Consider the following 57,994-nt stretch of genomic DNA (forward strand, 5'->3'; position numbering starts at 1 on the left):
TCTCAGAGGGCTTCTGTGATTCACTATAACAAGATTGCATGGCAGATTCATTTGTAGAAACATTCCTAAATAATGTATCAAGTTTATTTAAAATATCAGAAAAAGTTGCCTTTTCTCCCAATGGTATAAGAACTTGTCTGGCTGAACGTCGTAATGATTTACGAATAACCTGTATTTAATGAAATTTTCTGTCAAAGAAGAATCTGATAAGAGACATTTATAGTCTCATATATCGCCAAACATCATACGTAACATCACCTTTCAAGGTAGGAACTTCACCTGAAAAGAATGGTAATTTTACATAATTAATTAATGTAACCGAACTAAGTGATCAACATTCATTTTTGGAAAAAATAAGATATCTACTTCAAAGTGTGAGAGACAGGTCGATATACTATTTATTGGCCGGTCTCTTTCACAAGAGACCGGGAGAGAGACCGGAAAATACCAATGGGAGGCCGGCGAACTCCTCATTACTGTACTGATCAGGGGAAGTAACTGCTGCGGGAAGTTTAGCCGGCGAGTAGTATCGATTCGCCACATTAACGATTCGCAATTTAACGATTCGCCACAGTGAAATAGCGATTCGCCACAGTATACAATAATTTTAGTTTGACTGGTCAGTGGCATTTTTTTTAAAATAATTTTATCCTGTTCTTTGAAAAAATGCCATACAGTCTGGGACATACGATAACATCACAGATATATGCTCAGATGCTACTGCAGTAGCCCAACAAATTGTGCGCTTTAGGGCTTTTTTTGTATATTCGGTGGTCGCCCTTCGCCCTTGTAAAGACAGACATCTATGAAATATCAGATTATAAAATCGGTCTGTCTTGCCGTCGAAATATTGAGACTAATGCTAGATCTACTGTTATAACAGGAATTTCATTTTCGATTATAATAATCATCTGTACAGTACAGTACTGTATACAGTACAGTAAAGAGTTAAGCAGGGTACCACTAAAATACGCAACGGAGATTTTTTGGCGCAACGGACGCAACGGGCGCAACGGAGATATTTTTTTTTAGAAAAACCGGCACAACGCCTTTTTTAAAGTCAATGTGCTATATTTAAGCATCTAAAATGATTGTTTAGCACTATTAAGTAAGTATGTTTTAAAATGTTTCATAAATTGTATATGTTTAATTGCACTGAAGGGTTATATGCCTGGCGAAATGGAAATTTCATGGCGCAACGGAGATATTTTTTTAGAAAAACCGACACAACGCCTTTTTTAAAGTCAATGTGCTATATTTAAGCATCTAAAATGATTGTTTAGCACTATTAAGTAAGTATGTTTTAAAATGTTTCATAAATTGTATATGTTTAATTGCACTGAAGGGTTATATGCCTGGCGAAATGGAAATTTCATGGCGCAACGGAGATATTCTTTTAGAAAAAACCGACACAACGCCTTTTTTAAAGTCAATATGCTGTATTTGAGCATCCAAAATGATTGTTTAGCACTTTTAAGTAAGTATGTTTTAAAAGGTTTCATAAATTGTATATGTTTAATTGCACTGAAGGGTTATATGCCTGGCGAAATGGAAATTTCATGGCACAACGGAGATATTTTTTTAGAAAAAAACCGACACAACGCCTTTTTTAAAGTCAATATGCTGTATTTGAGCATCTAAAATGATTGTTTAGCACTATTAAGTAAGTATGTTTTAAAAGGTTTCATAAATTGTATATGTTTACACTGAAGGATTATATATGCCTGGCGAAATGGAAATTTCATGGCGCAACGGAGATAATTTTGGAAAATCGGCACAACGTATGTACTAATATATGAAATTAATTAACACTGGTCAATGTTATTTGAATAAATAAATTTAAAAAAAGGTTAAAAAACCTTAATCGTATATCAAATAATCAAATAGCTGCAATGATGATGTTGTAAAGGATTGTGTGCCGGTGAAATGGTCATTTTGTCTGCGCAACGGAGATTTTTTTTTTGGCGCAACGGAATTTAAAAAGAAAACAATGTTTGTCCTAATTAAGTAGTAATATGAAGAAGTAAATCATTAAAGATATTAACTGAATTACTAAAGTGGTGTAATATTAATTTAAAAATGGAATTAAATACGTTTTTATCGTTATGGCTGACACTGAAAGACAAGTATGGATATTTACAATCTGTTTCATTTTTTTCCCGTTCAATCCGTTATGTTTACGAAAAGTACTGTAATAGCTTTTCTATACATAATTTTCAGAATTTTACTTGAAAAATACGAAAAGTCCGTAATGCATACGCTGTGGACTTTTTAATGTAATCTTAACAATAAATTACCAAATTTCAACAAAAAGCTGCTTAATGGCTTTACTGCTGCACTTTATTTGTTAAAAGCATGACCAGTAGCAAGCAATTTGCTAACCATATTACATTACCTTTTTAGTAATGATTGAAATATTTTATGCATTTTTAAAATTAAAAATAGTAACTATACAAAATATTAATTGTTTGATGAAATTATTAAAATAGTAAAACGACATGCATGTAGAATTTGATGTTCTTTCTATTTCCATTTTAAAACAGTGAAAACACATAAAATAATTAAATTGAACGTTACTTACCAATCAGAAAACCCCGTTAAAATCAAATGCAGCTACTGTTTATTTAGCGAAACAACAGCAATTTGGTGATTTGAAGAATGTTTATCACGGGTGTTAAGTACCGATAATTAAATTACCAATGACACGTGGTTGATGTTTATTAGACACGCGTTTTCACACCATTTAAATAATGTAAGAGGAACGTGTATTGACTTTAAGGTATTAAATATTTTTTATAACTTGTTATTGTCGAAAATATTGCTTTTGAAGCTTATAACCAAACTATGAGAAAACAATGTGTATATATAATGTGAGACGTAATAGAACATTTTGGAGTCTGAATCCGCCACTGATGACGGTCAAATTTTCTATTACAAGTGTTAAAAACATTATTAACAACACCCGTGCCATACACGTGCACGATACGTTGCTAATTGCTAACAATTCTCGCATAATTGATTACCTTAAAAATTTTAAATTGTCAGTATCATAATAATGAAATATTTGGATTGCTTTTGATGAAATATACAATGTATACGCAACAAACAATTATTGAAAAAGTACACAATGATTAATGAAAGATAATAAATTAATAAAATAATATGATATGATAAAACTGTTATGATAATCCCCGTTGCGCCGAAATATTCCATTTTGCCGTAATTTAAATATCTTTTACAATATCCTATTTTCAAAATTTTCTAAAAAAAAGGAAAGTAAATCATTTTTAAAAGACTGTCACTTATTATTCTCAAATTCTTAAGTTATGTTCAAACATAAGATCTACCCGTTATGAAAATCTTCATTTTCCGTTGCGCCGAAATTATGTCCATTTCGCCGTCCATTTAGAATCTGATATATTCAGTCTTCTACTTAATAAAATCAAACTTATACAGTATATGTAAAAAAAATGTATGAATATCAACAATACCAAATAATCAATCGGCGCAACGGAGTTTATGAAAGGTATAACAACAATACAATGAATGTTTATAATAAAAAAAATACTGAACATTGATTCTGTAATATCAACATATGAGTTTATTTAGTATATACTAATGCAAATTCAATTAAAAATTATGTATAGAAAAGCTATTACAGTACTTTTTGTAAAAATAACGAATTGAACGGGAAAAAATGAAACAGATTGTAAAATCCATACTTGTCTTCCAGTGTCAGCCATAACGATAAAAACGTATTTAATTCCATTTTTAAATTAATAAAACAGACTTTTATTACACCACTTCAGTAATTCAGTTAATATCTTTAATGATTTACTTCGTCATATTACTACTTAATTAGGCCATTTTAAATTCTGTTGCGCCAAAAAAAAAAAAAAATCTCCGTTGCGCAGACAAAATGTCCATTTCGCCGGCACACAATCCTTTACAACATCAACATTGCAGCTTATACGATTAAGGTTTTTAAATTTTTTTTATTTATTGATTCAAATAACATTGGTGTTAATTAATTTCATATATTAGTACATACGTTGTGCCGATTTTCCAAAATTATCTCCGTTGCGCCATGAAATTTCCATTTCGCCAGGCATATAACCCTTCAGTGCAATTAAACATATACAATTTATGAAACATTTTAAAACATACTTACTTAATAGTGCTAAACAATCATTTTAGATGCTTAAATATAGCACATTGACTTTAAAAAAAGGCGTTGTGCCGGTTTTTCTAAAAAAAATATCTCCGTTGCGCCCGTTGCGTCCGTTGCGCCAAAAAATCTCCGTTGCGTATTTTAGTGGTACCGAGTTAAGCAGATTCTGTAAAATTCATTAAACAGTTAAAAATATCATTTTATTCAAAATCATAAATTTCCTCTTAGAAATGTAATATTAAATTTAACATTTTACAGTAGATCTACTGTATTGGAAAAGAAATTGAATTGTGAACATTTCTGTCAAAAATCTCAAATAAAAATAATTGGGAGTGAAACGTCTACAGTACTGTGCTGTATCTTTGGGTAGTGAAATGTCTGGCATTCAAACCGGACCTAAGTATATATAAGTGTGTCAGGTTTGACAGTATACTGCACATCTTTCTCTTTTCTAAAGAGACTAAAATATATCAAAAATAACAATACAAGTTTGTGATAACTAAAAACATACTGAAAATATTTTAATGAAACTTGAAAAATAGATACATGGCAGTTACATGATGGATATGATATGCACATCAGTTTAAGCTCATATATAGGGAGTATTATTGAGAGCTGGCCTCCTACTGACACCCTGAGCATTGGTGACCCTGTCCAGATTTCTGATTAAAGTTTTTACGCAGTGAAATTTTGGGAATTTAACCCATACCCATACCCATGGAATTAGGAATTTCAGCAATATTTTGTTAAAAATTGGGAAAAATGCTAGACTGAAAATTTGCAATGACTAAATGAATGCAAACAATCACTGTCTATGAGTAGGATGCCATCTTCTAACATTTAAGCACTATAACAGTGAAGAAGCCCTTATATTTTCAAAGATTTTACAGTTTTTTATTCAGTAACTTTCGATTGGGAATTTTTTTCTGTGGATTGGGAAAATGATATACTATTTTCAAGTGGGAATATGACCCAATATTGGCTATAAAACAAGCTCAAAAAGTCCCGGACAGTAATTGATTGATAATAATTGATAACATTCAAAAGTTAAACTGTATCATGTGAAAAAAAGGCACCCTTTGAATTTAAATAGTTTCCTGTTAAAACTGATAGTAATAAATGTTAACCAAATTGTAATCATAATTACTAACTGAATTTAAGCGGCAATTGATTAATTAATTACAATTAATATAATCAATTTTGGGCAAGGTTTTCAATACATGATGATTTATATATATATGTAGTGTAATCATCATCGGCAATCAATTAGAAAGTTGATTTCGATTAACGATTACCCCAGGTCTGGTGTCTGTATGTGTCTCACAGTGTTATATAGATTATTATAGTGAACTTAAAAATCTTCATGTTAAAAACCAATTTCAACCAAACTTGACAGGATTGAAAATCTGGTTGTCATGGCAACCAAAAGGAATTATAGGAAGAAATTAAAAAAATTTGCTTGTCAAGAACCACAAGGTCTAGAGCATAGATATTTTGCAGAAGGCCTCACCCAAGATTGTTCAAAATATAACCCTTGGGTTAAAATTGGTCCTGTCTGGGGGTCATGTGTTTTCCTTACATGTATATATAGTAAAACTGTTAAAATCTTCTTCAGAAATTTCAGTGCTAAAGCTTAGATATTTAGCACGATTCAAACACACTGTCTTGTAGACCTCTACAAAAATTATTAAAGCTATAGGCCTGGGGTCAAAACTGCCCTGCCCAAGGGGTCATTGGTTTTCTTTGTATACATAGAGTTATTACTTTAAAGTTCCTCTTTTTGAAAACTGCAAGGGTTACTAGATCTTAGATATTTAGCATGAAATTGGTTTTTAATGTCTACCTTAAACCTCTACAAAAAGTGTCCAAACTATACCCCTGGGGTCAAAGTTGGCCCTGGCTTGGGGGTTATATACATTTAATTTTAGTAAATAATTTAAAAACCATTCTTCTAAAACTGTAAAGGTAAGGGCTTAGTTAGAGCTTAGTGTCTAGCCTGAAACATTTTCAAATGGACAATTTTTTTTCATATAATAGCCCTCTGTCAAAATTGACCCAGCCTCAGTGCAAGGGGAGGGGGAGGGAAGGGCATGGGTTTATGTTTTCCTTTCATACATATAGGGATTAATACTTAAAAAATGTTTGTTTAAAACAACAATCATGAGCTATAGCTTAGATATTAAGCATGAAACATTGTCTAGTGGACCTCTACAAATATTGTTCAAATTTTAGTCAAATGGGATTAAAATTTTCTTCACCCTGTGGGTCATGGGTTATCCCTATATAATATAAGTGTCATTCAATAAGTTTTGATAATGTTTTTGTCTTTCATTTTAAAATGATGAAACTTTGTATGTTTGACAAGCTACTAAATGACGTAAATCACGTTCCTGTGCGAGGTATGACATCACATATATAATATATTATGACGTCATTTGAACGTTGCTCAAGCATCATGGCTGCTTTGAACAGGGTGTATATGTAAAGATAGAGTTTTTGAGAGGAAAAATGGGAAAGGAAATCCATAACAGTTATGTGAAGCTTGTGGTTAATCTGCTGTTTCATTTAATACAGATTATAGATGGATAAGGCGATTTGCAGATGGAAAATTTGATGTTTCTGATGACCTCTATAGCGGACAGTCAGTTGAGGTTACAGACAATTTAAGTTCCATGTTGAAAAGTAAGTGACCGAATGAAGATCGGCGATAAACATGCGAGGAATTAGCTGAAAGTTTTGGTATTTCTGTTGGGTCAATTCCTACAATTCTGACACGTCTAACGATATGAAGGCAAACAGTATTTAAACCCCATTGTGGCTATAGATGAGACATGGCTTCGTAGCTATGAACCCAAATTTAAGTCACAGTCCTCCGAATTGGCACACTCCAGGGTCGCTAAGGCCAACCTGAAACAGCTCACAGTTATAGCCTATGATAATGGCGGTGTAATGGCGTCGGATTATGCTCCTCATGGACATACAGTTAACAGAAAGTATTATGAAACATTTTTGAAAGAGAAATTGAGACCAGCTATCAGGAAAAAATGACCAGTGCTCTTAAAGTATGGGGTTCTGTTATTTCATGACAACTCAAATCCGTACCAAGTGACGTCAAAAATCAAGGAATATAACTGGAAAGTGTTGCCTCACCCTCCTTATTTGCCAGACATGAGTCCCTGTGACTATGACCTTTTCCCTAAACTCAAAATGCCACTCAGGGATGTTAGATTAAATGACTTAGAGAAACTTTAAGTTGCTATGGCCACAGAGCTTCAAAGAATCACATACAGTTGCGTACCAATGGGAATTGGTGATCTTCCACACAAATGGAAAGTGGTTGTTAGAATTACAGGGGTAGTTATTTTGAAGGAATATAGATACGGTAAGGCGTGTATCACTTATAGTTTTCTTACAATAAGGCCTTTATCAAAACTTATTGAATGACCTTCGTATGATAAGTATGTTTTAAAAATCTTGTACTGAACAATGAAAGGCAAGAGCTTAGATATTTGGCATGAAACATTGTGTAGTGGACAGCTACAAAATATGCTCAAATTTTAGATAAAAGATAAAAGGTCTAGAAATGAAATAAGATTGAAATCAGATCAAAACATTAAAATATAAGTTGAAAAAAAAATATAGGATATTTTTTCTTGGAGACAGCTCTGTCGTGAAGGAGGTAGTCATGTCGCCAAGGAGATTGAGCTCTATGGTGGTAGTTGTGGTGTTCAGGTGTTACTTCTCTGCAACTACTGGCTAGAATTCAACGAAACTATCAATACCAAGATGAGATGCGCCACTGTTGAATTGATATGGGAACTATCGATACAAAATGGCAATTTGCATCTCATTGGCAGTCCAGATAATACTATTTGACACAGAGTTATGACCTCTGTTATTGCCCTGAATTTTTATCCTGTACAAAGAATATTACTGTTTATCACACACCTATGCAGCTTTTACGACTCCTTAAAAATGGTATTGCACGACTGCATATATTTTGATGTGACATCATTTTCGTTATATAAACATAGCATTAAGATGAGTTAAATGTCAACACAGAATTATGGCCCTTGATTAGATATGCAATATTTTATCTGCCCTTCATTACCAGTTTCTAAAATTATAAATGCAGCCACGAATAACTATTTTGCCATTATTTTCATGTGTTGCATAATGATTCACATTTAGCTGTGTCCTTTCGTTTTAAGTGTACTATTTAGAATATCTTCAACGATAGGATTTATAATTGTTCTTGCAGGCAACTCTGTTGTGTTGAAAAAATTGTCAGTTTTCCTCTGCTTCGGTTTTGAAGCAGCCATGACATATATCCATGTTAATAAATGCTTGCAATTATAATAAAAGGAAATCAAACAATATGTTTTGTCAAGCACCTACACTATAAAGACGTTATTTGACTGAACAGAATCAAAATAGTTTATATTGGCGGGTATTAATGGAAAAAAACAACAAAAAACACAGCCAACTGTAAAGTCAACTGTTTCAAAATGAAACAGCAAATAGGCTTCTAAATTTCCTCACGCATTTGATTTACAGCATGTGTAAATGAACACATCAAATTGGAAATCTTGTGCATAATTTTAGTTGATTTTGAAGCATAAAATAGGTTGATACTTGTTGTCTGGAACTCAAGTACATTTGTATATTTAAAGTAAAAGAAAAAACATATGTTTCTCTTAAACCATGAAGCTAAAGCTTAAATATTTGGCATAAAACATTGTCTAGTGAACTTGTACCAAGCAGAGCTGCATCAGTACTAGGGGTGTAGTACTTAAGTACCAGTACCAGTACTTGGCAAATTATGCAGTACCATTACCAGTACCAGTACTAGATTTTAGCTCGGTACTGCAGTACCAGTACATTTTTTGGTGAAGTAATTAAGTATCAGTACCATTACTTTTATATATTCATCAAAGTTTGAATAAATACAGTGTCAAACAAATAATTGCAAATATTATTCAGCAAAGTAATCATAATTTACTTTAAAGTTAACATAACATTTTTATAACTTTATAGTTTTAAACAATATTTACAACATATATTCATGTCATATCTAATTGTTTAGTTACCAGTCAACTGTATAAATACAATGCAAACATCTTTCATTTAAAACACAACAGTCTTTTGTTGCCTTTCACACCTTCACACCTATGTTCAATTTATACCAAAGTAAATAACAACTTTTTATTTTGCTAACAATATCACTTTTTTACACTTGAAATGGGATTATTTAGAATAGAAGAAATTAGTTAGTGTTTATTTTGCTCTTTTACAAGTAAATACAAAGTAATAAAAGATTTTAATAAGGATATTTTAGGGTAAAGAGTTATTGAGTCTGTTTAACTCAGTTTAATTTTTACTTAAAGTCTTTGGTGCTTTTTTATGATGAATACTATGTTAACATTTGAAGGAATATTGCAGCAAATTATCTATAGATTTGATAACTTACTTTTTCACAAAAATAAAATATAGTTAATGTAATTTACAGCTTTATTTTATGAGAAAAATTGATGCTATTTTTATCAGAACCAAAAGTACTGCCTAGTAATACAGTAGCAGTACCACTTTTTAAGACAGTACTGCAGTACCAGTACCAGTAGTAGCGAAATTTTGTAAGAGTAATTCAGTATCAGTACCAGTACTTGCAAAATCGCTGCAGTACATACTGCAGTACCAGTACCAGAAATGCAGCTCTGGTACCAAGTTCGTTAAAATTATAGCCGTGAATTGGTCTGCCCTTAGAGGTCATGGATTTTCTGATGTATGTAGAAAAACTTCTAAAACACCCAACCCTTGTTTTTCCTTAGAAAACCAGTGACTTCCATAGCAAACATTGGTTTCCACAGCAATTACATGTATTGACTTCTACATTAACCACTAACTTTTATGGCAACCATTGATTTTCCTCTAAGCAACTAGTGACTTCCATTACTTTCTTAAGCAACGAGTGACATTAATAGCAACCATTGACATTCCAAATCAACTAGTGACTTTCATAGTAACAATTGACTTTTCTTAGTGGCAAGTGACTTCTTTGGCAACCACTGACTTATATTAGAAAGAAAAAAATTCCAAAGCAGCCATTGTCATTTCTTAGCAACCAGTAACTTCCTTAGCAATCATTTACTTTGATTGTAAGTTAACCTTTTACTTCCATAGGAATCATTGACTTTCCTAAGGAACTAGTGACTTCCATAGCAAGCACTGACATTCGATAGCAACCAGTGACTTCCATAGTGACCATTTATTTCCACTGTTACCATTGACTTTCCATAGCAACTAGTGACTTCCAGAACAAACATTTATATTCCTTAGCAGCCAGTGACTTCCATAGCTCACATTGACTTTCCAAAGCTGCCAGTGACTTCCATGCATATATCCATAGCAAACATTTACTTCCACTGTTACCATTGATTTTTTATAGCAATCATTTAATTCCACTGCTACCATTGACTTTCCATAACCACTAGTAACTTCCATAATTTATATTCCGTAGCAACCAGTGACTTCGATAGCTCACATTGATTTTCCATATCAGCCAGTGATTTCAATAGCATTCAGTGACTTTCCAAAGCAACCATTGGCTTTCCTTAGCAACCAGTTACTTTTGTAGCCTCAATTGACTTTCGTAGCAACCATTGACTTTCCTTAGTAACTAGTGACTTCCATAGCAAGCATTGACTTTCATTTGCAGCCAGTGACTTTAAGAGCTGACATTGATAGAAACAATATTGATGTATCATTGATATTTTTATGTCGATCAATAATCGATATGCTTTTAAAAAAAATAAATTTGACTTATTGATTAAATGTTTAGAAATTAGGAAAATTCACCCAAAACATTTGTGTCCATGTCTAACATTATCTGTTGCTACATAAATGACATAGTGAAAATATTTCACAGAAATGATGACAAAAAGATGGTCTGGATAAAAATCATGCAATTGACTTTTATAAACAAGTCACACTGAACAGAACATGTTTTCAACTGAAATCATTTAAACAGGTATAAAAGTGAATGACAGACAAATAACAACTGAAAGAAATATTATTATGTTTTAAGTTGTGTTGATTGAAATTGTGAGGTTTCATTGTACAGTATATAAATATTTCTTTATATCACTCAGATAGTTTCAAGTGTCACAGCTAAAATGGCAGCTACATCAAGACCATATAAAGTATGGAGTGCAGATAGAAAGAAGAAGAAATCAGTAATTGCTTCCTCCTTAGAAGAACTTACTAGAAAAGGTTTGTTATTACATTAATTGTTATTTAGCTTACCAGAGCACAAAGTGCTCAAGGTGAGCTTTTGTCATCATAATTTGTATGGCGTCCATCATCCGTCAGTGCGTCCCTCGTCAACTTTTTATACAAACTACTTCTCAGAAACTACTGTGCCAAATTTGATGAAGTTTTCCTGGAATGTTTCTAGCATGAAGCTCTACTAAAATTTTCAAATGGTTCTGCTCAAAAAGAGCATCTCGGTCAGAAGGATTAATCAAAGCACAGAAGGCGCTGAATTTGTTTGGGTCTCAAAATGTCAGAAAGGTGAAGGTTGTAAGATTATAAACCAATTTGTTTTTGTATAGTGCCATCAATGCTTTCCAGCGTTTTAATTGTAGTTAATTGGCTAAAAGACTAATTGCAACACTGATATTCAATCCAATGTTTATTTGACTTAAACAATTTGAAAAAAAAAATGAGTTGCCTTAACTTGGATTTGAACTCCAGACCTCTCGCTTCCTAAGCGAGCGCAAACATCTCGGCCACGGTGAATTTATATGTTAACGGCCTGAAGAAAACATATTATTCTAAATTAGGGTTTGTAACGACGCTAACTGTTATTTAACACTTGTGTAAATAATCATGGCGCTTACTTTAAGCATGTATATATATAAAGAATAAAACAATATTAGAAATCTTCGACCATTCGGGAATTATTCTGCTTGAAAATTAATGCGCCTGTTATTTGACCATCTTTACGCAGTGATCTCCCCTGAATTTTTCGGCGTTAGTGTACATATAAAGGGAAGTAACCACTTCAAAAAAGCGGACTACTTTTGGCATTTGCAATTAACAGCATTAGAGTCTGAAATTTCGCTACCATTATTTGTTTTGTCTGACGACCCAAACAAATAAAAACAGATTTTTAAAATGAAATCTTTAAAATCTTCTTTTCTGAAAGTGCAAGGCCTAGAGCTTAGATATTTTTTGTGTGTAGGATCATCTCATGAAACTCTACAAAAATTGTTCAAGTTATAGCCTGGGGGTCAATAAGTTCTAATTGGCCATGCCCCAGGAGGGTCATTGATTTTTAGCTCACCTGTCACAAAGTGACATGGTGAGCTTTTGTGATGGCTTTTCGTCCGTCTTCCGTCCGTAAACTTTTACTTTAAACAACATCTCCTCATAAACCGCTAAGCCAATTTCATTCGAACTCCACAGGAATGTTCCTTAGGTAGTCAACTTTAAAAATTGTTCAAAGAATTTAATTCCAACCAGAACTCTGGTTGCCAAGAAAAAACTTAAATCTTCTTTCAGAAAAGCGTAAGAGCTAGAGGTTAAATATTTGGCATGAAACATTGTCTAGTCAGTGTCTACCAAGTTTGTTCAAATAAATGCCCTTGGGTCAAAATTGGCCCCACCCCGGGGGGTCATTGATTTTTCTTATTCGTATATAGTAAAAACTTAGTAAGCCCCAGATATTAAGCATGAAACATCTTCTAGTGGGTGTCTACCAAGTTTGTTCAAATAAAAGCCCTGGGGTGAAAATTGGCCAAGCCCCAGGTGGTCATTGTTTTTCCCTTTATGTATATAGTAAAAACTTTAAAAAATCTTTTTCTAAAAAACCCTAAGAGCTAGAGCTAAGATATTTAGCATGAAACATCTTCTAATGGGTGTCTACCATTTTTGTTCAAATAATGGCCCTGGGGTCAAAATTGCCCCGCCCCGGGGATCATTGATTTTCCTTATATGTATATAGTAAAAACTGAAAAAATCTTTTTTTAAAAAGCCCAAATAGCTTTAGATATTAAGCTTGAAAAATCTTCTAGTGGGTGTCTACCAAGTTTGTTTAAATAAAAGCCCTGGGGTCAAAATTGGCCCCGCCCCTTGGATCCTTGATTTTCCTTGTATGTATATAGTAAAAACTTAAAAAATCTTCTTTTAACAAACCAAAGAGCTAGAGTTTAGATATTAAGCATGAACTATTTTCTAGTGAGTGTCTACCAAGTTTGTTCAAATAAAAGCCCTGGGGACAAAATTGGCCCCGCCCTGAGAATTTCAGCGTATATTGTTATGTACCTGGTTGCCAATCAGTCTGTCTGTCCATCCATCAATCTGTCCATCCATTGGTCTGTTAGCAGGTTTTCTTAGTGTACTGTCTGTATTTTTTAACCGGTGGAAGGTAATTAAAACTACTTTGCAGAAATGTTAACCATAATGAGATTGTGTTAAAATCGCAGGTTTGACCTTTCTGAGGTTAAGGTCACACTTTGTCTGCACTGTATCTTTTGAACCAATAGAAAGAAATTAAAACTTTTTGGCAGAAATATTCCTTTTATTCAGACGGTGTGCAGAACACAAGTTTGGACTTCTACGATCAAAGTTGGCCCCGCCCTGGGAATAAATTGATTTTTATAAACTTATATAGTCTTATATAGTCTGTATCTTTTGAACCGGTGGAAGGAAATTGAAACTACTTGGCAGAAATGTTGACCATAATTGGATGAAGTTCAGAGCCCAGGTTTGAACTTTCTCAGGTCAAGGTCATATTTAGTCATTTTGTATCAATATCAAAATTTTGTGTCCATTCTGTATCTTTTGAACCCATAGAAAGGAATCAAAACTTTTTGGCAGGAATATTACTTATATTGAGATGGTGTGCAGAACACAAGTTTGGACTTCCTAAGATCAAAATTAGCCCCACCCTGGGGATTAATTGATTTTGTAGACTTATCTGTATCTTTTGAACCGGTGGAAAGAAATTGAAACTACTTTGCAGAAATGTTAACCATAATGTGACCATGTGCAGAGCACATGTTTGACTTTCTTCAGGTCAAGGTCAAGGTTACACTTAGTCATTTTGTATCAATTTCAAAAATTTATGTCCACTCTATTTCTTTTAAACTGATATTTAGTATTGAATTAAATCTATTTGGCAGAAATATTTATATTACTGAGATGTGCAGAGGGTAGTTATGGACTACCTCATAGAGCATAACATGAAATCTACTGGTTGGAATTTTATACAAGTTTGTACAATCGTCAAGTATATTAAAAGGAAGCACAGTGCACAGGAATCATAATTCTTTCTGGACTCATTTTAGAGTTATTGCCCTTTGTTACTTTTTACTTGTCTAGTGCATCACTTGAAAATCAATGGTTGGAATTCAATGCAACTTCATACAATGGTCAAGCGCAGTTAAATGAAGTGCAGTGCTCAAGAATAATGACTCTATTTGGACTAATTACATAGTTATTGCCCTTTGCTACTTTTTTTGTCAAAAACTAATAGATGGAAATCATTGAAACTTCATACAATGGTCAAGCGCAGTGAGATGAAGTGCAATGCACTAGAACCATAACTCTATTTGGACTAATTACATAGTTATTGCCCTTTGTTACTTTTTCTTGTCCAGTGCATAACTTTAAAACTAGTTGTTGGAATTCAATACAACTTCATACAGTGGTCAAGGGCAATGGAGGAATTGCAGTGTACAATAACCATAACTCCATCTTCAGTATTTGCAGAGCTATTGCCCTTTGTTCCTTTTCCTTGTCCGGTGCATAACTTAAGAACTAATGTTTGGAATTCATTACAACTTCATACAATGGTCAAGCGCAATGAGAGGAAGCGCAGTGCTCAAGAACCGTAACTCTTTCTGGACTTATTACAGAGGAATTCAATAAAACTTCATCAGTGGCCAACCACAGTGAAAGGAAATGCAATGTACAAGAACCACAACTATCTTTAATAATAAATTGCCCACAACCATAACACTATTTCAATTCTTTTACAAAGTATTCTGTATTTAAGTTATTTCCTCATTTCCGAAGCAGTCTTGCGGGGGTATTAATCACATTTAGTGATAGCTCAAGTTGAAAGAAAAACATGTTGCAGACAAATGTAATAAATGGGTATCCTCTCTGTTTAAAGATTATTTTTAGCTCGACTATTCGATAAGAATAAGTAGAGCTATTGCAGTCACCCGAGCGTCGGCGTCAGCGTCTGCGTCGGCGTAACCACTTATGTTAAAGTTTTTGTAATAGTTCAAATATTTTCAAAGTTCATTGACATATGACTTGGAAACTTTGCACACTTGTTCACCATCATGACCTCAACCTGTAGACAGGAGGAGGTAACTCTATCAAGCATTTTGACAGAATTATGCCCCTTTTACGACTTAGAATTTATGTTAAAGTTTTTGTAATAGTTCAAATATTTTCAAAGTCCATTGACATATGGCTTTGAAACTTTGCACACTTGTTCACCATCATGACCTCAACCTGTAGACAGGAGGCGGTAACTCTATCAAGCATTTTGACAGAATTATGCCCCTTTTTCGATTTAGAATTTATGTTAAAGTTTTTGTAATAGTTCAAATATTTTCAAAGTCCATTGACATATGGCTTTGAAACTTTGCACACTTGTTCACCATCATGACCTCAACCTGTAGACAGGAGGAGATAACTCTATCAAGCATTTTGACAGAATTATGCCCCTTTTTCGACTTTTTTATGTTAAAGTTTTTGTAATACCTCAAATATTTTCAAAGTCCATTGACATATGGCTTTGAAACTTTGCACACTTGTTCACCATCATGACCCCAACCTGTAAACAGGAGGAGGTAACTGTATCAAGCATTTTTTTTTACTATCAAGCACTAAGAATAGTCGAGCGTTGCTGTCCTACCGACAGCTCTTGTTGATAATTTTAAATTCTATTTTCTTAAAACAACTTTGCTTTCGGGCATATATTGCCATGTCATCTCAAAAAGTATTTGTGGTATCAACTTGAAACTTCATAGGTGGATAGATCTTATTGAGGAGGAATGTTATGCACAAGAATGATAACTCTACCTTTTATTATTTTTGAGTTATTGCCCTTTGTTATTTTTAGCTCGACTATACGAAGTATATGGAGAGCTGTCCTACTCGCCCCGGCGTCGGTGGTGGCGTCCGCGTCCAGATTTCAGATTAAAGTTTTGGTGCAGTAAAATTTTTTTCACTATAACTTTGTCATTTCTTAAGGTATCAACTTCAAACTTCAAATATATGTTCCTTATCATCAACCACATCTTATGTGACAAGGTTCATAACTCTAGCACCAATATTTTCAGATTTATCTCCCCTTGAACTTAGAATTTTCCTTAAAAAATACTATTTTTTACTGTTAGGGTAAATCCCGGTAAATACGGACAATTCGGTAAATACGGACGCGAGCAACATAAATATCATTATCACCAGCGCTTGACAAACTGTAATGTCTATTAATGACGATGTCGCTTCTTTTAATATTCGTGTTCGAATATATTTAACAGTGATGATGTCATAAGGTATGTATGACGTCATTTCCTTTCTTTTAAACCAACCATCTACGCTTCCAGGCTATTTTTTTCAACATTTAAATCGAAGTTATACCAGTCACCTTGGTTTTGAGGTCTCAGATTTAAATTTATTGTATAGCCTTCTCTTTAAATTTGATAGATTTTTCTTAAATTACATTTATTTTTTTGAAAAATGTACTTGCACAAGACATTTTAAGATTAACTAAATAGATATTTGCAAAAAATAAATCGTCCGTATTTTTCCTACGACTTTTTCTTCAGTACTGAAAATACGGACAACCTGATCGAAGAGCAATTACGAGATTCAAATAAAAAAAATAAAGGCATTTTCTCAATTTTCAATGCATAGAACTGACAATGTTTTATAACAATAAACAACTACTCTTAATCTATCTTATAATCATTGCACACGCGCTGAATTTCAAACCTGATCCTTAATATGGGCTATAATTACAAGGCCACTTCCTCAAGGCGACTTCATCATGCTAAATTTATACCATTTTAATCTGTTTCTAATTTACCTATTATTCAAACATATCTTAATCAAACCACTTATATCTTGGTCTGTCAAAAGGACATATTTATTTTCCTTTGCTCTTCACTCTTTGACAATTTTCATTATAACTATAATTATATTATTTCATCATCCCAACCATTCCTTCTTTTTCAGGATGCCTAAAAAGTATACTTATAAAAATAGGGGGAAAACTATGAAATATGAACAAACGTCCCTAGAAAACGCCGTTCGAGCTGTTGAAGCCGGGATGTCGGTACGAAATGCGGCAAAACAGTTTAATGTGCCGAGGTCAACCATCGGTGACCGCAAGTCCGGAAAGCATGGTCTGAACACAATTCATGGCAGACCACCAGCATTACCTGCTACTGTAGAAGCAAAAATTGTAGGTAGCATAAAGGCAGCTGCTAAACTTAGAGTTGGCCTTAGCCGTAAACAAATCTTGAGAAGAACACATGTGTTGTGCGACCGGCTTAAGATTAAGTCCAGTTATAATGATTTCAAAGCTGGAAAAGCATGGTTCGAAGGTTTAAAGCGCCGATTCCCGGACCTTGTTTTGAGAAAGCCCGAAAAATTGTCTTCTGTAAGGGCACGCATGTTAAATCCAGAAGTGCTTGGAAAGTACTTTGATACACTAGAGTCAGTTGTTGCTGCAAATAATCTGCTGGATAAGTCGCAATACATCTGGAATTGCGATGAATCCGGCTTTAATATGGAGCATAATCCAGTCAAGATTTACGCTGAAAAAGGAGAGAAATCAGTTGTGAGCAGGACCAGTAACAAGTCATCAAATATTACGTTGATGGCTTGCGTTAACGGTGCAGGTGATCGCATGCCTCCCATGTTTATTACCAAAGGTAAAACCAAACGGTCTTTACTCGGATTCAATACCCTTGGAGCGCCTGATAATTCTGTATGGACGTTTCAACAGAATGGATGGATAACAGATGACATTGCTGAAGAGTGGTTTGACACAGTTTTTCTGAAACACTGTGGTCCTGATCGCCCGCAGCTTCTCATAATGGATGGCCATGGGTCGCATGAGAGTTTGGCTATAATAGAGCGGGCTATTGAAGAGAATATTGTCCTCCTGAGTTTACCACCCCATTGTACACATTTTCTCCAACCCTTAGACCGCACAGTCTTTGGGCCGTTGAAAAAGGCATACAATGATGCATGTTCTTCTTTTTTGCAGGAAAATGTTCTACATGTAGTTGACAAATGGACATTTCCTGCTCTATTCTCACTTGCTTGGGAGAAAGCTGTGTCATCAACGAATGTACAAAATGGTTTTAGAGCCTGTGGTATTGTACCTCTCAATAGACGCGCAGTGCCAACAAGGGCTTTCTGTCCAAGTAAGCTTACTGATCAACCCGTCACTCGACCTGTTTCAGCTTCAGCAAATGTCTCCTCTGAAGACGTTGTAAGTCCGCCCGAGCCTGTATTAGCATCACAAAATATGCCCGTTAAACAAGTTGTTAGTTCGCTTAAGTCTGTTATAGTTTCGGAAAATATATCTTATGTACCAGTTGTCCCTCCACCAGAGCCTGTTTTAGCACTAGGCAATATTTCCATAGAGGAAGTGAGTATGCCGGCTCCGATCAATGAATCCCTCGAAGAAGTCACAATGCCTTTTACAAGTGTCTCATTCGATGGTGACAATCTGTCTTCTTCTGACAGCTCACTTGCTCCAATTTTAGATATAAGTGAACCTGGTCAGTTAATGAGTCTACTTGCTACCGGCGATGCCATTGTCATGGATATTATTCCTGAGGAAGAGGAAATTTCTGTTAACAGCAGCATCGATGCACTTTTTCTACCACCACAAATTGAAAAACGTTCAGAGTCTGTAGAAAGGCGTCGCTCTAAGCCGACAAGTCATAAATTGCTTACCAGCATAGAGGTTTTGGAGCAGAAACGGGCATTGATAGAGAAAAAATGTCAAAAAGAAAATAAAAAGGCAAAAAGGGGCCGTGCTCTGAAAAAAAAATACAAAAACTGAAAAATAACTGACATTTCCATACAGTTTAATCCTGGATGAATCATAAACAGATTGATAATGAAAAAAATCTTCCAAAGAGGTTGTTTTATTATTTTATAACCATACTCTTGTAGTACACATGTTTAAACTTTTACCCTGCGAGTGTTTTTGTACAAATAATTAAATTATTTGTGTATTTGATATTTAAGTCTAACAGGCATATATGAATTACTTTGCCTATAGTAATAGTTGTATTTAACGGACAAATTAATGGGACTTTATACTATAGATGTTAATATTTGAGTAAATAATACTTTAGTAAATGCACACAATTTTTATGTTCTAACAATTTTTTTTATTGTCAATGAAATTATATATCTCGTGAATAAATGTTGATGTGTTCTTATTTCTATTTCCTATTTTTTTTTAAAAACGACCAATGTGTCCGTATTTTCCCTATGGCTAAGTACTATGTCCGTATTTTACGTACCACCTGTCCGCATTTTCAGTACCGTGTCCTTATTTACCAATTTCTACTCGGAGCATAAAAAATATTAATACCGCAACGTTTTGGTCCAGAAACGTATTGGTTCAAATGAAAATGACCGAGGAATATGTATTTACAAATAGTAACATCAACGAATAACAGATAACGTTACTCTTCTGCCTATCAGAAAGCTTCTAAAGAATGTCATTCAAAATCTGTCCGTATTTACCGGGATTTACCCTACTTCTTTATTTCTTAAGGGATCAATTTCATACTTCAAATATATGTACCTTATCATCATCCACATCTTATGCGACAAGGTTCATAACTCAAGCACCAATATCGCAAGAATTATCTCCCCATAAACTTTTACTAGAAAAATGTTATTTTTTATTATGAATTTTTTAGTTTCAAGGTATCTACCTCAAACTTCAAATACTTATTCCTTATCATCAGTTTCATTTTATGTGACAATGTTCATAACTCTTGAAGCAATATTTACAGATTTATCTCTCTTTGAACTTAGGATTTTCTTTACGAAATATTGTAACTTCTTTACTTTTTAAGGTATCTACTTCAAACTTCAAATATATATTTGTTATCATTACACACATGTTGTGTGACAAGGTTTATAACTCTAGCGAGACTATTTCTAGAATAATTCCCCTTGATCTTGGAATTTATGTTAACATTGTTATTTTTTTACTATAACTTAAAACATGATTATACATAATTGATTTTTCTTTCATAGTTTTGTCTTCCTTACTGCGTCCAGTATTTTATATGACGAGCTTTGCTATCTCCTGTGACAGCTCTTGTTAACCAGGTTTTCAACGAAAACCGGGTTATTGTAATGCCGAAGTCGACAGGCGGGCGGGCGGGCGGTCAGGGGTCAACTTTTGGTTTCTGCTCAATAACTTGAGTTTGCTTTGGCCTATTGCCACCAAACTTGGTGTGTAGGTACTTATATATTAAGAGGCAGCTTGAAATTGCTAGCCAGGTGTTTGTGATCCTATTTTGAAAAAATATTTGTTGCCTTGGCAACAAATAGGCTAAAACATGGCAAATATAACAATATTTGTGATCAGTCAAAAAGAGCTGAAAATTTTTATGAAATTGCATCTTTAATTCAAGAGTTATCTCCTTTTTAAGAATTTTGCTTTTAAAAATGTTATATTTTGGTAACGGTGATGTTCAAATATTAACTTAAGAGTGTCCTTCAGTCCATCTGTCTGTCTGTTCATAAAAACTGTTTCCTGTGATCACTTTTAAAGAACTTTTCCAACAAATTTACTTAAGGATGTTTTCCGGAGTTTTCATATAGACATATAGGCAAAATAAAAACTGTTTAATAGAATTTCTTTAAACTTGGCATGTTGTTAGAATATGATAACACAAACATTTTAAACGAAAAAAAAAATGGGGTCACCGTTCTCATTTTCGAGTTATCTGCCCTTGAATTGGACTTTTTCTTTAAATTCAAGGGCAGATAATTTACAATGAAAGGAAACAATACAATTTTTTTTCTTATTTTCATGAAGCTTACCTTCGTTTTAGTCGATATGCAAAATTTCTTCTTTTAACCTGTGCATTTTTTTCTTTAAAAAAATGGCCTATTTTTTTTAAATTTAAAGTATCTTTATTTTCATGAAAAAAATTAACAGAAATGATGTAAGGAATTGCATGTTATTATGTATCATACTCAACAGTAAAAAGAAAAACATAATTTAGAAGTAAAAACAAGAATTCATTTAAGTATGTATAAGTTATCTGCCCTTGAATGACCTCAAATAAGTAGAAAATTCTGATTTAGGGGCAGATAACACAAAAACGAGAACGGTGACCCCAAATTTTTTTCCGCTTAAAATGTTTCTATTATCATATTCTAACAACATGCCAAGTTTAAAGAAATTCTATTGAACAGTCTTAATTTTGCCTATATGTCTATATGAAAACTCCCGAAAACGTCCTTAAAATAGAGAAAAATTGAAACATTAGTGAATGGCCAATGGCCCTTCAGAATGTTGATGGGGTTCTAACCGGTAGGGGACTTATGGATTGCTTGCAATACTATGATAATTGCTTGTTCATAATGAAATGCTCTTCAAAGTGGCGGACGATTGTAAACAGTCAGTTCATTATATGTAAAATGTAAAACTGTTCCTTATGCAAGGAACTAATTCGCTATATGCTTACAAGGAACTCCGCATATATTAGGAACAGATTTTGAATGTCCCAATGAGTTCGTTATAAGCGGAGTTTTCTGTACAAGTATTTGAAAAACAGACTTACGTTATGATAATTGTTGATAGGTAAGGAAAAGCTTGATGTAGAGGGCAGTAAGAAAGTAAAGATTGTGTTTGAAGGGGATGGCACAGAAGTTGATGAGGAAGAGTACTTCCAGTTTCTTCCGTTTAACACCACTCTAATGCTGCTTCAACCGGGGGAATGTTGGAAGGATAAATGTGAAGGTATATTTTAATTATTATGTCAAAAAACTTTCTAAACTCAATTTATGTTTCATCATAGTAGAATACTGTTGTTTAGTAGGTTATTGATTAATACTGTGAAAAGTAACTTACTTAAAACTATATCAAACTTAAAATGAATTTTTATCTGCGGCATGGTGGCACCTGTGTGTGTGTGTGGGGGGGGGGGGGGGGGGGCATGTGCGTGTTATATTGTGAACTTAAAAAAAACAACTTTAAATCCAATTTCAACTAGTTTTCCAGGTTTGTTCTGTGGCTGAAGGGCTTCCAAAGTTGTTCAAAGATTTGATTCCATGATTAAATAAGAAATCTGGTTGCCATGCATGGCAACCAAAATGAATAATAGGAAGGAACTTAAAAAGTCTACTTCTCTCGAACCACAAGGCACAAGACATTGTCTTGTGAACCTCTACCAGGATTGTTCTAACTATAGCCCTGGGTTTAAACTTACCTATGCCTCGGGGTCATGTGTTTTCCCTATGATTGTAACAATTGTATATAGTTAAAATTAAGAAAATCTTCTTCAAAACTACAAGGGCAAAGCTAAGATATTTGGCATGAGACACTATCTAGTGAACCTCTACCAATATTGTTCAAATTATAGCCCAAGTCTGTTGACTTTTTCAAGATTGTCAACTATACCTTTATCAAAATTGTTCAAATTATAGCCCTGGGGTTAAAATTTCCACTGGGGGGGGGGGGATGGGGTCTCCATATATTTAAAAATCGTCTCCAAATCTACAATTGCTAGAGCTTTGATATTTGGCATAAAACATTGTCTCATGGACCTCTTTCAAGATTGTTCAAATTATAGTCCTAGTGTTAAATTTGCCCAACATCTGGAGGTCATATGAGTTTTATTATGAAACTGGTCTATAACTATAATGAGAAGATGTGCAGAATGTAGGTTTGCCAATGATCAGGTCAACTTTTTGTTTCATTTTCAAAAGTGTCTGCCCTGAATCTTTTGAACCAATAGAAAGAAATTAAAAAAATTTGGCAGAAATATTACTTATAATGAGACAATGTGCAAAACACAGATTTGGGCTTCCTGAGATAAAAATTGGCCCACATTTGAGACTTATTGTGTGAAACTATGACCCCTATAACTAAGATAATTATTTGGTATGTAACATGTCTTTGTTGACCACAAAATAACTGGTATTAACCATGCCCCTTGGGACAATATTGGCCTTGCAAAGGGGGCCACTTAGTTTATATTGCTTTGTATTGGAAAACTCATTTAAGTCTTATTTTGGTGAAACTTAGTAACAATTAATTTGACATGGGACATTGCCTTGTTGGCCTATGCAAAACTGATATAATCCATCCCCTCTGGGTAAATATTGGTCCCGTTCCACCCTTGGGTCACTTAGTTGATATACATGTAGTCTTGTATAAGAAGACAGTCATTTCGGTCTTATTTTGTGACACTTGTAACAAATTTCTTAGAGCTGAGATATTTAGCAATTGTAGCTTTACCTTGTGAACCTTCTGTGAAACTGATATTTAATCATGGCCCTGGGTCAATATTGGCTTGCCAAGGGTCACTTGATTTATATGAACTTATATTGGAAAACAGTTCAGTTTTGTTGTGTGAAACTACAAAACCCAGAGCTGAGATATCTATATTAATCATGACACTTCAGTCAAAATGGATTTGCCCTAGGGCCAGTCACTTGCCTTATGTGGAAAGCATATCTCTTTATTACAACCCCAGCATCTGCGATGCATTGGCATATTGCGATTTACCTGTGTGTGTGTGTCCCATAATTCTAATTTTAAGTTTTTGCGTGCAAGCTGGTATCTCCATAACTACTGAAAGGAAAGGATTAAAACTTCACAAATGTGTTATCTGTGATTATCAAACATGATTGGCACAAGTCCCATAACTCTGATTTGCTTTTTTGCATAATTATGCCCCTTTTTCGACTAAGAAATTCTTGGTTAAGTTTTTGCATGCAAGCTGGTATCTCCATAACTACTGAAGGGAATGGACTGAAACTTCACACACTTGTTCTCTGTGATTATCAAACATGATTGGCATAAGTCCCGTAATTCTAATTTGCTTTTTTGCATAATTATGCCCCTTTTTCGACTTAGAAATTCTTGGTTAAGTTTTTGCGTGCAAGCTGGTATCTCCATAACTACTGAAGGGAAAGGATTAAAACTTCACACACGTGTTCTCTGTGATTATCAAACATGATTGGCACAAGTCCCGTAACTCTGATTTGCTTTTTTGCATAATTATGCCCCTTTTTCGACTTAGAAGTTCTTGGTTAAGTTTTTGTGTGTAAGCTGGTATCAGCATAACTACTAAAGGGAATGGATTTAAACTTCACACACTTGTTCTCTATCATTATCTAACATGATTGGCACAAGTCCCATAACTCTGATTTGTTGTTTTTGCATAATTATGGACCTTTTTTGGCTTGTAAAGTTTTTGCTTGTAAGCTGTTATCTCCATAACTACTGAAGGGTTTGTGCCTTTTTTGGAACAATTTTATGCATTCATAATAATAAAGCAGTGATTAACTTTATAAAACATCTTAATAACATGTTTACAAGCCTTTGTACCTTTTCAGACAATTGTTATGTATTCATATAGGTAAGCATTTTTATACTCAATAAAACACACTTGTGACGACTTTTTGAATAGTCGAGCGTTACTGTCCTCCAACAGTTCTTGTTTTCATGTCCACTCTATAACTTATTGACAATTCAAAGGTTTTAAAATTACTTGGCACAAATGATCATCACCATGACACAATCTACAGAGTTCAACATCCAGGTTGCTACCCTAAGGTCAAGGTTATATGTTGTCCATAACTTTTTGATATATTTAGTATTTTTAGAGTTATTGCCCTTGACTTAGTAAAAATTTCCAATTTTCAACTTGTGTCGCACGAAATAACTCAAAAATAATTGACCTAGAGTCATGAAACCTTACAGGAATGTTGATCAGCTTGTGTAGTTGTTCACCTGTGTATTTTGTGTGGATAAATTAGTATTTTTAGAGTTATTGCCCTTGACTTAGTAAAAATTTCCAATTTTCAACTTGTGTTGCACGTAACTCAAAAAGTATTTGACCAAGAGTCATGAAACCTTACAGGAATGTTGGTCAGAATGTGATGCTGTGCACCTAGGGTTTTGCTTGCGGATTTATTCTGTTTTGTCAGAGTTATAGCCCTTTACTAAGTAAAAATTTGCTATTTTCACTTTGTGTTGCTCATGGCTCAAAAAGTATTTGACCTATTTTAGGTCATGAAACTTTACAGGAATGTTGATCAGCATGTATAGTTGTGCACCTGGGTATTTTAATGTGAATGTAGTATTTGTAGAGTTATTCCCCTTGATTTAGTAAAAATTTGCATTTTTGTGGGAAAAAAAAGACTTTCTGGCATATATTGCTCCGCCTAGCGGTGCTCTTGTTTTTTTCATGTTCTTAGTTTAATAATTAAGTTGCATATTTTTATGAAAAACCTAATGCATAAATTCACAAAGTAATGCCATGTCTGAAATTCTGAATTGTTTGTCTTTTGCGTCAAAGATTGAAAGGTCTGGTCGAAACAAAATGAATTGGATAACAAGTAATATTGAGTATTTTTGTCATACCCTTGTTCCCTGTCCAATTTTGTTTCCCGTCATTAGAATACAGACTGGCTCATTGACATGCTATTGATTAGGTAAATAAAATTAGATAATGATAAAAAGAATATGATATTCAAACATGGCACTATCACTTCAGTTGTACGTTTATTTTAATTCCTTAGACCTCAGTGACATGTTGTACATCAGAAAAGCTATTTGTTTTAGAAAATTTGAAACAGTGTGATTTTATTAAAACAAAATAAATCTCAAAAGTAAGACTAAAATTTTCCCCATTGCTGAATAGATGAATGCATATCTATAAGACGCAGCATGCACATGGTTTCTAATGGTGATTTTAAAGCGTAAATGTTTTTATTAGTTCACCTGAGCTAGCTCAGGGTGAGCTTTTATGATCGTTGAATGTCCGTCGTCCATCCATATTTGTTTGTTAACTGTTGACTCTAGTGGTCACATTTTTTGACTCAATTGTCATCACACTTGTAAAGAGTGCTTGTCTAGTTAATTGCTCAAATGAGTTGAACATGGGTCATCTAGGATGAAAAACTAGGTCACAGGAGCTAAAAATAGAAAAATCTTGTTTACTCTCTAGTGGCTACTGTTGTCATCCAAATATCCTGGAAATTTGTTTGCAAGTTTGTTTTGATGATTTCTAGGCCAAGTTCAAATATGGGTCACCTTGGGTCAAGAACTTATATGGAAAAACCCTGTTAATACTCTAGTCGTCACATTTTCGACTCAGTTGTCATCAAACTTGGTCAGAATGCTTGTCTAAGTAATTGCTCGGATGAGTTCCATGGGTCAGGTGAGCGATCTAGGGCCATCTTCAGAAATTATGCTTATTTGAAAATATAGCATATAAGAAAATTAACTGTAACTGTTTTTTCACAGTTTAATACACTTGTATAATACAGTACTAAATTTTTATGAAGTAAGAATAATTTCATTTTAAATCAATTATTATACTATGGCCTTTGTATGTGAACATTAGAAGCATCAGATCTACACATTGTCTGTTATAGTGAAATATTACCTTGACCCCTAAATTCACTAAACACTACTGCATTATTGTGTTGAAACAAAAAACCAATCTACTTCTCTTCTATTTAGTGTTATGTTAATACAGTGGCATAGCATTTTTTCACAAATGCAATCTTGTTGTGGGTAATCAATGTGCCTTTATGTTTGGCTTTTAGCATTGCCTAGAAGAAATCTTTAAAAGTTAATGCAACTGGTCTAACCATTACTGAAGTTTGTCTTGTAATTCTGTGATTCACGGATGAATGGTAATATGTGGTGATATCGTATAAGATTTGCAATCAAGACTGAATTATTTAAGCAAATATTGTAACAAATATGGGTTAAAGGTAAACACTGCTAAAACCAAAGTTGTTCTTTTTTGAATATGAGGGCCGGAAAAAAAAATGAACATTTCATTTATAATGATGAACGGTTGGAAATTATGGATGACTTCAATTATTAGGGAATAACATTGAATTACACTGGTACTTTCATTTTAAATGTAAAATATCTTAACGGCAAAGCACTCAGGATGATGCACCCATTGTTAAAATGATATCAAAAGATGTAACATACGTCCAGATATTTCTCTGCAACTTTTTGATGCATTCGTTTTATCAATATTGAATTATGGTTGTCCTATTTGAGGGTTTTCTAAATCAATTGAATTGGAACGCATTCATCTCCAGTTTTGCAGAACAATTCTTGGTGAAAAACAATCGACAAGTAATGCAGCTATATATGCAGAATTAGGTCGTTTATGATCCTTTTATATGTATTTGGTTTTGTTCATATAATTATGTCTCCCATCCTAGTACCATCCCTAGTTGTGCATATTACTGGCACGTTTTGCTTCAATGCACAAAATGGCCGTCAGACCTAAAAATAGAGAAATCTTGTCCGGCCTTCACAGGTCAAGCTACTTGTGGGATTTCAACCAAACTTCACAGGAGTGATCAGTACCATCTGTAGTTGTGCATATCGCCAACATGTCCTTTGCTGCACAAAATGCCTTCCAGAGCTAAAAATAGAGAAATCTTGTTCGGCTTTCACAGGTCAAACTACTGTTGGGATTTCCACCATTTAACTTCACTGGAGTGATCAGTACTATCCTTAGTTGTGCATATCGCCAGCACGTTCCACTTCGCTGCACAAAATGGCCGCAAGAAATATAATAAATAGTAATATCTTGTCTGGCTTACACAGATAGAACTGCTGGTTAGAATTCTTTGAAACTTCACAGGAGTGAAAAGTACCAGCCTTTGTTGTGCATAGCGCTAGTATGTTCTGCTTTGCTGCACTAAATGGCCGCCAGAGCTATAAATAGAAATATCTTGTCCAGCTTTCACAGAAAGAACAGCTGGTTAGATTTCTTTGAAACTTCACAGGAGTACACAGTACCATCCCTAGTTGTGCATATTGCTGGCATGTTCCGCTTCGCTGCACAAAAATGGCTAAGAATAGAAAAATCCTGTCTGGCTATCAAAGGTCAAACTGCTGGCTTGATTTTCCCTCAAAATTCACAGGAGTTCAGTACCATGCTTGTAGTTTTGCATATCACAGCATGTACCGCTTTGCTGCACAAAATGGCCGTCAGAGCTATAAAAGGAACAATCTTGTTTGGCTTCCACAGGTCAAGCTACTGGTGGGATTTCAATGAACTTCACATGAGTGACCATACATTGTTTTGGGAGACATATGTTTTTGTGACAAAAACCCTTCTAGTTAAATACTGGGTTAAGGTTATCAATGTGGATAATTATGTCTCCCAAAATCTTTGGGAGACATTATTGCTTTTGCCTTCGCTGTCCATCCGTCCGTTGGTTGTCCATCCATCTTCATTAAGCTTGTTTGCCCTTCACAGGTCAAATTACTGGTCGGATTTCAACCAAACTTTACAGGAGTGACCATACATAGTTTTGAGAGACATATGTTTTTGTGACAGAAACCCTTCTAGTTTTAGTTTGCTTGCGTTGGAAGCTAAAAAAAATGGTAGGCTTACTGAAACACTCTAGAATCTGATCCTGGAAACCAACCAGTATTAAGCAATGAGTGTAAAGTTTCTTGCTCATTGAAACAACGGCTTGCCCCTAATGTGTGCATGTGTGTGTGTGTGTGCATGTGTGTCTGTGTTATAATTTATCTCATGAGTGAACTTACGAAAATTTCTTGCTAAAAAAATCTTCTTTTCTGAAGGTACAAGGCTTATAGCTTTGATATTTGGTATATAAAATCTTATAATACTGCATGTTTGTAACATCATTTTTCATTGGATAATCATGACGTTTATATTATTAGTTATAAATATACGGCCATATAACCTGTCAGAAATATTAATAACCAATTTATAATACAGCAAGCATCATTTTAGAGGAATAAAGCGAGATAAAAATTCGCCCCGCCCCGGGGGTTATTGATTTTCCTTATATGTCTGTAGTAAAAACTTTAAAAATCTTCTTTGAAAAAAACCAAAGAGTTAGAGCTTAGATATTAAGCATAAAACATCTTCTTCAGGTGAGTGTTTACCAAGTTTGTTCAAATAACCCACCCCCATGGTCATTGATTTTCCTTCATAATATGTACATAGTAAAAACTTAAAAAATCTTCTTTTAAAAAATCCAAAGAGCTAGAGGTTAGACATTAAGCATGAAAAATCTTCTTATTCGTGTCTACCAAGTTTGTACAAATAAATGCCCTAGGGTCAAAATTGGCCACACCCCATCTTTTGGAACTGTTGTTCCCTTAGCAATTGCAACCTGCAGTAATGGTTTTACACATGCTCTATTTTAGATACAAATATGAACTTTGTGAATTCAGTTTTAGATTTAGATTTTATATCTGCTTTTTATTTTATTACAATATAATACCTTTTCCTTGTCATGGAGAGTTTTATATTCAGGTGAGGGATTTCAAGGCTATTATGGCCCTCTTGTTTATATACAGCTATATTTTGACATGATGTGTACAATTTTATGTTTAGAACTGAAATTTGATATCAAATGACCTAGATATTGACCTAGTGACCTACTTTCTTGTTTTTGATGCACAGCTATGAAATTAGGACAATGTATATATTATAATTGAAAATATATTTTGTATGAAATATGGTCTAGTGACCAACATCATTCACATTCTTGTAATAAACACTAGCTTTCATTACTTTCACTCGAATAACAGTCTGTCCTCAGGTGAGTGAAATGTTAGCTTTGCAAGGGTATTTATGAAATAACTTTTAGCATTATGATTCACACCATATATATAATGATGATTTTAAATCATAAGTGTTTTTTTTTATGTTTTCAGGTACACATTGTAATGCTTAAATTGAAAAAAAAAAAAACTGTATATCAAAGTTTGATACTGCTATGCAATACAGTAAATACCATAATTTTTGAATACTTTTATTTAATGAATGAATTATTGCACTATAGTCTTTGTATCTGAACATTAGACACATCTGCACATTGTCTTTCATTTGACATGCTGAAATATGACCTGGACCCCCAAGTTCTCTAGACACTACTGCATTATGGCAAACTTAACTGCATTATGGCAAAGTTCAATTGTATAAAAACAAACAAAAATGTACATCTGTTCCTACTATTTAGTATTGTATTTATGCAGCAGAATAGCATTTATTCACAAATGCAACTTTGTTTTCTTTTAAATAGTTGAAGGTAAAGATGAAATAGATTATATGATGCCAGATGGGAATGTGGTCAGTGACAGAATTAAACAGTTAGCTTCAGGATTGAGGAGGGAGATAACAAGACTTATAACATTCTCAAATGAAGATTTACAGGTAATATTAACCCATTACGCGATATACACGCCTTTTAACGCCTTTTTCACCCCCCCCCCCCTTTTGTTGTCTCAAATGGTGAAAAAATGCATTATTTAGGCCCCCAACACTTGTTTTTGTTTGAGAAATGTTGTTAAAAAAAGTGACCACTTTTTCGGCGTAGCCCCCCAACCAAAAGATACATCAGGGGTTTGCCAGAAGGGGGATGTGCCCCCTTCTGTTTGGGGGGTTTGAAGAGAGGCGGAGTCTGCCTCATCGCCAAGAAAATTTTGGACTTGTGAGAGGCTATAAATGACCCCAGATTGATCATAAAGTAATGTGTAACCGACGCTGAAAAGCATTTGACTCTATCTCAATCCATTGAGAAGTTGCAGCACTTTGAAATCAATTTTGATGGAAAAAATCAACGCAAAATAGTGATTTTTGGCAGTTTTGAGATGTCCTCTCGTTGCCATGGTAACAGAAAATTTAAGCCTGAGCATGTTGTTGCAAGGGCAATGGTTCAGTCAACATTTGTGCCAAGTTTGATTAGTGTTGAAGCAGTTTTTATAGTATTATAGCAATTTGAACTTGTAACGGGAGACTTTTCAATGAAAACAGCCATTTTTCACAAAATGCTCATGAAGTAATGGGTTAAACAAGTTAAAATGGTTTCCTGCTGGGGAAAATTTTGATTTACCAGTGTTTCTTCCAGAGAGCGTTTTTGCAATTTTTTACGCATTTTTTCTAGCCTTGATGCAATGACATTCTGTTAGTGCGTTTCCTGTGATAGAGGTATTTATTCTCCATCAATTTACAGTAAATCTCATATGATGACAATTTCGATTCCACAGCAAACAGAAACTGTTTTACAATTCAAATAAAAATCATGCACTGCTTTGATTTTTACGACTAAATAATACCTTTCAATTGTCTGTTAATCAGACAAAAATTCCCTTTCATGCACCCCAAGAGGACAATATAATTATATCCAATTATTGTCCACTTTTCTATCAATTAATTATACAATTTTCAAAACAATCTCGTATACACAACCCTCTTTCAATCATTACACATTATACCTGTATACAGTACAGCTAGTGACATAGTGTACACTACCAAATATGGAAAGGATGATGCAACTGTGTAAACAATTGACAAGATGATTAAAAGTGAAGTTGTAATATTCAGTTTAATTGTGGCTTGTAAAGAAGCTTAGTGGGGGTAATTAAATTAATTAAAGAATTTTTTGCTGTTTAAAGAGATTCTTCGAATTATTTTTATGCAACATTTTCTTTTCTATCTTTTTTTGTTCAATAGCTTAATGAATTATTGGGAAGAGGCTGATAAAATAGTGGGTTTCAGTTCTCCTATGTATTTCTTGGTTAATAAAATAAATGGCTTGGCATGACCCTCTAAAATTTTAAGAGATCCCCAAAATGACCCCCAAAAAATTGGAGCTGGAAAACACAATTTACTCTTGTCCATCCCTCCCTCCATCCGTTCTCTTTTGTGTCACACGTAGCTCAAAAAGTATTTGACCTAGAGTCATGAAAGTTTACAGGAATATTGGTCAGCATGTGTAGTTGTGTTCCTGGGTGTGTGGATTTTTAGCTCACCTGTCACAAAGTGACATGTTGAGCTTTTGTGATCAATTTTCCTCTGGTGTCCGTCCTTAAACTTTTACGGTAACCCTTTCTTTCATGAGCATATTGTGAAAAATGGCTTCAAATACTGATAAAACTTGGCACAAATGTTGACTGGACCATAGCCTCTGTAACAGCATGCTCAATCTAAAATTTCCTGTTACCATGGAAACTGGGGGACGTCTCAAAATTGCCAAAATCACTAGTTTGCATTGTTTTGTTTTTTTCATAAAAACTGATTTCAAAGTGCTGCAATTTCCAAATGGATTGAGACAGAGTAAAAACAGCGTTGGTTACATGTTACCTTACGATAGACCTGAGGTCATTTTTAGCCTGTCACATGTCCAAAATTTTCTTGGCGATGAGTGGCTGTTGCCCCCCTTCAAACCCCCGAAACAGAAGTGGGCACATCCCCCTTCTGGCAACCCCTTGATGTACCTTTTGGATAGGGGTCGGCACCGAAAAAGTTATCACTTTTTTATCAACATTTTTCAAATGAAAAACAGTGTTTGGGGCCTAAATAGGACATTTTTTCACTGTTTGAGGCCTCTAAAAGGGAGGAGGCGAAAAACCGTCAAAACACGTCCATATGAGGTAAAGGGTTAACAAAAAATGATGAAAAACCTTGAAATTACCCAAAATCTATATTTTCAATGTCAACACATGGCCTTTCACCTAATTTTGGTGAAAAATTGTTGTTTTGTGGCAATTTTTTTTTAGCTCACCTGTCACAAAGTGACATTGTGAGCTTTTGTGATCGCTTTTTGTCCGGCATCTGTCCATCCGTAACCTTTTACTTTAAACAACATCTCCTCATAAACCGCCAAGCTAATTTCATCCAAACATCATAGGAATGCTCCTTTCTTTGGAAGTCAACTTAAAAATTGTTCAAAGAATTTAATTCCAAGCTGAACTCTGGTTGCCATGGCAACCGAAAGAAAAAACTTGAAATATCTTCTTTTAGAAAACGGAAAGAGCTAGAGCTTCGATATTTAGCATAAAACATCATCTAGTCAGTGTCTACCAAGTTTGTTCAAATAAATGCCCTGGGGTCAAAATTGGGGGGCTGGTCATTGATTTTCATAATTATTTGTATATAGTAAAAACTTAAAAAATCTTCTTTTAAAAAACCAAAATAGCTAGGGCTTAGCTATTAGGCATGACACATATTCTAGTGGGTGTCTACCGAGTTTGTTCAAATAAAAGCCCTGGGGTCAAAATTGGCCCCGCCCCAGGGGGTCATTGTTTTTCTCTTTATGTATATTGTAAAAACTTAAAAAATCTTCTTTTAAAAAACCTTTAGAGCTAGAGCTAAGATATTTAGCATGAAACATTTTATAATGGGTGTTTACCATTTTTGTTAAAAGAAGGGCTCTGGAGATAAAATTGGCCCCGCCCCGGGGATCATTGATTTTCCTTATATGTATATAGTAAAAACTAAAAAAATCTTCTGTTAAAAACCCAAAGAGCTAGAGTTTAGATATTAAGGATGAATTATCTTCTAGTGAGTGTCTACCAAGTTTGTTCAAATAAAAGCCCTGGGGACAAAATTGGCCCCACCCAGAGGGGTGGGGTCATTGTTTTTCCCTATATGTGTATAGTAAAACCTTAAAAAATCTTCTTAGAGCTAGAGCTTAGATATTTATCATGAAACATCTTTAAATGGGTGTCTACCAAGTTTGTTCAAATAAAAGCCCCTGGGTTAAAATTGGCCCCGCCTATATACATTTGAGGGATTTCAGGGCCATCATGGCCCTCTTGTTTAATTAACCCTTTCCTTCATGAGCATATTGTGAAAAACGGCCGTTTTCATTAAAAAAAGCTGCTGTTACAAGTTTAAACTGCTATGAAACTTTGCTTCAATACAGATGCAATATGGTAGATATACTAAAAACCGAAAGAGCTAGAGCTTAGATATTTGGCATGAAACATTTTCTAGTAGATGTCTACCAAGTTTGTTCAAATAAAAGCCCTAGGGTCAAAATTGGCCCCGCCCCAGGGGGGTCATTGATTTTCCTTATATGAGATAGTAAAAAATCTTCTTCTGAAAATCCAAAAGAGGTAGAGCTTAGATATTTGGCATGAAACATCTTCTACAGGATGTCTACCATGTTTGTTTAAATAAAATACCTAGGGTCAAAATTGACCTCGCCCCAGGGGGTCATTGATTTTCCTTATGTATATTATGATTAAAACTTAAAAAATCGTCTTGTGACAATCCAAAAGCACTTATATAGATTTGATATTTGGCATGAAACATCTTCTAGTAGAAGTTTGTTCAAATATTTGCCCTAGGGTCAAAATTTGCCCCACCCCAGGGGTCATTGATTTTCCTTATATGTATATACTAAAAACTTAAAAAATCTTCTTTTTAAAATCCAAAAGAGGTAGAGCTTAGATATTTTGAATGAAACATTTTCTAGTGGATGTCTACCAAGTTTGTTCAAATGAAACGCCTAGGGTCAAAATCGACCCCGCCCCAGGGGCTCATTGATTTTCCTTATATGTATATATTTAAAACATCTTCTTTTGACAATCCAAAAGCACTATAGATAAGATATTTGGCATGAAACATCTTCTAGTGGATGTCAAATAAAAGTTCTAGGGTCAAAATTGGCCCGCCCCAGGGGATCGAGGTTGACAGTTCAGTCCCTGAGCCAGGTCAAATGCTTGTTTTCCTTCTCTTTTTCTGTCATCTTTTTATTTAGTGACAGGCTGATCTGTTTAATAAAATGGCTGCCAGAGCTAAAATTAGAAAACAACAACATTTAAACAATATCTAAACCACTGGTTCAGTTTGAAATAATTTTACGAATAAATTTTTTTGGTGACAGTGTACAAAAATTGTTCAGATTAAGCTGTCCCTTATTTTCAAATTGTGCTTCTGGGATGAAAAGGGGCTCCACTTTGACCTTTTGACATATTTCTCAGGTGAGCAATCCAGGGCCCTCTTGTTACTTTAGAATATATCAATTGGAATTGATAGAATTCATGATTACAGGCAATGATTAAGATATTTTGTAAGACAATAAAGATTATGGTCATTTTGTTTAAACAGTAAAAATATCGTAAACATTTACTAATGAAAATCAAAACTAATATGTTTAAACCTGTAACCAGGGGGGCCTTAGTGGGGCACCTGTGTCCTATGAACATATTTCTAATTAATGATTTAAAGATATTTTATTTAACTCATCTCAAAATTGATTAAGAAAATACAACAACAAAAAGATTTGTATCGAGAATATAGTTGACAAAAAATGATCAATAGAAGAAGACTGGTGACCATCAAATTTAGAGTTATTGCCCTTGACTTAGAAAATTTTTACAATTATCAACTTTTATCGCACGTAATTAAGAAAGTATTTGACCTAGAGTCATGAAACCTAACAGGAATGTTGATCAGCATGTGTAGTTGTGCACCTGGGTATTTTGTTTGGATATATTTAGTATTTTTAGAGTTATTGCCCTTGACTTAGTAAAAATCTTGTGTCGCACATATCTTAAAAAAGTATTTGACCTAGAGTCATGAAACTTTCAGGAATGTTGCTCAGCATGTGAAGTTATTCACCTGGGGTTTTGCTTGTGGATTTTTTCTGTTTTGTCAGAGTTATTGCCCTTGACTTAGTAAATATTTGCAATTTTCAACTTGTGTCACATGTAGCTCAAAAGTATTTGACCAAGAGTCATGAAACTTTACAGGAATGTTGATCAGCATGTGTAGTTGTCCACCTGGGTATTTTCATGTGGATATGTTTAGTATTTTTAGAGTTATTGCCCTTGACTTCGTAAAAATTTACGATTTTTAACTTGTGTCACACATATCTCAAAAAGTATTTGACCTAGAGTCATGAAACTTTACAGGAATGTTGCTCAGCATGTGTAGTTGTGCACCTGGGGTTTCGCTTGTGGATTTATTCTGTTTTGTCAGATTCATTGCCCTTGACTTAGTGAAAACCGTTCCATTATGTTGTGTTATTTGTTCTTTGAGTGCTTGAGTTAGAATCAACCAACTTTACAGGAATAACAAGTAAAATGGTTTCCTGCTGGGAACATTTTTAATGATATAAAGATATTTCATTTAACTATTTTCGACATTGTTTGGGGGGAATAAATAAACGGTTTCATCAGGAATATAGTTGACAATAATCGATCAATATAAAAGAAGGTCTTTGGAAACTGGTGACGTTAATGACCGGAGAAGGTCGAACATAAAACAATTATTTCTTTTTAAGAAAATGATTAAATAGGCCTATCATTTTATGAAAAATTCCTAGCAAAAAAAGTAAACACACAACTTTATGCAGAAAATATCTCTATTTATTCTGGCAGATGCCACTACGAATATTTTAATTTTGTATATGTTCACTGTTCAGTATAAACAATTTGTTCACTGTTCAGTATAAACAATTTATTGTTTGTAAAATTTGAGATACATATTAAACATTGATAATTTTCAAACACATCATTCAAGTTTTTTTACCTTAAACGGTAAAATAATTATAGAAAATTAGAAATATCACGTAATAGTTTGTTGTTTTTAATTAGGTGTCACTCTGACTAATTCCCTAGAGGTAAATCCGTAACGTACCGGCAAACGGTATTTAGCCAGGTTTTCGAAAAGGTCAATTAACCAATCATGTACGGTTTACAGATCACATGCTCCTCCATGTACCGAAAACAGGTCACGTGCTCCTCCATGCCTCAAAAGTTAAACGCGTACCAATACCCTGCGGTCTCCAGACCGCAGGGAACAATCAACATCACTGTGAAGCTATGCACCTGGGAATACTGGCCAAGTTCGAATATGGGTCATCTAGGATCAAAAAATAGGTCAAAAGAGCTAGAAATAGAAAAATCTTGTTAACACTCTAGTGGCTAGTTTTGATCCAAATATTCTGGAAATTTGTCAGGAAGGTTGTTTTGATGACTTCTAAGTCAAGTTCGAATATTGGTCATCTCAGGTCAAAAACTAGGACATAGGAGCTAAAAACAGAAAAAAACCTTGTTAACACTAGTGGCTACAATTTTGATCCAAATATCCTGGACATTGGTCTGAAAGTTTGTTTTTTAGGTCGAGTTCAAATATGGGTCAACTGGAGTCAAAAACTAGGTTACACCACCCAAATATGGAAAAACCTTGTTAACACTCTAGTGGTCACATTTTTGACTCAGTTGTCCTCAAACTTGGTCAGGAAACTTGTCTAAGTAATTGTTTGGATGAGTTCCATTGGTCGGAAAGGTTGTTTTGATGTTTTCGAGGTCAAGTTTGAATATGGGTCACTTGGGTCAAAAAATAGGTCACACAGCCCAAACATGGAAAAATCTTAACACTCTAGAGGCTACTGTACGTATTGATCCAGGGACTTTGGATTCTTTCATGTGAGGAAGCTATCCAGCTAGCTTATGGAACGTCGGTGGTTCTACTCAGGTGCCCGTTCGTGCCTGAAATAATTCACGGAAGGGCACCTGAGGACTTCCTCTACCAGTAAAGCTGGAACGACGCCAAATGACCTATACTGTGTTGGTGTGACGTAAAACCCAATCAAACAAACAAACAAACACAGTCCAAATATGGAAAAATTTTGTTAACTCTCTAGTGGCTACTGTTTTGATCCAAATATCCTGGAAATAAGTCAGACAGTTTTTTTTATTATTTCTAGGTCAAGTTTGAATATGGGTTACCTGGGGTTAAAAACTAGGTCACACAGATCATATTTGAAAAAACCTTGTTGACAATCTAGATGCTACTGTTTTGATCCTAATATTTTGGAAATTGGTCAGTGTTTTGGTGATTTATAGGTCAGGTATGGATATGGGTTACCTGGGATCTTAAACTAGGTCACACCAGCCCAAATATAGAACTAGAACTCCGCGAGTCGGATGTGTCGTCTTGTGAACAATGTAGTTTAGGAGAAATGGCCAGGACAAAAATGAAATATGAATAATAACAAAGGGCAATAACTAAAAAAATAATAAGTGCAGAGCAGCAGTTTCTGTGCACTGCACTTCTTATCAATAAGATCTATCATTCTATGATGTTTCAAGTCCATAGCTTTCATACTTGAGGAGAAATGACCAGGACAAAAATAAAGTATGAAAATCAACAAAGGGCAATAACTCAAAAAATAAGAAATGCAGAATATCAGTTCTTATGCACTGCACCTTTTCTTAATGAGATCTATCATCCTGTGAAGTTTCAAGTCCATAACTTTTATACTTTCGGAGAAATGGCCTGGACAAAAATTAAGTATGAAAATTAACAAAGGGCCATAACTCAAAAATTAAGAAATGCAGAGTACCGATTCTTGTGTACTGCACTTCTTCTTAATGAGATCTATCATCCTATGAAGTTTCAAGTCCATAGCTTTTATACTTAAGGAGAAATGGCCCGGACAAAATTAAAGTATGAAAATAAACAAAGGCCAATAACTCAAAAAATAACAAATGCAGAGTACCTGTTCTTGTGCACTGCACTTCTTCTTAATGAGACCTATCATCCTATGAAGTTTAAAGTCCATGGCTTTTATACATTAGGAGAAATGGCCCGGACAAAAATAAAGTATGAAAATTAACAAAGGGCAATAAATCAAAAATTAGGAAGTGCTGAGTACCGGTTCTTGTGCACTGCACTTCTTCTTAATGAAATCTATCATCCTATGAAGTTTCAAGTCCATAGCTTTTTTAGTTGGAGAGAAATGGCCCGGACAAAATTAAAGTATAAAAATTAACAAAGGGCAATAACTCAAAAAATAAGAACTGCAGAGTACCGGTCCTTGTGCACTGCACTTTGGGTTATTGAAAGAAGCATGCATACCAAGTTTGAAGTCAATCAGACTTATAGTGACTGAGTTATGCTCCGGACAAGCTTTAGGGGACAACGACGCCGCCGACACAGACGCCACCGACAAAAGTAACCCCTATATGTCACCTTTTCAAGGCGACACAAAAACCTTGTAAACGCCCTAAGGGCTACTTGTTAAGATGATTTCTAGATTAAGTTTGAATATGGGCCACTTTCCAGTTGGGTTCAATAAACTAGCTCACACAGCCCAAATATGGAAAAATCTTATTAACACTCTAGATGCTACTGTTTTGATCCAACCATCCCGGAAATTGGTTAGATAGGTCGTTTTGATGATTTGTAGTTCAGTTTTAAATATGAGTGACTTGGAGTCAAAAAGTAAGTCACACAGCTCAAATAAAATGGGATTAAGCATTCATAATCAGGTGAGCAATATAAGGACCATCATGGTGCTCTTGTTTACATATAGCTTTGACATTTTGACCATGTGCACAGTTTCAGATGTAGAAATGAAATCTGATATCAGATGACTTAAATATTGACCTATTGACCTACTTTCTTGTTTTTGATGTACAGCTATGAAATTAGGACTATTTATAAGAAAGTATGAATTTTAAAAGATTTTTTGCATGAAGTATTGTCGAGTGACCAACATCCTTCAAATAATTGTAATAAACACTAGTTTTCACTGCTTTTACACAAATAACAATCTGTCCTCAGGTGAGGGCAGTTGGGCCCATTGCCCCCTTGTTTATCAATGATTTACGTCATATTTAGATACAACATCCCTCATGTATATTAAACTCAAATTGACTTTGACTCATGTATGACCTAGACCTTAAAGGTCAAATTATTAAATTTTCACTAATTTTAACTATAATATGCTGTAACTTTGTAATTAATTAATGACTTGTCTGCATACTTGGACAAAATAACCCTTTGAACAAGTCTTCTACATCATGAGACACAATGTCGCAGGCAAGAACTGTTTGACTAGGTCAAGGGCAAGACATGTTGACCTTTGGCTGCTAGTGTTATTTATGTACAAATTTAATTCATACATGGACAAAGAACACTTGTGACTAAATGGACATATTAAATGATTTAGATGTGACCTTGACCTTTAAATGACCAAAATAGCATTTTGTTATAATTGTGCAATTTGCTCTCTACATTATTGTTATTAAAGCTATTGTGATAGTTGAAGAATAATATTAATGAAAAAAGAATTGTAAAGGTTATAATATAAGATGCTCTTGTGTTGTTGTTATCATGAGGATGTTACTTTTACAGGAAATGTCTAATATGAGTACATCTAATCTTGCCCAGTTGCTAGGTGAGACAGAAATATATGCCAAATCTGTGCAGGAGGCATGCCAGAGACACATTGATGACCGACAACAAACATCAGAGGCCTTGGATCTTCTTAAATTATACCATAAAGCTCGTGAACACAGTCCATATCTTGAAGGGGAAGACACAAGTAAACGACAGAAATTTGCTCACACTTAATTAACACAATAAGGCAACAGACAAAAATTTACCCATTGAAAGATATAACAACAGTTATATGATATATTGAAATATGTAATATTTAAATATATAACCAGATAAATAAAATGCAACATTTTAGCCTATCTGAGCACAGATAAATAAAATGCAACATTTTAGCCTACCTGAGCACAGATGTTAGCATATAGCAATTCACCCGTGTGTGTGGATGTGTGTGTGCGTTTGTGCGTGTGTTTTCTAAAGATTATATAGTGAACTTAAAATCTTCTCCAAATTGAACCAAACTTGGCAGGATTGTTTCACGGGTAAAGGGGTCCTAAGGTTGTTCAAAGAATTTGATTTCATACAGGAATCTGGTTGCCATGGCAACCAAAAGAAATTATAAGAACAATTTAAAAAAATCTTTTTGTAAAGACCCACAAGACCTTGAGCTTACATATTTAGCACAAGGCATTGTCTATTGGCTTAATGGAAAAAGGCTAGAGGTTAGATATTTTGCATGAAACATTGTGTAGTGGACCTCTATCAAGATTGTCAAATTATAGCCCTTGGTACAGAATTGGCCCTGCCCCAGGGGTCATTGATTTTCATTATGTACAAATGTACATACATGTATAGTAAGGACAGAAACTAAAACAAATGTTTTCAACTTTTCTGTATCAAGATTTCTTGAATTAAACTCTTGGGATAAAATTTTTCCCTGCCCAAGGGAAAAGTGACCTTTGATGTACAGCTACGAAATTTGGACCATGTCATGTGCACTGTTTTAGATGTAAAATTGAACTTTGATATTAGCTTACCAAAATTATGATAAAGTGACAAAGTGACCGCCTTTACTTTTACATACAGCGATGACATCGTGACCATGTTCACAATTTTAGGTTTAGAACTGAAATTTGTTATCAAATGACCAAGATATTGACCTAGTGACCTACTTTTTTGTTTTTGATGCACAGCTATGAAATTAGGAAATGTATAATTGAAAATATATTTTGTATGAAATATGTTCTAGTGACCAACATCATTCACATTCTTGTATTTCATTACTTTCACTCGAATAACAGTCTGTCCTCAGGTGAGCACTTTGATGTGACATGACTTGTTGCAATATTATAGCTTTGTGGTCAAAATTGGCCCTGCCCGAAGATATTATTGGTTTTCTTCAAATCTTAGTTGAATAATGAAAGGAAACAACTCATATTGGAATGTCTTTTATACGTGTGTACATGTTATGCAATTTTTATTGAAAAGGATTCAATAGCTGGGAGTTAATGTAAAAGTTATGACCTCTAGCAAAAGAAATGTTTGCTTTTTACAGATTTTTATGAAATGATTGAGGTCATGACCTCTAGCAATTTGCTGGGTATTTATGAAATGGTTTGAGCATTAAGATTCACAACATATTATATATATAATGATGATTTTAAATCGTAAATGTTTTTTATGTTTGCAGAAATAGGTAGATCTAATGCTTAATTGAAAAAACAAACAATAAAAATTGTAACTATGCAATACAGAAAATACCTAAATTTTTGTCAAGTACAAATACTTTTATTTTGAATCAATTATTGCACTATGGCCTTTGTATCTGAACATTAGACATATCTGTACCTTGTCTTTCATATGACCTTGACCAGCAAATTCACTAGACTCAACTGCATTATGACAAAGTTCAATTGTATAGAAACAAACAAAAAAATATTCTGTTCCTACACTACTATTTAGTATTGTATAAATGCGGTGGCATAGCATTTGTCACAAATGCAATCTTGTTTCTCTTTGATACTGATGATATCTACTTTGGAATAAGACAATTGTTTCCTGTTTCCATTCACATCGTGTATGACAAGGTTCATAATTATTGTATCATTTTCAAAAATAAGCTTGTCTTTGTACCTTCCTTTAAAAATGTTACTTTTGACTCTTACCATCTTTGTTGCTATAGGGATTTATTTCAGATTGTTATTTTTAGCTCACCTGTCACAAAGTGACAGGGTGAGCTTTTGTTATCGCTTTTCGTCCGGCGTCCATCCGTCGTCTGTCCGTCCGTCCGTAAACTTTTGCTTTAAATGACATCTCCTCATAAACCACTGAGCCAATTTCATCCAAACTTCACAGGAATGTTCATTTGGTGGTCACCTTTAAAAATTGTTCAAAGAATTTAATTCCATGCAGAACTCTGGTTGCCATGGCAACCGAAAGAAAAATCTTTAAATATCTTCTTTTAAACAACCCTAAGAGCTAGAGCTTAGATATTTGGCATGAAACATCTTCTAGTGAGTGTCTACCAAGTTTGTTCAAATAAAAGCCCGGGGGTCAAAACTGGCCCTGCCCCAGGGGTGTCATTGTTTTTAACTATATGTGTATAGTAGAAACTTAAAAAATCTTCTTTTAAAAAACCCAATGAGCTAGAACTTAGATGTTTAGCATGAAACATCTTCTTATGGGTGTCTACCAAGTCTGTTCAAATAAACAAATAAAAGCCCTTGGGTAAAAATTGGCCCTGGGGGGGGGGGCTATATACAGGTGAGCGACCTCAGGGCCATCATGGCCCTCTTGTTCTATTGTAACATAGATATTTTTGTCGATATTTTCTGTTTAGTTTCAATTATATTGTCACATGCCTGTTATGTATTTTGAAAAAAATTGGACATTTGAGTTTCAAAAAGTGATATTTTATTGATTCAAAAATATGTTGATATTATAACTAATTTTTTATATTAGTTTGGGTTTCTTCACTTCGTCCAATATTTGATTAGTCAAGTGTGCTCTTGTTATAGCTCCCCATAGTACAAAGCGCTCGAAGGTGAGCTTTTGAAATGGCAGTGTGTCAATTGTCTGTCGTTACCTACAGTTTCTTTAAACATCTCCTAAACCACTGGATGGGTTTTGAGCAAAAAGAATTGATAGGTGGCCTTCTACAAAGTTATATACATACAGTCAACTACACTTATAACAAACTCGCTAATAACGAATAGCGAACTAAATCTGATAATCCCGGCCGATACCATCTTTATTTTATGTTAAATAACATCGATTAATATACCCACTTAAAACTTAAACCATATTTTCAAGCGTAAACGGATAAAACTTTGTAAATTTCCTCGTTATAATTTAAAAATCGGGTAGTGCTTGATTAAAATCAGTACATGAATAGCGCTATCCGATAATTATTCAATCAAGTGATTGCACAGGTAAGTTGCTGCAATGCAGCAATTGAGAAGCTCCGCGCAAAAAATGCGCTCATTACAGTTACCTTACCAAATTATTCCTACGCACAGGTCATGTTATATTCAGATAAAGTACTATTGTAGATTTTTTCCAAATTTTTTGTAAACCATTTTTTGCACAATTATACTTATCTTATGTACTGTCCATAATTAAAAAGGGGCCAGATACATTATTTGAAAAAATGCTTTCACTGATGCCTACCTGGTAAGGAATGTAATTCCATTGAATACAATTTAAACAAGACTTACAAGACTTGTAAATGTTATGTGACATGACTGTACTGTGTTCTGTTTGTGTCACTACTGTAGTCAGTAACATAAGATGATAAAAATATCAAAGTCCGTTTTTAGCTCACCTGTCACAAAGTGACAGGGTGAGCTTTTGTGATCGCTTTTCGTCTGGCGTCCGTCCGTCCGTAAACTTTTACTTTAAATGACATCTCCTCATAAACCACTGAGCCAATTTCATCGAAACTTCACAGGAATGTTTCTTTGGTGGTCACCTTTAAAAGTTGATCAAAGAATTTAATTCCATGCAGAACTCTGGTTGCCATGGCAACCGAAAGAAAAAACTTTAAATATCTTCTTTAAAAAAACCCTAAGAGCTAGAGCTTAGATATTTGGCATGAAACATCTTCTAGTGAGTGTCTACCAAGTTTGTTCAAATAAAAGCCCTGGGGTCAAAATTGGCCCCGCCTCAGGGGGTCATTGATTTTCCCTATATGCATATAGTAAAAACTTAAAAAATCTTCTTTTAAAGAACCCAAAGAGCTAGAGCTAAGATATTTAGCATGAAACATCTTCTAATGAGTGTCTACCAAGTTTGTTCAAATAAAAGCCCGGGGTCAAAATTGGCCACGCCCCAGGGGTCATTGATTTTCCCTATATGCATATAGTAAAAACTTAAAAAATCTTCTTTTAAAGAACCCAAAGAGCTAGAGCTAAGATATTTAGCATGAAACATCTTCTAATGAGTGTCTACCAAGTTTGTTCAAATAAAAGCCCCGGGGTCAAAATTGGCCCTGCCCTGGGGGTCATTGATTTTCCTTATATGTGTAAAGCAAAAACTTAAAAAATCTTCTTTTAAAGAACTCAAATAGCTACAGTTTAGATATTAAGCATGAAACATCTTCTAGTGAGTGTCTACAAAGTTTGTTCAAATAAAAGCCCTGGGGTCAAAATTGGCCCCGCCCCGGGGGTCATTGATTTTCCTTAAATGTGTATAGCAAAAACTTAAAACTCTTCTGTGGAAAAACCCAAATAGCTAGAGTTTAGATATTAAGCATGAAACATCTACTAGTAAGTGTCTACAAAGTTTGTTCAAATAAAAGCCCTGGGGTCAAAACTGGCCCCGCCCTAGGGTTGTCATTGTTTTTAACTATATGTGTATAGTAAAAACTTAAAAAATCTTCTTTGAAAAAACCCTATGAGCTCAGAGCTTAGATATTTAACATCGAACATCTTCTTATGGGTGTCTACCAAGTTAGTTCAAATAAAAGCCCTTGGACTAAAATTGGCCCTGCCAGGGGCGGGGGGGGGGGGAGGCCTATATACAGGTGAGCGACCTCAGGGCCATCATGGCCCTCTTGTTTATCATTATAATTGTAACAAATATACAAATAGTAACAAAAGGGACTAATATTTTAATATAGTAATATAACATGCATTTTTTCATGTCAAATTAAAAAAATGGTTTCTTTCAATACTGATAGAAGACTGTTACCTGAATTTTAGGGAGGTATGAGGAAATTCACTATGGGAGTCAAAGATATAAAAGCTACTTGACATTGGTGATATATAAAAAGCTATTCTTAATTGATTTATTGGGAGATCAATACACTTTATTGCTGAATTGCTTTAAAACCATTCATAAAAAAACAATACACCTCAGATCAAAGTTTCTGTTGTTACCAATGATGCGATCTATCTACATATAGTCTATGCTTAATGAGGGTCCATCGGCCCGTAAGGGCACAAAATGCAGCTTTCGCTGTCGAGTACGGATCCCGGACATGTCACCAGTCATACCCTTAAAGAGTTAATTTTGAGACACAAAATTTGTTTCCGTGCATTGCCAATTATACCAATGAAATGTAACCTTATATACTAAAGTAATAATTATTTAAAAACAACCAATATATCAACATGTTATTATTAATTCTAACCCTCACGTGATTTTGTCACTATAGACAAAGAAGGAAAAAAACTGGTGTTAAACTGCCAATAAACACCGGTTATGGACTACTTGTATATGCGCTGTTATTTTTTCACCCTCGATTGTATAGTTTACAAAGCCTTTTAAAGCAACAATAAAAAGCATTTTTATTTTTATTTTCAGTTCGTATAATGTTTTCTTTTCATACAATACAGAAATAATATCTCACATACACTAACGCCACATCAGTCAATAAATATTTTGACAAAACGGCGCCAATCCGTAAGCAGCGCAATGTAAACAACTCGTGCATTCATAAACAAGCTGACGTTATTTCATACATACAAGAATGATAAATGGGGCACTGATGTAAACACAATACGACGTAAGTTTTTATTGTTGAAAACTTGATAAAATAACGCTTTTTTTTTCTTATTATTTCTTTTGTTTAATAATTTCTATATCTTCGCAACAGTAGGGTGCGAAAATCGAACAGCGTTATACGAAAATCGGCACCGGAAGTTATTTCCGCTTGAAAAATAACAATAAGGATTTTCCATATTTTATCGTGTTAGAATCGAAATAACATTAATTTATATTTATGAAACTAAATGTTTAAGAAATAACATCGGCCTGAGAGGTGTATATCGGCTATTTAACACCGGTTTGGAGTTTTGATGCGTAGGAATTGACCACGAAGGCCGTAGGCCCGAGTGGTTAATTTTTTCGCATCAAAACGACAAAACCGATATACACCTCTCGGGCCGATGTTATTTCGATTCTATCACAATGAAAATAAGGAAGATCACTAATGTTATTTTTTCAAGCGGAAATAACTTCCGGTGCCGATTTTCGTATAACGCTGTTCGATTTTCGCACCCTACTGTTGCAAAGATATAGAAATTATTAAACAAAATAAATAATGAGAGGAAAAAACGTTATTTTATCAAGTTTTCAACAATAAAAACTTACGCCGTATTGTGTTTACATCAGTGCCCCATTTATCATTCTTGTATTATGAAATAACGTCAGCGTGTTTATGAATGAGTTGTTTACTTACGATGACGTCATTACGCTGCTTACGGATTGGCGCCGTTTTGTCAAAATATTTATTAACTGATATGGATCAAATATGTGGCGTTAGTGTATGTGAGATATTATTTCGGTATTGTATGAAAAAAAAACGTTATAAGAACTGAAAAAATAAATAAAAATGCTTTTTATTGTTGCTTTAAAGGGCTTTGTAAACTATATAATCAAGGGTGAAAACATAAAAGCCGCATATACAAGTAGTCCCTTAAGGTGCCCTCACACATAAACCACGACCTTACTGCGACCTGAAAACTAGTAAAATAGCATTTTTCTTTCGAAAATCGTTGGTTTTCTTTCAAATTTCTCTCGCAGACGGTCCGGGGCTCTGCAGTCTTGTGTTCAGTACGTTTTCTCTATGTCCTCAATACGACCCTTCTACGTCCATGGCGTTTCCACTGCGACTGTATTGCGTCCCCAAGGCGACCCCACGGCGATCATCGGCGACCCAGCTGCGACTGTGCTTTGTTCTCTGCGTCCTTACGGCGACTCTACGACGACTATTGCGTTTGTCCGGCGACTGTACGACGACCCTACTATGTTCTTGCTACGTCTATAAATACAATACTTTTTACCAGTAAATTTCATTCTGAGTCTGACCTTACGGCGTCCTTAGTACGAGTGTACTACGTCTATTGCGTTCTTAATGCGTCCTTACTACGATGCTGCTGCGACTATGGCGACTCCACTGCGATCCCACGGCGACCTAATCACTACTCAGCAAGAACGCAGAGTTTCTGCGACTGTTTTGTGCATGTTCAAAATAGTCGCCGACGGTCTGCGACCTTGTGCGTCCTTGGGTTCCTCGCTGCGTCCCTGCTGCGTCCATGGCGACTGTGCTGCGTCCTGGGTCGTAGCAAGGTCGCAGTAAGGACGCAGTAAGGTCGCGAGGTATGTGTGAGGGCGGTATAACCAGTGTTAGTGCTCGCCAATTTTTTTAAGCCAATCACCGACGAGGATTTTTCAAATGTCCAGTTTTCAAATCTTAATAGAACATATTTTATATAAACTGGACGTTTTATATTATAAAACGCAAGTGGGCGGAGCGCTAATACGGTTAGAGTGCATATATTGGATGTTCTTCGTAAATAAGAAAGCTACAGTCGCTTCGCAAGCTCCGTTCCTTTTTAGCTTTCTTATTTACGAAGAACACCCAATATGCACTCTAACCTATACTTTATTGGCAGTTTAACACCGGTTTTTTTCCTTCTTTGTCTATAGTGACAAAATCACGTGGAGTGATAGAATTAAGAAATAACATCGGCCTGAGAGGTGTATATCGGCTATTTAATTAACACCGGTTTGGAGTTTTGATGCGTAGGAATTGACCACGAAGGCCTTAGGCCTGAGTGGTTAATTTTTTCGCATCAAAACGACAAAACCGGTGTTAAACAGCCGATATACACCTCTCAGGCCGATGTTATTTCAATTCTATCACGATAAAATAAGGAAGATCACTAATGTTATTTTTTCAAGCGGAAATAACTTCCGGTGCCGATTTTTGTATTACGCTGTTCGATTTTCGCACCCTACTTTTGCGAAGATATTGAAATTATTAAACAAAAGAAATAATAAGAAAAAAAACGTTATTTTATCAAATTTTCAACAATTAAAACTTACGTCGTATTGTTACACCGGTGCCCCATTTATCATTCTTGTATGTATGAAATTACGTCAGCTTGTTTATGAATAAGTTGTTTACTTAGGATGACGTCATTACGCTGCTTTCGGATTGGCGCCGTTTTGTTAAAATATTTATTAACTGACATGAATCAAATATGTGGCGTTAGTGTATGTGAAATATTTTTTCGCTATTGTATGAAGCGAAAACATTAAATTATAACAACTAAAAATAGAAATAAAATGCTTTTTGCGACGGACGCGCCCTCAGGCGCGTTCAGAGCTAAGTCATCTACACATGGGATTTCGTTGGCTACAATCGCGCAATGTGTCCTAAACCAATTAACAGCCCAAGAAATAGTACATGAATTTGATCCTTCAAAACTCCCATACTTTGTCTGGATATCTTAATGTCTTCCATATTTAGCCTTTTCAATTTCAAATTAAGTTATTCAAGTTAAAATATGAACGTATATTATTGATAAAAACATTGTAGTCCCGTAGTATTATTGCGCAATATGCAAATTACTGCTGAAACGATTTACCGCTGTCGAAAAAGTAGGACAGCAAATTATACTACAATAAAGGTGTAACCTCTGAGTTCCAAGACATTATTAGTAGGAAATATATATTTCTACATTATACAAAACATTATTATTAACAAATCAAAAGTTTTTCGTGACTCTAGGATAACTCGCGCATTAATAAAAGAAGACCTATTTTCGTGACTCATACCGCGGGTTTAGCTGAATATTCAGCAGTTATTAATATATTAGATACAGTACAATGGCTAGTATAAATATCTATTTTTGAAAATGCATGTAAGACACTTTACCGCCATGTAGTCTTTCATGGTAAGGAAGTTATAATATCAGTTATACTTCCGATTCTTGTGGTTTGTTTACATATTTTACTAGGTCATGATATGAGTTAACCTTCGCTATTCTAAAAATAGATTCTACTTCACCTGTTCTGATTTTTGGACAGGCGATTAGGAAGTACACATTAAACATGTAATTAATAAACCAGCGGATTGTAATGCAATACTTTTAGAAATGCTATACAATTGTAAGAAGCAAACAAGTTGAAAATGGAATTTAGTGTGAAGTTGAAAAGGACAACTAAACACTGTAATGCTTAAGTGACATTTAAATTAAAATAAAAACGATGTGCTCTGGCCTCTACATCTTTACCTTGTAAATAAAAAAAATCTAAGAAATACACTATTAATTGCTGATGATTTTAACCAATTTTTTTTTAATGAGACATATCCAAGAGAAATAAAAATACAAATGACTTATATTTTATTGTCTGTATGCCCACTATGATATAACACGAAGCAATTCTAAATAGCATTCTCAAATGTATAATGTATTATGTTTGAAGTTTATTTGCCTGGATTTATTCTAGAAATATTTCGTTGATAGTTTGAATAGTTGAAGGACACTGATTTACAAGTTTGACCAGAGTTTTTAGGCATACATTTCATTCTGTATTTAAGTGCTTGAAAGTAGAAAATCTGAATTATATCAATTTGGGACACAAAATATATTGCTCTACAAATCTCGAACTTGTATGGAACAAATTTTCTCTGTTATATATTTTGTGTTTTGTTTTTGTTTTGTTTTGTTTTTTTTTTTCTAAAAGAAGCCTTAATGTCTCTCCGGTTGCATGTCCGTCGCATTCAGTGCTGCAGCACTTTGATTATTGTTGCTTTAAAAGGCGTTGTAAACTATATAATCGAGGGTGAAAGCATAACAGCCGTATATACAAGTAGTCCCTAACCAGTGTTTATTGGTAGTTTAACACCGTTTTTTTCCCTTCTTTGTCTATAGTGACAAATTCACGTGAGTGTTAGAATTATACATAAAAGCAAAAGACGACGCATAAAAATGTTATTACACTAGTGTAATAAAGTTTTTATTAAATAGAGGATATTGAATGAGTGTAGGTTTAATACTAAATTTATTGAACGAGTTAAATAAAATCACATTATGCGAGCCCGGGCTTTGGCTTGCCCGGCTATAGACTACACGTGAAAATCAAATAAAAAACAATTAAAAAATATTTAGAATTCTATACCTATCGATGAAATTTTCAGTGTCAGTTCTAGCTAGGCGACACCATTTACAATGTAACTAAACAGCTCTGACTTTCCGCGAATGAATATTTTTTATTTTCTACTTTTGCAATCTGTTTTTTTTTTTGTTTTTTTCAATTTTGTTATTTAAGTCTGATGCTGATTTTTAAAAAAAAAAAATTCAGTGTTCATGTAATTTACTTTTTTGTTCACATTTGTTACAATGTCACGAATGTGTTTTCTATTTTAATTAAAATCTGGGACCAAAAATATATTATTGTTCCAGTTAAAATATACAAACCAGGGTATGAATTTTTTACAACTAACGCAGAGATACTGGTAATATCTTTTTCGAGATTTATATACTATTTGATGCACTCTGGGCCATAGGCCTAACTTGACTGTGTGCAAGATTTCAGATTATTAGCTCACTCCATTTTTCCAGTATAAGTGCAAAATGACCCAAAAATGAGAAGTGGTTAAATGCTTTTAACCCAAATCGGACAAAAATTACACAAAATCGCGGATTTATATAATTATTACATTGTAATTAAAATCCGTGACATCTAAATCAAATCTGAGTATATATATTCATCATATAATTATAAATGAAATATTGAGAAATATTAATGAAATAAAATGCTTATTTTCATTTTCGTATTTTCACTGTAAAAAGTATTTTAGTGAAACATATTTTCCATGTTTTCACTGGTGTCTTGCCGGACTACTTTCTTTTAAATTCTGCCAGTACACAAAATTTAAGGAATAGTCTTCCAAATTGTAATTTAGGATAGAGACAAATGTACATAATAAACAGAAAATTCAAGTTTTTTTTTCTATAAATACATGATTTATTTTCATCTTGTGGCATGAAAATTATCACATTTCACCCGTGACTACCGCCACTCATGAAATATTTATGTCATACCACTTGATGATAATAAATCCTGTATTTACAGAAAAAAGCTTGAATATTCTCTATATATTTTTAACATCTTTTGCATATTTGTCCGTTTTAAATGTCCATGCAGTTTATCTATGTAAGAATGCATTTTTAAGTGTTTAGGGTTTAGGACCTCAGTGGAGCTCCTTTAATTAAATACCTTAACAAACTTATATATTATAAACCGTTTTTAACATTTAGGTCCCAGCTTCTTTCAATATTTCATTTTAATAACACTTCCAATTGTTTCGCGCCTTAATGCTCGACTGTTTCGCACATGTCACGTGATGGTGTGCCAACCATGTTAACTTTTTGGTCCTTCCGAATAATCCAGGCGAGGACCAATAGTTTTATAGCAAATTGAATCGTGTGACTAAAAAGAGATCAGAAAATGTTTTGCTGGCGTCGTTAACGGATTTGTGTAGTAAAGTTTTTTTTGTGAGAATCAATCAGTGGTTAAACACACAAGATTGTCCCCGAGCGCTCAAGTTCATGGTCGAGTGATTTTCCATACACTTTACTGTTAGCTACATTTGCGTGAAGTTTGTGAGAGGGAAATGACGGAAACGAAAGTATGGGAGGTTTGGAATTGTTTCTTTTATTTTAGGACGTCGAAGAACTAAGTATCAATCAAAAATGTAAGTTATTATATATTTTATTAAAACTATATAGCCGAAACGTAATATTATTACACATGAAAATCGGGAAAGCGTTGCTGTTTTTTTTAAGGAAAAAATGTAAATATTTCACAGAAAATCCGGGAAATGTTATTGTATCACATAAAATTTGTAAATTATCAAATATTTTTCGTAGGTACAATTTGTTTGACACAAAGTTAAATTTTCCATGAATAAGGACTTAAATTATAAATTAGCGTTTATCATAAGAATTATACATTATACTTTTAATTTTTCATGTGACGTTTCGATCAAAGTTTGACGTTTCGATCATAGTTAACGGTATTTTTGACCATTATGATCATTATTCATATTTACTTACCACTGTAGCCATCTATACTAAGTTAAAGTGGTAGCAAAGGGCAGATTACTGGTTTCAGCAGTGTAGGAGTTATATATAAATCGTAATGCATAATTACGACAATGTTACTTTATGTTGTGTGTGTTTTTTAACTGTGGCACTATATTATTTATTACTGTAAATAATTAGTTTTTAAAGGATGGTAATTATAATTTTATTTATTTCCTTCTATACTCAAAAGTCACATGTTGAAAACCCCAGATAATACAATAGCTAACATATGATTTTTTAACAAAACATTGTCATAGATAATTGGCTTATGATATAAAACAAAATACAGATATGAATAATTGATAGTTGGCATATGAGGTCTAACAAGGTATTGACACGGATGATTGACGTGTGGTATGTAAAAATGATGGCCATGTTGATGACAATGTTGTTGTTTATGGTAATGTTGATGAAGACGTCCATGGGTGTTACAATGATGATGAAATAACGTTGTTCAAGGTAGTGAGCATCAGGTAAATCTAGTTATTTATAGAAACTAGCTTTTTTAGAAACTAGTTATTTTTAGACAAATGAGTTTTAACTTTTCTTCGTAAGTTTTATCAGTTTCAGAAGATGAAATTTCAAAAGGAAGCAATGAACTTGCAAGTAATCATACTATATCGGGCCATGCTTGTGGAACAAGGACAGCATACATTATTTAACGTAAAAACAGCATATTTATTTAATTCAATTTACATTTGGAAAATTTGACATTATAAGAAATTTGATATACATATATACATGTAAATGGTATTATGTCAGTAACTGAAATTGCGTAGAATTACACAATTTTATTTTAGAAATGAAGATTTTTTTTGGTCAAAAATTGAAAACTATGTTTTATGTTTATGTTTATTGACGATATTTTCTTTGCATTGTTTATATCGATTTTGGTTGTTTTGGTTTCTTTCTCAAATTTTTGGAGTTGGTGTGTGATTGTGGTTATTCGATTTGGGTTCGGTGTTTTAGTTTGTCTCTTTGTGGGAGTTGTTTATGTGTGGTATGGTAGTTTTTCTTTGTCTTTTTTGGAGTTGTTAATGACATTTGTGTGTTATGGTAGTTTTTCTTTGTCGAAATTCAGGCCTTATTTCTGAAGTGGTCGATAAGACAGTTGATTCTTTGCTGATACATTGTGATCGATTTGAAAAAGTTGGATTTTGTTATACTAGTCGAATTATTATTATTCATCATTTCAAATAGTTATATCAATATCATTAGAAATGGGAGACACATTTATAGTTATATTGAATTTTCAGCAGAACCATTCCCAATTTTGTATAAAATATTGATGTTTAATATGAGTTTTGATAATTATATTAATATATAGGTGGAGAATGCGGCAATACATGTATATTAAAAATAACATTGATTCTTTTAGATTTAGAAAGTGCATGAAATTTCTAATAATGATATTTGGGTGTTGAATGCGACATTTTTAACAATTATATATATATATACTGATTATTTTAGATGCAGAATGACCAGTATAATATTATTGTTCTTTGGTTTTTCGTTTGTTTTCAGATGGCGTAAGAAAACATCACTGGATTACGTATTTTGAAAGACAAAACTAGATAATATTGTATATTTCTAAATATTACCACTATATTTTTCAGACTATTGTTCGATTGATGGTAAAATAAATGTTTATTACCTAAAGCAGGAAATGGCGGGAAGAATCCTAGCAGACGACAGTTGTCGCGCAGATGCAATCGTGCACCATATCAGACAGCCCTAATTTAAGTTACAGGCTGACCTAGCTCTATACTGGACTCGCTTTCAGCAGGTTAGGGTTTTGAAAAAAAAATCATAACTTTGTAATGTATGTCTTGTTTACTTTTTGAAAAATGAACTTTCGTGTCAATGTAATAATTATGTTGACATATCATTATTGTCTAATGTTTCATAATGAACCATTTTTAGCCCAACTGTTTGAAAAACTAGTAAGGGCTATTTTAAAATTAGTCACTTAAAATTGGTCGTCTGTTCTTGTAAAACATTTCGTTTTGCATAATTATGTTTTGTGTGTAACTTCCTACCTCAGAATTCATTATGATTGTGTAACGGGGAACATAATCTAAACACATTTAACTTTAAACTAGATATTGATTTATGTAGATCTAATTACATGTATGCCACTTAGTTAACTTGATTTAAAGCAGTCATGTTTTAAATAATAATTTAAGTTTACAATATATTCTTATCAAATGAGCATAATAATGCTGAGTCATTTAAACAAATAACTTATAATCTTAGTTACAATTATTTTTAAAATGCTAAAACATGTAACATTTGTTCGACCATGTTACCAATAGTGTATCCACAGGTAGATGACGACAATAAATTTTAAAGAGTGGAAATTTGCGACTTCCGTGTGTCTGCTACTCGATGTTGTGATCTCAGTTACTTCCCCTGACGTTCAGTGTCGAGGTAATTTGGAAGAAATACAAATTTTAGCTAAACATATAAAACAATACATTTTACAGGTAAGGGTTTGTGAGTAATTTGTGCCCATCTAAACCATAACTCATTTTAAGGGATAATTTCAAAATATGTACTGACTTAATATCGAATACAGTCACAGGCGCTATAGTCACATAATCAAATATTTTACATAATCGGTCTATATATGTATATAAAGATATCTTTATATACATATATAGACCGATTATGTAAAATATTTGATTATGTGACTACAGTAGCGCCTGTGAATACAGTAGTGCAGATCATGAGCAGATGTCGGATATGCCGACTGATTTTGGTCTGCACTGGTCGCAATGATACATGTATATTATGTTGGCACTAGAAGGCTGAGAGTTTATCAACATATTGTACCACACAAAATAATCAGAAAGTACTGATTACATTTCATTAATAATGACAACTTTTAATTTGGTACAATATTTGTATTTTGAAAGCATGTTAATTTCAGATGGAACATGACTTTTTAGCTCGACTATTCGCAGAATAATCGAGCTAATGCAGTCACCCATTTGTCGGCGTCGGCGTCGGCGTCGGCGTCCCTGTGGTTAAGTTTTTGTATGTAAGCTGGTATCTCCATAACTACTGAAGGGAATGGATTGAAACTTCACACACTTGTTCTCTGTGATTATCTAAGATGATTGGCACAAGTCCCATAACTCTGATTTGCTTTTTTACATAATTATGCCCCTTTTTCGACTTAGAAATTCTTGGTTAAGTTTTTGTATGTAAGCTGGTATCTCCATAACTACTGAAGGGAATGGATTGAAACTTCACACACTTGTTCTCTGTGATTATCTAAGATGATTGGCACAAGTCCCATAACTCTGATTTGCTTTTTTTTTATAATTATGCCCCTTTTTCGACTTAGAAATTCTTGGTTAAGTTTTTGTATGTAAGCTGGTATCTCCATAACTACTGAAGGGAATGGATTGAAACTTCACACACTTGTTCTCTGTGATTATCTAAGATGATTGGCACAAGTCCCATAACTCTGATTTGCTTTTTTTCATAATTATGCCCCTTTTTCGACTTAGAAATTCTTGGTTAAGTTTTTGTATGTAAGCTGTTATCTCCATAACTACTGAAGGGAATTGATTGAAACTTCACACACTTGTTCTCTGTGATTATCTAAGATGATTGGCACAAGTCCCATAACTCTGATTTGCTTTTTTACATAATTATGCCCCTTTTTCGACTTAGAAATTCTAGGTTAAGTTTTTGCGTGTAAGCTGGTATCTCCAAAACTACTGAAGGGAATGGATTGAAACTTCACACACTTGTTCTCTGTGATTATCTAAGATAATTGCCACAAGTCCCATAACTCTGATTTGCTTTTTTACATAATTATGCCCCTTTTTCGACTTAGAAATTCTTGGTTAAGTTTTTGCATGTAAGCTGGTATCTCCATAACTACTGAAGGGAATGGATTGAAACTTCACACACTTGTTCTCTGTGATTATCTAAGATGATTGGCACAAGTCCCATAACTCTGATTTGCTTTTTTTCATAATTATGCCCCTTTTTCGACTTAGAAATTCTTGGTTAAGTTTTTGTATGTAAGCTGGTATCTCCATAACTACTGAAGGGAATGGATTGAAACTTCACACACTTGGTCTCTGTGATTATCTAAGATGATTGGTACAAGTCCCATAACTCTGATTTGCTTTTTTTGCATAATTATGCCCCTTTTTCGACTCATGAATTCTTGGTTAAGTTTTTGCATGTAAGCTTGTCTCTCCATAACTACTGAAGGGAATGTATTGAAACTTGAAGAGTTTGTACCTTTTCGGACAATTTTATGTATTCATATAGGTAAGCATTATTATACTCAATGAAACACCCTTGTAACAAATTTTCGAATAGTCGAGCGTTACTGTCCTCCGACAGTTCTTGTTGTAGTTATTGTTGCTTTTCTTGAAAAAAAAATGAACTGAACATAATATGAAGAACTATTCTTTCCGAGATCACTCGCTTCCTTAAAGTATTACAATCTAAATACAAAGATATACATTCAATAACTCACGAATAGGTATAAAATATCGGCACTATATTAGTGATTGTGCCGAAGGAAGGGAGATAATTATGAATGTATTACAAATAAGAGAGATAAAAATATATCTTATTATAAATATACTATACAATTATTTCTAATGCATAATGTGTTTTTTGTAATGAACTGGTTACTTTGTTTGTGGCACTCCGATAACATCTTAATTTTTTTTCAATCTATAAAAAGATAATTTTTTAACCTATATTTCAGTTTCAGGATTTGAAATTATGAAAGAAGGAACGATATGAAATGAGCACCGGCAATCTGATCTTGGCATGTTACATCCTTATCACAGAACTGGAAACCTACTGATTAAGATGAGGTAATAGTAGGTTTTATGAATATATGTATATATTTGTTTCTTAGCCTGCTGAAAGCGAAAGTCATTATTCTTTGCCTCCAGAATAGAGCCAGGCCAGCCTGCACTTTTGTGCAGTTTGACCAGCCTCTTTACCGTTTGCTAACTTCCAATTTTCATTTTCATGTGATAATTAGTTATAATGATTTATAATGGGCTGTTCCTTAAATAAAATGTGAAAAAAGTCCATTTAATAATTTCCGCAGGTTAAAAGGCCAAAATATACAATAATAGCAATTACTGCGTTAGTCACGCAGTAGAAATATGGTAATAAGTACTGCGACTCCGGTCGTAAAAGGCATTTAGCACATACATATTTACTTGAATCTTAAATCTTTTTACTTCTCTTAA

At 34.0% G+C, this 57,994-nt stretch overlaps 1 protein-coding gene and 1 long non-coding RNA gene across 5 annotated transcripts; both read left to right on the forward strand.

The window, feature by feature from the left end:
- The first annotated feature begins 479 nt into the window (after positions 1 to 479).
- LOC132739716 (DNA fragmentation factor subunit alpha-like) lies at positions 480 to 43,323 on the forward strand. 4 transcript variants are annotated; one of them, XM_060727501.1, is made up of 5 exons: positions 480 to 619; positions 11,320 to 11,440; positions 22,056 to 22,214; positions 30,533 to 30,663; positions 40,387 to 43,323. In XM_060727501.1, exons 2-5 carry the CDS (start codon positions 11,344 to 11,346, stop codon positions 40,603 to 40,605), a joined length of 606 nt encoding a protein of 201 aa, XP_060583484.1. In that variant the 5' UTR covers positions 480 to 619; positions 11,320 to 11,343; the 3' UTR covers positions 40,606 to 43,323. The 4 variants fall into 4 exon arrangements, with proteins under 4 accessions (XP_060583484.1, XP_060583483.1, XP_060583487.1 ...); XM_060727500.1 differs by lacking the exon at positions 480 to 619 and adding an exon at positions 807 to 829; XM_060727504.1 differs by lacking the exon at positions 480 to 619 and adding an exon at positions 4,319 to 4,339.
- Positions 43,324 to 54,291: 10,968 nt separating this feature from the next.
- On the forward strand, positions 54,292 to 57,587 carry LOC132739710 (uncharacterized). The gene is made up of 3 exons (XR_009627050.1): positions 54,292 to 54,537; positions 55,078 to 55,181; positions 57,496 to 57,587. It is a non-coding gene; the product is annotated as an uncharacterized LOC132739710 (long non-coding RNA).
- The last annotated feature ends 407 nt before the right edge of the window (positions 57,588 to 57,994 follow it).

The sequence above is a fragment of the Ruditapes philippinarum genome, unplaced genomic scaffold (assembly GCF_026571515.1).
Source record: "Ruditapes philippinarum isolate M1 unplaced genomic scaffold, ASM2657151v2 ctg431_1_1_1_1, whole genome shotgun sequence".
Classification (NCBI taxonomy): Eukaryota; Metazoa; Mollusca; class Bivalvia; order Venerida; family Veneridae; genus Ruditapes; species Ruditapes philippinarum.

Excerpts from the sequence above, each read along its gene's own strand:
- LOC132739716 (XM_060727501.1), top strand. The coding sequence starts at position 11,344 with ATGGCAGCTACATCAAGACCATATAAAGTATGGAGTGCAGATAGAAAG. Across the intron at positions 22,215-30,532 it reads TTGGAAGGATAAATGTGAAG|TTGAAGGTAAAGATGAAATA; the intron begins GTATATTTTAAT and ends TCTTTTAAATAG. Across the intron at positions 30,664-40,386 it reads TCTCAAATGAAGATTTACAG|GAAATGTCTAATATGAGTAC; the intron begins GTAATATTAACC and ends TTACTTTTACAG.